This window comes from Phoenix dactylifera, chromosome 17 (assembly GCF_051530095.1).
Source record: "Phoenix dactylifera cultivar Ajwa chromosome 17, Ajwa_hap1_PhDact_Kaust_v1.1, whole genome shotgun sequence".
Lineage (NCBI taxonomy): Eukaryota > Viridiplantae > Streptophyta > Magnoliopsida > Arecales > Arecaceae > Phoenix > Phoenix dactylifera.
In genome coordinates, this window is record NC_143206.1 from 11197009 (window position 1) to 11269097 (window position 72089).

Here is a 72089-nt window from a genome sequence, read left to right on the forward strand (position 1 = left end):
CAAAATATGAATTCATGTAATTTTTGATACATCTTAAAACTCTTTTAAAGACTTTCTTTTATTTCTTTAGAGAATAAGCACAATTTGATACATAAAATAATGAATTGGCACAAAATTGAAGTTCTAAAGAGCAAGCCAATTAGGACTCATTAGTGAAGTTCAAAATAGATTTTCTAAGAGATACTCAAGAAAATTTAATACATTGTTCTCCCCATGTTTCATTAAATTAGAGGCTCTCAAGATTTGTAATTTGGTTCATGAGTGATGCATAAGATATACTAACCAAATAACACGCCTCAAGGTGTATCATAAAGATTTTCAGATTAAATTTCAGATGATACATATTGGAGAGTATTAGGATCATTTTTCATTTTGTATTCTTCCTCTCTCCTTTAGTTATAGATATACGCGATTAAGTTCCGTGAGACCTCTCCTTCTGAAATTTTCTTTCTCCCCCTCTATTGATCATTTCATTTAAGAGTTTAGAATTTGAAGATAATGTTCAATAAAATTGTCAATCTCAAAACTATATTTTCTATAAGTTTCAGCTTATTTTCACAAGACTCAAGGTTTGAGATAAGACAACCTTTATAGAACTCATCTCAAGGTAATTAAAGCGTGTCTTGTAATATAAGGAGGTTCATCAAAATCAATCCATAAAATTTAAGGTATACATCAAATTGAAGTAACTTTAGGATAAGATACTGAATATCTAAAGCTCCCCCTCAAAAGATGCATACTTCTTTAATCATTCTTTTCTTTTGTTGAATTTCAGATTTTAGTGACAAACGTGAATAGAACTGAAATTCTATGATATCGAGAATGGAGAGTGAACAAGAATTATTCAAAATTTATAGCAATCACCCTTTTTAATCTATCAAGAACAAGTTATGCTTCCTCTTAATCTTTGAGAAAATGTACTGAAATATTAATCAGAAAATGATTCATTTGACGCTCAGTTTCTTTCAACAACATTTACATTTTCTTTCTTTTAGAGTCATTTGAGTGAGGTGAAATATTTCTAGCTTTTAGATCATTCACTCTATATATATTCTGATGGAAATCTTTAAGAATGTAGGAGAGAAAAATATATAGATGATCATTGAGGTATATATATTTATAGAACTCAATTTCTTAATGATAGTTTTTCAGCGATGTATACATGAATCACAATAAATCTTTTTAATATCAAAATAAAATCATATATTTAGAAATTTTTATTTGCAATCAAGATCATCGAAAGACACATCATTTGAACCAATATTAGTATACTTTGAAGATAAGAAATGATATGTTTCGGATGCGTATCGGAGCAATCACCAAAGGCATCAAAATTAATTCTGTTTTTCTTAAAGTAAGACTTTATTTTAAAAATCACATTTAGTTTAAGCTTTTATACAAAATCAGATTCTGAATTACATAGGATTTTCAATAAAAGCTTTCTAAGTCATAATATGAGATATGTATCTTTCACAATGTAGCTCATCTTAAATTGTTACGATTGAAAAATACATATTTCAATAACATTAAAGCACTTTCAGAATCTTTGTGTTTAATTTTAAGTTTCGATACACAATAAAGGATATTTTAACAAGTATTAGGACATTATGTATCAAAGTTAGGCAAGTAGAAAGATAGATCAAAATCAATTTATTTTCCCTAAATAGAGATATTCTTCTCTTCTCCTTTCTACAATTTTATTTACCTTTCAGATTTTAACAATGATTGTGAATGACAAATCTGAAATTTCTTTTCAATAAAACTAAACAAAGATGTTATGTAGTATTTCATTCAATCAAGTTGTCCAAGTATGGGGAACTACAAAAAATATTGAGAACCCATAATTTAAAATATCATGCTATATGCAAAATATAGTATGTGTTAAATCATACATTAAAATATTAAGAACAAGCATGTCAAGGATCGAAATCAATTCTTTTCGAATTAACTCCCCCTATTTAAATATAATCTTCCACTAATTTCATCCTTAAGGTGTGTTTCCAAGTGATTAAAACTTGACTTGATTCTTCTTATATACTTTCATTTACTTTGTCATTCATTTTTACTTTCTTATGCTTTATGCTTTATACTCTATTTGCTCCCTATCCGGTGGAGTTGGGAAGGGGCACGAGGTACTACCACTAGCCTCCCTCTTGTGCCGTCCCTAATATGCCCTACACCGAATAGTTGGATCAAATAGTGCCGGGTACTACCACTAGCCTCCCCATTGGCACCATCCCTATGATGAGCAATATAGAAAGGTTAAAATGTTCACTTCAAACTCTCCCTGTTTAAGTGTAATTAATTATGGATTTTATCCCTTCCAAAAGAATGCTCACACAAGTCTCACAAATGTGCCGAATATATTATGTTCGTTTTGCTTTTCCTTAAGATTGAAGTATTTGCCTTTACTTAGATTTTACTTCTCTTGAATAACATCCATTTTCTTTTCTTTATCTCTCTCTCTTTTTGTTATTCTCAAGTAATTTACATGAAAGAGCAGAATAAAGAATATGCAAACAACATTTTCATTGTGCTCAAGGATTCATAACTTCTCACAAGTTATTTTACATCAAAATTTTAAGCATATACTTGTGTATTTCATGGTTATGACACAGGCAAAGATATATTTTAGTTTGGGCAAACCATGAAACAATTTCTAAAAGTATAAGTCAGTCAATACACATATAGACATGATATCAAAAATTAATAATTAAAAAATTTAATCATGCCATAATAGGATTTAAGTTATTGACTTAGCTCAATTAATTTGTGAGAAAGGTATCTAAAGTTACCTATTCATTGTATGTTCTTTAAGCCAAACTAGATTTCTTATGTGTGAACTTTTGGCTGAAGAAGATCCTCTCTCTTGTTTGCATGTGAATGTTTAGTGTATCTTACATGAAGATATCCTTCAAGTTGAAATTTCTCATTTTTCTTTCTTGAAGGAAGGTTATTAGTTTCTTTAAGATACAAAGCATTCATCCAACATATATATTTTTTTTAACTAGATGACTCAATATAAGATATGACAATAGTTGCATGTTGAGTCACTTTACTCAAGAGATTGCCTAAATATAAGCAAGCACATATCATTTGAACTAAAGAGATAGATTCATTAACCAAGATAGTTTAAGTCAATTTAGTTTAGATTCTATTTGCTTAAGATAATTATCAATAAGATATGTTAACTATGTTTTAATCAATTTATCTTAAACATTTGTTTCTATCAAAATTCAGATTATGATTTATTTGTTATCAATAAAATATGATTAATTAAAGTTAGATTGAAGTCTTGCACAAGGTCACATAATGAGCATACAATCTGGTCTACTAGCTGTAAAATAATTATTCTATCATGCTTCAATACAGCTTTAACACAATAGATCTACTTTGCTCATCCTTTTCAAATTCTACATGATGGGGTCATAGATATACCTTCTTCATGCCAATCTTCTATAAGAGTTTTTTTGTGGACTAACGTTGGTCAATGAAGATTCTCTTTCCTGTTTGTCTTAATTTGGAGTTTGAGAGAAGATGTTAATTCATTCATCATATTTCAAACTCACTTTGCAATATAACTCTTCATTAGTAGAACCAAAAATAATGTCATCAATGCATACTTTGAGCAAATAAGATATCACAAATTCATCTTTTTGATGCATAGATTTATCACTATTACTTTCTATCAAAAAGGTTGCTTAAGCTTTTATATATCATGCTTTTGATGCTTGTTCTAAATCACATATTGCTTTATCATATATGTAATGTGTATTTTTAAATATGGTGGTTATTTTTCATAGATCTCCTTTTTAATGAAGTAACCACATAGGAGTGACTTCTACACATTCATTTGACAGAATATAAAGCTCATGAAGCAAGCACATGATAATGATGATCTTTACTTCTAATCATGCAAGAATTTCATCAAGATCTAATTCATCTTTTCTTGATTGAATCTTTTAGTAGTCACCAATTTTTCTTCATTAAGGGCATTTCTGAAAACTCAATTTGGTTCTAATTATTAACAAGTTTTCAGATTGTCATATGTAAAAGATTAAACATATCCATATATAATTTGATTTTAGTATCTTGATAATGAATCATTAGTCTCATAAAGAATAAACTGAATTGATATTTCTTTAACTAGAATCTTTTCATTGAATATTCTATATGCATTGCTTGATGAATGATATCCAAGGATAGAAATATCTTTATCAGATTTGGCATTATTTTCATAAGAATATATCAAGTATAACGTGTACGACTGAAAAATATGAAAGATATGCAGTAGTTCATTTTCTATTTTTCAGAAGATCAAATGGAGTTTTCATCAAAAATAGACCTAATAGAAACCATATATATGACAAGCAATGATGATAGCTTTTAAATGACTATCGTACAACATTGCCTTTTTCATTTCTTCAAGGATTCTATTAACCCTATTTTACTTATGGTGTTCTTTGGTGCAGAAATAATTGTATTCAATATTATTTTCTGTGCACAACTTAATACAAAATTAGTTTTCAACACTATGCCATGATACTTCTTTTACTTTCATAGTTTGCAAACCTTTTTCATTTGATCCCTTTCACAAGATTTAGCAAATGCAGAAAATACTTTAATTTTACTTGCCAAAAACAAATCCAATGTAAACTTGTGAAAACTTAGTGATGGAAACAACATCTTTAGATTTAGAACTTGATTCTTGTTTGTTTCCTTAGTTAACATGCATAGTAAACTTTGACCTTGCAGAAGATATTCTAAGTAAACCAATGACAAGATCTTTTGAGATTAGGTCCATACTAGCATAAGTTAATTTTATATGCCAAAAAGAATTCTTTGATCATAGTATTTATAATGCATATATTCAAAGATATACCAAGTACACATTTTCATATCTATGATCAATGAACAATAATGCCATGGATAAAAACTCTCAGTCAAGCATATGGAGAATTCATAGAGTTATTCTTAGGAGAATTGATTTACCAAATTATCCATCTATAAGTAAAGAAAGATGGAGTGATTTGGATATATTTTCTTTTCATATCAGAAATATCACTTATATCACAAGAAAAGAATGATTAATACTTGCAAGATGTGTTTTAATCAACTAATAAAACAATTTCAGTATGAGAGGATGCAAAAATTACTAATTTCATTATTTCTTCCATTTTAGTCACTTTTCTTAAGTATATTTTAAGTTTCATTCTTTATGTTCCATAGGTACCTTGGTACACCTATGTGTACATCCTCATTTTCTCATTTTGGGTACCCAAGCTTGCTTGAGTCCTTGAGAGTTAGGACATATGGTTCCTTTTGGAACCCAAATCTGTTTAATAGTAATAACTTTACCATTTGATTTAATTATACTAGAACGATAGGTAAAGTTGTTATTCCCATCCTTTTCATTTTTGAAATAAGTTATCTTATTTAATGGTTTGCTTGGTAAATTGATAACCTTTTTCTCTAGAGATTTATGGCTAAGTGAAGGAGTCAAGCTAAATTTTGATTTATCAAAATCAGCATGTTGGCTTTCAAACATCATTTTTAATCTTTCTGAACTTACAGTGAATTTGTTAATAAAACATCTTAATTGGTTAATTTTTTTACTTAAGTTTTGATTTTCTTTAATTAAGCTATGATTTTTCTGAATCAATTCTTCTGAAAATGACCTTAAGCTTTCATTTTCAGAATTTAGTTTCTTAAGATTTTTATTCTTTACAGATAATTTTCTACAATCACTATACAACTCATGAAAAGCATTTAATAATTCATCATAAGAGAATTCTTCTTGAAAATCATTTGAGGTAAGAGTAGATTCAGATTTTACCTTGTCTTCTTGTGCCATAAAGCACAAGTCAGTTACCTCTTGTAGTTTCTTGGAGCTAATATCATCATTGTTGCTCCTAACCTTTATTTTTTGGCTTGACTCTTTCTTGGTCAAGGCTTTCTTCCTTTTTATCTCTTTCTTCCTTTCTTCTTGCTTCCTCTTTTTCTTTGTCTTTAGGAAGCTGATTTGCCTCGGAGTCGACTCGGACCTTATTGGAGTCGACTCGGTTATCTTGAGGGTCGACTCTGAAATACTTGGAGTCGACTCGACTGAGGTGGGAGATTCAACACCTTTTTCTACAGTCTCATTGTTAGAATGTAATTGAAGCACATGAGAGCTAATCTGAGATTTATCATAAATATTTTCTAAAGTATCCCAGATCTCCTTAGCAGATAAGCATGCAGAAATTTCATTAAACTTTGTTTCTTGAATAGCACAATATAATATGTTCATAGCATTAGTATTTAATTGTGCTAAGTCCTCATTAATATGAGAGAGTGTGTGAAGGTCATTTATTATGATTTTTCATAGATAGTAGTTTTGTGATTGAATGAAAATGCGCATGCGTATTTTCCAATGTGGGTAGTTTATACCATTAAACAGTGGAGGTGTATCAATTGATTGTCATTCTCCTAGAAAACTATCTATTTGAGTTGTCATGATCTTTGGCTCTAGTCGGTTAAGACTACAAATAATATTTGAGCACCTGCTCTGATACCACTTGTTGCCCAGTAGATACAACCAAAGAGGGGGGGTGAATTGGGTCTTTTAAAACTTTTATGCTACTTCTAAAACTTTTTGATTAACTATGCTAAGTTGTATAGATGCACAGTGAAAGTTAAACTTAGCAAGGGTTTGATGTATAGACTTCGACTTGATTAAATATGCTTGCAACTAAAGGATGTGCGGATAAGAATTAAGCAAGCAATTTATCTAAGTAAGTAAGTGTGTTAGTTAGACAATAACTAGAGGCATTACAAACACAAAGGACATATAGTGGTTCGGTGCACCCCAGCACCTACATCCACTCCCCAAGACCTCTTGAGAATTTCACTATAATCCTACCGATTACAGCCGGTTGTTTTACAAGCTCACAACCCAACTTGTTGTTTTACGAGCGCACAACGAACTCGGTCGGTTTTCCCAGGCTCACCGACTAGAACCTCCCCGATTGTTTTCCCGGGATCACAATCAAACCCTTACACGTTGGTTTTACCCTCGGCTCACCAACAAACCTATCACCGTTGGTTTTCCCTTTGGCTCACCAACAAACCTTTCACCGTTAGTTTTCCCTTTGGCTCACCAACAAACCTTAACCCCTTGATTCAATCCCTTGATTGAATCAAGTTACAAGATATTAAAACAAAGTATAAAACAAAACAAAGCTTCTTAAACAAGCAAATATGACAATATAAACAAATAGAGTAAAGAGAAGCCCTCAAACGAGTTTTGAAGATGGAGGAGCTCGGCTTCTTCTTTACTTGATCCTCCTCTGATTTGGCATGAAGTAGAGGATCCCTGAGGCAGCACATGGATGGAGAGGAAGCTTTCGGATTCACTTGGATGCTCTTCTTCTCTCTATTTCGTTTTGGATGGCCCTTTTGTGCTTATGGGAGATTTCCTTTGTAATCTCTTTGAGATCTCTTTCCTAGATGATCTCTCCCACTTCCATAATTTCTCCCCTAGCTCTCTTCTTGTTTTTATAGCTTTAGATGGCGTGGAAACAAGAATATAGCCGTTAGAGACAAGAAAAAGAGCCGTTGGACACAGTCTGCATTTCCTGACAATGTTACCGTTGGGATCGGAGTCGACTCGCGCGATCAGGAGTCGGCTCGCCTGTTGCAGGAGTCGGCTCATGTTTTACCGGAGACGACTCGGCCACTGTTCCAAATTTGAATTAATGTGCTTGCCTCGACTGGGAGTCGACTCGTCTTAACCTGGAGTCGACTCGCCAACTTCTGGAGCTGACTTGGCAATTTCGGAGTCGGCTCATCCACTGAAGTCCGTGGATCTAATTTTGAATTTTGTCCTCTCGAGTCGACTCGACTGTCCTGGGAGTCGACTCGAATCTCAGAGCCCGAACTCCCGATCCTCTGTCTTTTGGCTCGTCCAGTCTTGGAGTCGACTCGAACTTCCTTGGAGTCGACTCGGCTCTCAGTTTGCGAAACACAGCCTTCTGCCATCTTGGTGTAGCGCTGCCTTGGAGTCGACTCGAGCTGTCTGGGAGTCGACTCGAATCTCAGAGGCAGTAACTTGGTTTTCTGTCTGTTGATGGTCGCGGAGTCTCAGAGTCGACTCATGCAATGCGGGAGTCGACTCGAATCTCAGAGTCCCAAAAATGCTCTCTGACTTTTTCCTTGTGTTCCGCTGAGAGTCGACTCTTGCTTTCTTTGGAGTCGACCTACCAACCATCGGAGTTGACTCGCGTTCCACTGGAGTCGACTCGAATCTCAAACCCGAAAACTGCTCTCTGACTTTTCTGCCTGTGACTCCTAGGAGTCGACTCATACTTCTCCGGAGTCGACTCATACTTCTCCGGAGTCGACTCGAATTCCACTGGAGTCGACTCGAAGACTGTTCTTTTGAATTTTTCTTTTGATTTTACTCCTCCAATTTGAATCCTTTGAACTTTAAACTTGGGCCAATAAATTGTAGCTTTCTTCCAACTTGAGAGCTTTGGAGGCCTTCTTGTGTTCTTCCAACTTGCTATGTTCCTTGCAAAATAAATATCTTTCTCCTTGCAACATAAACATTAGTATCTATACTTCAAGGTTTTGTGATCATCAAAATCAATCTATGAATCCATCTTTGGGTCATCAGCCCGTTCGCGAGTCTCTTCAGCATCGGCGTCCCAAGGTATGTCTCCTCCGGAATTTGTTTTAGCATAGGCCTGGAGGGAGAGGGAGAGGGAGAGAGAGAGGTGGGGGTCGTCAGGGGTTGTCGGGAGATTTGGAGGCGAGGCGGGAGAAGAAGAAACCCAGGAGGGCTTCTCCTCCTTCGCCGCTGCTGCAGCCACCGCGGAGGGCTTCTCCTCCTTCGCTAGGTCCATTCCGGTCAGGGTGGCAGGGAGAGAGAGCGAGGAGGCGAAGTGGATTTGGGGTGAGGGCCTTTTCTTGGGCCGGCAGGGAGAGAGAGCGAGGAGGGATTTGGGGACAGTAGTTTTGTTTTGGGTGGAGAGAAAGAGAGGGGAGGGATTTGGTTGGCTTGATACACGTCTGAAGTCGCTCTTATCTTTCATCCCTTCACTTTTTTGGTTTTGGTCTTGGTTTTCCTTCCCTCACGTTACTCCTGTCCAGCTGGGCCATCGGGAAGAAAGATAGGAGGATTGGAGATGGACTTCTTAGAGGGTGGAGATTCTTTTAATTTTATCCTCTTTGTTTCTTCTCCTTTCTGTTTGGGTTGAATGGTTTCCGTGCTGTGATGTAGCTTGGGTATCGAAGGAGAGATGGGAGATGGTGGGATGGGACTTCTTTAAAACTAATTATTTTTCCATGCTTCTATTCAAGGATTATATTAAACTGAAGAGGCTTCTTGTCTATCTTTGTTAGATTCATGCATCTTTGTTGAAATAGTATACTTGATAGCTATCTATTTTCATATCATTTTTTAAACTATTTTATACTTATTAAAATTTATTATTATTATAATAATAAAAAAAGGAAAAGGCTTCATTCACTGAATTTGTCTTAGGCCCCCAAATGTATTGGGCCGCCCCTGGTTTTCTGCTGCAATTTTTTTTGCTGGATACAAAAATAAATCTATAAATTAATCAATCTAACTTGATGAAGTACTTTGTAGGTCAGTCAAAATGGACAAGAGTTGGATGACAATAAAAAATAGAATGAAGAGTAAAGAGTATAGAGAAGGGGTGAAGTCTTTTATTGAATTTGTGGTGGCAAATTTAGGCTCAGCAAATGATATTTGGTGTCCTTGTGTCGGAGTGCATGAATGACAAAAAATAAAGCATTCAAGTTGTCAAGATTCATTTGATGTTGAAAGGAATCTCGCCTTCTTACAAGACTTGGGTGCAACATGGAGATTCTGTTCACGTGCATCAATCTTGTGTTTCAAATGATGCTAACTGTGACAATGGTGGAGGTGTTGAGGATAGAATGGTTGGGGATGGCACCGATGATAGGGATGAATTGTCTAATATACCGGAAGCTGTTTACATAGGTGTTTTCATGAATGATGATATTGACGAATTGCCTAATAACTTGGGGAGGGAGGATGCACAGAATTTTGATAAGTTGTTCAATGATGCTTAACGACCCATTTATCCTGGTTGCAAAACTTTTACAGTATTATCATTCATTATTAAGATGCTTCATATTAAGGTGTACAACCAGTGGAGCAAGTCCTCTTTTGACATGAACATGAAGGTATAAAAGAAAATTCTATCAGAGTGTGATATGTCTGTTCCATGGACCCTTTATGAAGTCAAGAAATTTTTATGAGATTTGGGTTTGGGATATGTGCTAATTCATGCATGCAAATATGATTGTGCTCTTTTTTGGAAGGAGAATGCGAATCTGGAGAAATGCCCTATATGTGATGAGCTTAGATATAAGCTGAATGATGGTAACGGTAAGAAGATCCCTCATAAAATTTTGCGGAACTTTTTCTTGACACCGAGATTGAAGCGCTTATTTTTGTCCCCAAAAATAGCTGTAGATATGAGATGGCACAAGGAGAAGCGAGTGGATGACGAAACATCAAGACATCCGGCTGATGGGGAGGAATGGAAGAACTTTGATCGGCAACATCCTGAGTTTTCTAAGGATCCGCGGAATGTGAGGTTAGGGCTAGCCATCCAAGGTTTCAATCCTTTTGGAAATATGAGCACATCGTACAATATGTGGCTCGTTATCGTGATGCCTTATAATCTTCCACCTTGGAAGTGTATGAAAGAGCAATTTTGTATGCTGTCATTGCTTATTCCTGGAAAAACGGCTCCCAGTAAAGAAATAGATGTTTACTTGAGGCCATTAATTGATGAGTTGAAAGAGCTTTGGAAGGATGGCGTGCAAACTTATGATGCCTATAGTGGAAGTACATTTAGAATGCGTGCTGCTCTCATGTGGATCATTAATGACTTTTCTGCATATGGTAACATATCTAGATGGCCAATAAAAGGTAATTTGGCTTGTCCCATTTGTAACGAAGATGCTTCATCAGAACGTTTGAGGAGTAAGATTGGCTATATGGTCATTGTAACAAAAGGTTATTTGGCTTGTCCCATTTGTAACGAAGATGTCACTTTTTTGTTATAGATGACTCAACTTCGAAACCAGCGATCACCGAAAGCTATTGATGAATTATGGTCATTGGCCAATGGTCCTCGTCCGATAGTCAACATATATTCAGGGTGCTTTTGTAACGGTATCCGATTCCATACCATCGAACGTGACAACCGCCGTAAAAGCCAGAATAGTGGGTTAGTTGTTGAAGGGGACCACGAAGGGCAACCGATTGACTTCTACGGTTACTTGTGCAAAGTTTGGAAATTAACATATATGTTTGGAAATTAACATATATTTTCGGAGAACAAGTCGTTTTGTTCCAATGCGAATGGTTCAACACTGGAAGTAAAAAAACTTTCCGCATTGATGCGCATTGCACTAGCATTGATACAAGAAGTCAGTGGTACAAAGATGATTCTTTCGTACTACCGAGTCAAGTGCAGCAAGTATTCTATATTAATGACACTGTAGAGAGACATTGCAATTGAAAAGTTGTCCAAAGATTCAAGCATCGAGGTATCTGGGATGTGCCACAGATGAATGATTTAGAACCCAATGATGTTGAAGAAACCATTGTTCTCAATCATGCGTTCCAACAAGATGAAACCAATGATGTTGAACCAATTTCCATTGAAGAGCCAACCACAACGGATTTGCGTAGATATGATATTGATGCTGAAATTATTCAAGAGGAGGTCATTTTGCAGTGCCGTGGGCGAGATCAAGCCGAAGGGAGTGTCGATGAAGTAATGGAGGAGCCTAGCGATGAAGAAGAAGAGATTGATAGTGACAGTGATACATATCTAGATTTAGAGCCATGATATATTTCTCTAATGATCTATCTATAGCAAAGTTGAACACATTTTTATGTTAATGAAAATCATCCATTTTTATCTTACATGCTTCTATTTTTTATGAAGAGTGTGATGTACTTTTTACTCCATATTTTTTTTATGGCTGAATGTAATGTATCTGTCTGGTTTTTATTGTGAAAGATGCACAAAGTAGGTAAAAAATTTGTAAAGCCTGGGTGCTTTCCCAGAAGCTGGCGGGATACAAAAGGTAAAGGCAAAAAAGGATTGAAATGAACTCAATGAGATTAGAGGCTCTTGGCATAACGGGCATGTCCACGGCATTGTTTGGTTCAAATCAGAATGTAATGAAGGACCGAACAAGATTAGCAATGGCGATGATGATGAAGAGTATCTGCCATCTGATAATGAAGGACTAAATTCTTCTGGAGAACATTTGTTAGATTCACGAAGAACTTGACGGGAGGGTAATATGCCTGAGGGAGAAATCTTAGCTATGCCGAGGCACCCTTTAGCAGATGCTGAACTTGTGCCCGTGATGGGTGCCCAACCTACTCTGCTCCCCACCTTTTCTACCCAGCAAACCCACGAGCTTTCAAGTCCACCTATTATTGCCAACAGCGTGGGTGAGAAAACTCATCTTTTTGAATCTTGTTATTGCTAAGATACTCTTGGTAAAATGATGGCATTTCAGTGGTTTTGTGTTTTTTTTTTTTGCGTTCTCTATGTCTATCTCTAGCAAGTTTGTTTTATGGCCTAAAGTATTTAAGTATTTTAGCAGGTTCATCATCAAAACGCATGCGGGGTAAGACAGTTGGAAAAGGAATTGATAAGCTCATTGCCCAGAATGGCAAAGAAAAGCTCTCTGTTCCAGTACTTGATATGTGGAATGCTTTATGTGGTATTAATGCCCCAAAGATAACCAATCTGTTGGGGGTGTATATTAGGAGAATGTGTCCAATTAAGGGCATACCGATGTGGCGGCATGTAGACGAGGCTACTCAATCTGCTATCATACAATCTGTCCTTGTAATTATTTATTGCACAATATTTTTTTAGGTACTTGTACTAGTTGTATTGATCATACTACATAATGATTTTACTTATGTTTTTAGGACAAGTTCAAAATCTCGGATGATTATCATGGCAACCTAGTAGCTCAGCAAGCTATCCACAGAAAATGCTACAATATTCACAGAAATTGAAGGCACAATATGAAATTGTATTACAAGCATCTTAAGAACGTCTTACATATGGACCCTTATAGTCATCCATATGAACATGTGACTCAAGAGGATTGGCGCCACTTAATTGACGATGTGTGGAAAAGCAAAGAACACAAGGTAACTTACATATTTAGTGCTTCATAGTTTATAAGTAAAATATTTGATCATAATGTTTTCTTTAGATTTTTAATTTGTATTTTTTTGAATGTGAGATCAAAAGCTGGCAAAAAGAATAGGAAAAAGCTTGAGTACAATCATTGTTCAGGATCTTGGTCATTTGTTGCAACAATGACTATACCGGTAATATGTTTTTGAGTATGTACTAGCTATATTTTTAGTGAACTACCTGTGAAACAGTCTATGGGATAGTTTTGGCTATTATAAAATGAACAATTTGCTGCAAGTAGATTTTTTATTCTAGTTTGCTGCAAGTATATTTTTGGAATCCTTTTATGTAAGTAGATCTGACAATTATTCTAGTTTTCTTATTATGTAGTGGCTATATGCTAATCTAAATTACACTTTGCAGCCGGAGTTTAATGGCTGTGAAAATCTTGAATTTCCAGAATTCTATAAGAAAACTCATACCAAGAAGAACAAAGAGTGGATTGATCCTATTTGCGCCGTAAAACATGTAGGTATCTAAAATCTCAATAATTATTTAAATCAGTTTCTACTTTTGCAAGGTTGTATACATTTAATTCTGTTGTTACCTTTGCATTGACAGTCAAAGATGTTGAGCTTGCGAGAAGAATCTTCCCAATCCGGTGTGCAATTAACATCAGAGGAGATGTCTAGGCAAGCACTTGGAAAAAGGAAGAGATAAATTCTTGGATTTAGGGTTGGGCCGAAGCCCTCTTCATCTTCTTCCACACCTAGTCGTGTGTCACAAGACCATGTTGGGGAGTTGCAGACTTAAAGCTAAGATGGAGGAGATGAAGATGGAGCATGAGGAGCTGCGGAGGCAATTGGAGCAGGAGAGGAGAGAGCGTGAGGAGGAAAGAAAAGAGCGAGAGGAAGAACAGAAACAAATTGCACATCTTACAAGTTTGGTGACAGAGTTCTTACAGGAAAAGATTCAAACGCACAAGTCATCTATCCATCATGATGGGGCCATGTATTCAACTGGTGGTACAAATACTCGTTGGTATGTATTCTCATTTATATTACGTAGGTTATTTAGAGATTTTGACCAAATTAAACGAAATGTCATTGTGAACTTATACTAGAATTTTAGTTTATTATTTTTCACATGTAGTTATTGATTGTGTATTCTTTTTGCTTTCTCTGATACATGGTGGAGTTATGAGCATGTGAAATCTAGTTTTTGGTACATGGATAGCTTTTGTTCAGATGATCATGGTGGAGTTGTCTACAAGCAGAATCCAGTTTTTGGTATAAGAATATTTTTGTCTACATAATGGTTGTTTGGATGAATAGCAAGATCAGATATTTTAGGATTTTTAATTTATATTTTGATGTGTTTGGTGATGATTATCACCTTAACATATGGTATGGATGAAACATTATGATGTATGGTTAATAGGTATGCTTGACTTTAGACTTATAGATGATGATATTTATAATGAATGATTATGGATTCTCCAACATTGTGTATACTTCTATTTGGATTAGCAAATGTATTGTGCAATATGGATATTGGATAAGCTGTGTTGGTTGTACAGAATTTGGAACGAGCCCAAAAATAAATATTAAGCTTATAATTTGAATTGTTAATTAAATACAGGTTAATACTTTCTGCCACCAAAAAATGTTTGTTGCCAATGCATTCCAATACATTCTGCGACCAAACTATTGGCGGGGGAAGATAGACATTCAGTGACCATTTTTTTTGGTAGCGGAAGACAAACCTTCCACGACCAACTATTTGGTCGGCGTTGAAATTAGCGACAACAAATTTGGTCGCTGAAAATGTTCTTCAGCAACCAAACGTTGGTCGTTGTTGGTGTACCTTAGGTGACTACACAATATTGGTCGTCAAAACCTTTCAGTGACTAGGGTTCGGCGACGAAGGGTATGCTAGTCGCGAAAAGATTTCGGCGACCAAATATGGTTATTCGGCGACTGGAATCTTAGTCGCTGAATATGTATTTTCTTGTAGTGCACTCTATTTGGACTCAATTGCTTCTTTTTGTATTTTTTCTCTATTGCAAAAACTGCATTTACTCTTGGAAGATTCAATCAACCAGCAAATTGTTATATGAGACTATCCCATATAACTTAATTTATTTCACATTCCAATAACCAGCATATTAGGTTTAGCTAACTGCTCCATTTTAGCCATATCAATAGACTGCTAGCATTGTAGCTTTATCTTGACCTGATCCATTGTTTATGATCCTAGCTACTTGCATCAGTGTTCCATATTCTTGACCTATCACCTATATACATTCCAGCAAATGTCCCTAAAATTGAGTTCGTCTTCGCCTCCAAATACCTAGTTTCATTGGTTAATTTCTACAACAATTCCGATTCACGGAGTACATGCAACAATACGCGAACCTGAGATCGACTTCATGAGAAAGAGGTTACCAATCTAAACCATGATAGTTGTTTAAACATGCTTTAAATATCATAAGAAGGATGTCATGTGTTAATGTACCGAATGTAGGTAAGGTACAAGATCGTCTAGCTCAGCCTGACGCAACTTTCATAAGGCCTTGCTCTTGGAGGCACGTACATATATGTATGTATATATAAATATGTTTTTATGTATATGTATATGTGTATATATTGATGTCTAGTTTTTACTATGGAAGCCCATGAATCAACAAACGCTTTAACAAAGATCTTATTTTTGTGATTTAGCTAGAAGCCATCATGATATAGGTTTGGAATGAATACAAGTAGCTAAGATAAATAAGCTTTATAAGCAAGCTTATTTTTTGGTAATCTAGATCTTCATGGCCACACCCCAAGCAGGTGACTTCCCAATATATGGTGTTCGCAACTTCAGACCTCATAATTTTTGGCTTCAATCTCATCTATACTCATAGCTTATGAAGTATTCCTTGATTTTAATATTTGTCGCACCGACGAGCATCCTTTATTAAAATATCAGGGATTTTCTTCGACTCGATAAACACCAAGGAAAAACTATATATAACTACAAGCTTTTTTTTTTTTGGGGTATATCGACAGCTCACACTAGTCTTACGTGAGCATTGCCATCTGAGTCAAGAAATAAAATACTCCATAGATATGAAGGAACAAATACAAAATAGATCCAAAAAGCCTCTCTAGAATGATGAGCAATAAAGGAGCTAAGCGATCCAATCAGCAGCTCTGTTTGCCTTCTGGAACATATGCACAATCTAAAATGCATACCAATATGTTACTTGTTCTTTCCTTTCATATATTAGAATTAGCGCATATAGTTTGAATGATAAAAAACATATAAAAAACATATACATTTTTAATGCAATATATCTTTATTATAAATAGTGCAAGCTACAAAAAGCACGACTCTCCAACATTAACTCCCATAATTATATGGCTTCCACTGGAGCAAAACCACATCCCTTTTCAGACACCGCCACGGGTTCTTTTCTTTATTTTATATGTACAATCTTTTTAATAATAGACACATCCATCTTCTATGCTTTTCCCCCGCCCTAAAGATTCATTAATTGATATAAGAATAACATATGAGAGTAAAAAAAAAAAAAAATGCTTACAGTCCCTTTGATATATAAGAGGAACAACGTGAGGTAATCCTCCAATATGTCCATGTAATTAGGCTTAAAAACACATGATGCGGAGTTTCTTGCACGCAAGCCTCTTTTTTTTTCCTTCTTCCTCTTCTGAAACAGACATATCATATATCACAGGTATGAATACAACCAGTGAAATCGACAAACAAAAGGTCCTGAAATACACCAGGCATTTTATCCTCTCCATCCCATAGGGTGCCTCATGAGTGGCTCGCTACATATGCCGGCACTCTACCGTCCCGTTAGCCTCACGATATACATGCATAGCTTGAAATGTAACATCATCCCTCACCATCAACTAAATATTACGGAGTAGAAGATGAACTCCTTCATTCTTGCTCGGGTCTCTCCGGACCCAGCTGATCACCGTGGCCGAATTATTCTCCAAGAGAATAGAATTCGTCTGAAGCACATGCCGTACATAACGCAATTCCATTTAAATCATTTGTAACTCTACTTCTGAAATCGAGATATCGAAGAATTGACACTCTTTCTGCTGCCAACACACTCGAACCCGGGCCCTGAGGATACAAGGCTATTTAGATGTTATGAAATAAAGTGCAACTAGGAAGGGGAGCGCCCTCGGATGGATATGAGACGCATACAAACGATATAAATGCTCGCGTGCGCGTGAAAGCTGGCTGCGATGTGCGGGCACATTAAATAAGACAGCTAAGCTACTGGACGTGTGAAATGGTTTACGATTGCTTAAAGTCAATACATCTGTTAAGAAGTATAAAAATCTCGATGTGACATATATCCGTGTACAAGTCCTTCACCTGCGAACGAATGGCACCCTAAAATAAATATAACCCAAAACAACCCTGACAAATATTTAATTCTAAGATTGCTGCCATGTAGGATGTCAGGCTAAAAGTGGTGCAATGGAGTTGGGGTGGCTTAGCTTTTCTAGTTCATCCAAGGTGGTGAATGCCAACTTGAGCATTGGTTTGAAGCTATTCGGCGCGCCGAATCTTTTTCTCAATTGCCTTCTTGTGAGAAGTATTTGAATCATCTTGCGGAATCTTTGGACTTTTCTTGAGAACGACAAAAATTCGCAAACCTCATTGTAGGGCACGGGGTCGCTGGTGACGCGCAAACAAAAATTCTTTGATGGATGCATCAGAAAAAATTGTATAAGACTAAGACGAGTTTCTTATTTTGCCACGTTTCTTCTAGCATCCATCTTTAAAAAAAATAAAAAAAAATTGTAAGCATATGTGTAGAGCGTGGGATCAGCTGGTGACATGCTTTGTTAGAACGTGTAGCAAACAAAAATCTTCTGGTGTATGCATAAAAAAAAAGTATAGAATTGAGACGAATTTCTTATTTTGCAATGCTTCCTCTAGTGTCCATCTTAAAAAGAAAGATCAGAAAGATCGGAAAAATTTACAAATATTTTTGTAGAGAAAAAAAATTATGTAGGATTAGAATGAATTTTTATTTTGCCATGCTTTTTCTAGCATCCATCTTAAAGAAAAAAAATGACAAGCATCTTTGTAGAGCGAAGATGCTTTGCTAGAATGCATGGCAGGAAAGGAATAGGAGAATCTTCCCGAGTAAAAAAGCGCTCCATCTTTTTTGTCGTTGGAAAGATTCTCCATACTTTCTAGTTTTGGGATCATCTGGCTCTAAGAGAGTCCCCAACGGTCACCACGAAAACTGGAGTTGCTTGAAATCTTTGGTCCCTGTGGACGACAGGCAGCGATGCTCTCGGAACACTGGTCACGATGGACCTTTGTTGCTTTCTTGGAAATATGGGGAACTCTTTGATGTTATGGTTTCTGATGGAATTGATCTCTGTTCATCTGCAGCTCTTTGCAATCAGCCTTCTTTAGCCTTTACTGTGGCACCTGGCTGGAAGAGCAGGCACTTGGCTGCTGCTCCAATCATCTTCAAAGTCCTCGGTCTCTTTGTTGGAAGACCAGCGCAGTAGGATTTGGCTTTGGAATCTCTGAAGTCCTCTGCAGCTGCTGGAAATGGACTGCATCAGAAAGCACTGTAGAGGAGCTGAGAGCATTGCGGACACCAAGCTGGAATTTCGAGAGGTTGTTGAATTTCTTGTGCTTGATTCCTCCCTTCTTCCTCTGCTGTGTTTGTCGGCAGAGTGATCCAATTATAGCACTCTGTTCCTTTGCAGCTAGCTTCTTTGCCTCCTTTTCCATCAGAAAAAGAGAGGGAGCATAGGCTTGAAACTTAATTCAAACAAAAGAAGCACTTTTCCTAAAAGTATGTTTGGTTTCACAGAGAATTGTTTGGAATTTTTTATTTAATTAAAAATAATAAAGTTGAAAAGTTTATTAGTAATTTTCCGGGAAACTTTTTCTTCTCTGTCTTATCCTTATCTATAGATTTCCTTGGTTAACATACCCTACGATCAAATCATTCTTTTTGTTTTTTTCAAATGGATGTTTCATTTCTTTTGGGCTCATGAATTATCTTCTAGTGGGTGGTTAGTATTTTTTTATGCTTAAAAGGGCATCCTGCTTATATGTTTATAGCTTATCTTGGGCACGTTATATCCTTGCTTTGCTCAGAATGCATTTTTACTATGGTTTTGAACATTAATTTGTAACAAAATTTCAGTTTGGTTGCAAGTCCGATTCTTACCATGTTATATCCTTGCTTTACTATGCTATAATTTGGATTACCTCCTAGACTTAAATTATGCATAATCTATACTTAATCCAAGTTAGATGCTTATAGGTCTAACGCTATTGGAATTACAGATTGCTCGAAGTAGGATTAGCCTGGGAGTAGCTTCGTTCCCCATCATTAGCGCCGCCGAGAGACCAACAGGGTCACGAACTAGGTTGCTTTGTATCTAGCCAATCACTCTGGGGGTGCTTCTGAGTTGCGAAGAGAGAGTTGTCTAGAGTGTTTCGTGATTTGTTGTTTTTTGATTTTTTTGAATTTGTCTGTACTAGAACTATATGAATCATCCACGTTAGCGCAAAAAAAAAAAAAAAAAATGTAGATCTAATGCAAATTAGAAATTCTTTAGAAAATAGTTGATTGCTACAAAATTTATGGAAGATAAAATAATTAAAGGTCTTGCTTGGTATTTCATTTTTTTTATTTTTGCTTTCAAAATCCAAGAGGAACACCTTAACAAAAAAAAAAATCCAAGAGGAACTATGAGTTAGAATGCACAGATATGCACGGTAAAAAAATTATTTTAAAATCTTTAGAACTTTTGGTAACAAAAATTTATTATTTTTAAAATAATAAAAATAGAAATAAGGAATGATGCAGATGCTATCCCAATGCTTATCACCATTTGATATTTATGGGCTTGTTTGTATTATTTTTATTTTCAAAATTCAAAGAAAATTGAATTAGACAGTCAAGACTAAACAATATATACATATGATGAGACCCTTTTGGTATTTCAATCTTTTATAAAATCTTTAGAGCTTTAAAAAAAAAGAATATATTGTTTTCAAAAATAAGTGAAAGCAAAGACATGGGATATTAAAATACTTGTGCAAACACTATCCTTAACTGCAGTTACCATATGATTTTTTAGTAACAAAAAAAAAAAAACTGATGCTAAACAGGAAGTAAATTATTTTTACTATAAAATCAAAATATTTTAAATTTTTTCAAATAAAATAAATTTTATATAATTTTATACAACCAAATATACTCTTAAATCCAGCTTTGCACTGTATGAGCTGCAAACAAAAGTAGAATAGATTTCGTTAAGCGGCAAGCTCAACTATTTGCGCATCCAATGTCACCAAAGAATATAATAATAAAAAAAAGTATTTGCGCGTCGAACCGGGAAAGGACTGTGCCAAAATTCCGAACGCCGTGGCGGTTATTTTTGGCACGGAACGGGTCTCAAGGCGGAGGGTTCAGTGGGGCCCACCTTTCCTAAATGTGGGAATAAATAAAAGGGGACAAACGAGACTTATAACAATTAATTGCCAGCTGGGACGTAACGGAAAGCAAGGGCCCACAGGCCAAAGATGATACTGCACTGAACCTAGACTTTCCATAATCATTTTGGATTAGAGTACAACCACGATCTCCCTATGAATTATAATATGATATCATATTTGATGCAAGTTTGAGTAGAAACTAGGTTGCGATTGTTGTGAGTCCCACAAAGCTCAAGTAAAGAATATAAAAAATTGTATGAATAACCTCGTAAAGTTATTATTTACGTGTATATTCTTATAAATTTTTTACAATTATTTTAATTTTAAACCGTTAATTTTTTAACTACGTTAGAGGATACGAGTACATATGGAAAAAAAATGTAAATAGTAATTTTATGAAGATATTTATATAATTGTATATTTTTAGAAGAATATACAAGCAAAAAACTTCTCTTTTTTTCTATCATTAGGGTAGGAGGAAGCCTAAGTGCAGTCAGGATGAGGAGGGTATTTAAATCTATATCATCAACATCTAAACTATTAATATCTTTATCAATTGCACTATCTGCTACCTGCAATTTCTATATAGCTTTTCCCTGTAACAATATTTGTCATAAATTTATCTATTTATTGTTACTATCTTTTTAGATGATAATTGTACATAATTTTTAGCTACACATCAATGGCAGGACTCTCGCTTAATGCTTAAATTTCTCGGGTCGTGATAATAACAAAATTATTTATGAGAATATTCCGGTCCAACTAAAAATCTTTTTCTAATAATATTTCAAACAGTTGTTTCTTAATGTAAAAAATCTCTAGTAACAACAATCAATGGTATATGACGAGAATTCTAAAAGAATTATGCCAAGATGTCCCCAGAAAAAAAAAAAACCTAGGATGGTGGCCAAGTCTAACTATATGAATTGCTCATCAATAAATTATTGCTAAATATGAAATTTGAACATACTTAAACATAGCCATCTCTTGTGGAGATTGTACTGCCAAGTATTGGTTTGTAGTGGTCACATGAATATATTGCTAGTAAGATATCCATCCATCTTAGCAGGGGAAAGAAAAAATATATCAAATAATGAGAATCATTAGAGGTTTAGTCCCATGTGAAAATACTTAATGGGTGGTAGATCGATTAGTACAGATCACTGGGGCCATTCAAGTTAAGCTTTTAAGTTCAATTGGATTCCAACTTGTATATCAAGGCCTTCTCCTAGTTAAACTCGAACTCCATTTCTCCTCAATAAATAGTTTCAGAGCCGGTAGATAACGATCCTAGACAACTCTCAAAGCTGTAAAAGTGTCAAAATTGATAGCTCTTATGAAGCATGGTAACATGCGAGTAGGTAAAGCCGAGTTATAGTGGTTGCAGTGCGTCGAGTGGGCACAAGAAGTATGAGTTACCATTCTTACACATCAAGTATGACTTAAATTGTCTCACATATGAAGAGGGAGACAATGGAGGATCTCTTATGCGGCCTGTTCCCCATGAAATAATTGGTAACATGAGAGTTAAAGCATCAAAATTGGTAGCTCTTACGAGGAATGGTAGTATGTGAGTTGGTAAGTCATAGTGGCCAGCTGCACCGTGTGGGTACGACAAGTGGACTCAATGGAGCAAGACATTAGGTTTGAGTTCAAGCTCGAGCGTGGTTCTTGGAAGAGCGGACTCTTATAAGGGTATGGTAAAACATGGCTCTTGGAGACTCTTGGATTGGGGCCAAGTGAAATGTAGTGTTGGTCTTAGTGTGCTCTTGGACTAGAGTGGTAACACATGGTGCACGCAAGAGTAATTGAGCATACAGTTAATTAGAAAGTAGAAGTGGATTGAACTCGAGGGCAAGTTAAATTGGCTCGCACATGAAGAGGGAGAATGTTGAGGATCTCTGGTGAGGTTTATTTCCATGTGAAATAATTAGTGGGAGGCAGGTGGATTGACAAAAATAATTGAGCTTAAAGCTAAATGGTTTAAGTTTTTAAGTTGAATTGAGTTTTGACTTGTTTATAAAAAAACTTCTTCTGGTTAGACTCAAACTCCTTTTTTCTCCCTAACACATATAGAAATACTAGTATAAGTTATTGTTAATTTACATGGTATTATTAATTTATATATAGGTTATTGGCACTTTAATGTACGGATAAGAAATATATAAAAAATGCTTAAAGTTTTAGTCATAAGCATTGTAATGATGTAGTTGTGGAAAACCAATTAGTGTAGTCCATCATGCATTTTAGCACTGGGTGAAACCATGATTTGTTGGATAAGAGAGCATAGTAATGTTTGTAATGTCCTTGAAATATGAATATGTAACCTAAACAATGGTCATATATATATATATATATATATATATATATATATATATATATATATATATATATATATATATATATATCATTGTAACCCATTGTAAAATATTGTTGTAAGAATGGTTATCATATTTATTGATTGTTATTTTTTTTCTATCATGTACGTTTCAAACCATATATAAGTACACTAGCTTGAAGTTGTAAAAGGGACGCCATTGCGAATTTGGCCGGCCATATTCCAACTAGAGTAATTGGCGTTTTTCTAATCTCTAATACACTGAAACTTCAAATGTACTTGTAACTCTTGTTTCGTAAAATAACTAAAAGTTGCTACTCAAGCAGTGGCCAAATAATAATTTCAGTCGCAAGTGTTGGTGGCAATTATCTTTTTGAAAAAGTTTATTTTTTCATATATATAGCCTTTCAGTTGTAGATTAACTATGCATAAAAAACTTCTCTTTTACATGTATATAAGCCATGACCTTTTTTATTTCAGAAATTTCCTATTAGGACCTCACATTAGCTGTTCATTAATCATAATGTAATATTTGCCATGTTTTTCCTATTTCTTCTCTCTCTTTGCCATTTGAAACTTTCAAGCATGAAATATCCTGCTCAACATTATTGTCTCCAAGCACAAAGTAGAATCATGATTTTAATTCTAGCAATTGTGGTGGTGAGGAGCTTCTATTCGGTGATTACTATGTTGAGAAACATGAACTGCTTTTTATTTAGATCTCCAAAGAATTGAGAGGAAATAAAGAAAATATTCCAGTATGATTAATGAAAAGTTAACTTAATGAGGGGTTATGTGCAAAAAAATACCAAAAATTTGGATATCATTGATCTAGAAGGATCTCCAAACTCGATGTAGCTAGACTACTTTAGTCACTACAAATAGGGCTGGACATGATTCAGAAGTGAGATTGATGACCCAAAGATTGATTCATAGATTGATTTTGATGATCACAAAACCTTGAAGTATAGATACTAATGTTTATGTTGCAAGGAGAAAGATATTTATTTTGCAAGGAACATAGCAAGTTGGAAGAACACAAGAAGGCCTCCAAAGCTCTCAAGTTGGAAGAAAGCTACAATTTATTGGCCCAAGCTTAAAGTTCAAAGGATTCAAATTGGAGGAGTAAAATCAAAAGAAAAATTCAAAAGAACAGTCTTCGAGTCGACTCCAGTGGAATTCGAGTCGACTCCAGAGAAGTATGAGTCGACTCCGGAGAAGTATGAGTCGACTCCTAGGAGTCACAGGCAGAAAAGTCAGAGAGCAGTTTTCGGGTCTGAGATTCGAGTCGACTCCAGTGGAACGCGAGTCGACTCCGATGGTTGGTAGGTCGACTCCGAAGAAAGCAAGAGTCGACTCTCAGCGGAACACAAGGAAAAAGTCAGAGAGCATTTTTGGGACTCTGAGATTCGAGTCGACTCCCGCATTGCACGAGTCGACTCCGAGACTCCGCGACCATCAACAGACAGAAAACCAAGTTACTGCCTCTGAGATTCGAGTCGACTCCCAGACAGCTCGAGTCGACTCCAAGGCAGCGCTACACCAAGATGGCAGAAGGTTGTGTTTCACAAACTGAGAGCCGAGTCGACTCCAAGGAAGTTCGAGTCGACTCCAAGACTGGACGAGCCAAAAGACAGAGGATCGGGAGTTCGGGGTCTGAGATTCGAGTCGACTCCCAGGACAGTCGAGTCGACTCGAGAGGACAAAATTCAAAATTGGATCCACGGACTTCAGTGGATGAGCCGACTCCGAAATTGCCAAGTCAGCTCCAGAAGTTGGCGAGTCGACTCCGGGTTAAGACGAGTCGACTCCCAGTCGAGGATGCACCATAATTCAAATTTGGAACAGTGGCCGAGTCGTCTCCAGTAAAGCACGAGTCGACTCCTGCAACAGGCGAGTCGACTCCTGATCGCGCGAGTCGACTCCGATCCCAACGGTAATATTGTCAGGAAGTGCAGACTGTGTCCAACGGCTCTATTTTTGTCTCTAACGGCTAGATTCTTGTTTCCACGCCATCTAAAGCTATAAAAACAAGAGGAGAGCTAGGGGAGAAGGCATGGAAGTGGGAGAGATCATCTAGGAAAGAGATCTCAAAGAGATTACAAAGGAAATCTCCCACAAGCACAAAAGGGCCATCCAAAATGAAATAGAGAGAAGAAGAGCATCCAAGTGAATCCGAAAGCTTCCTCTCCATCCGCGTGCTGCCTCGGGGATCCTCTACTTCATGCCAAATCAGAGGAGGATCAAGTAAAGAAGAAGCCGAGCTCCTCCATCTTCAAAACTCGTTTGAGGGCTTCTCTTTACTCTATTTGTTTATATTGTCATATCTGCTTGTTTAAGAAGCTTTGATTTGTTTTTATTCTTTGTTTTAATATCTTGTAACTTGATTCAATCAAGGGATTGAATCAAGGGGTTAAAGGTTTGTTGGTGAGCCAAAGGGAAAACCAACGGTGTAAGGTTTGTTGGTGAGCCAAAGGGAAAACCAACGGAGATAGGTTTGTTGGTGAGCCGAGGGTAAAACCAACGTGTAAGGGTTTGATTGTGAGCCCGGGAAAACAATCGGGGTTGGTTCTAGTCGGTGAGCCTGGGAAAACCGACCGAGTTCGTTGTGCGCTCGTAAAAACAACAAGTTGGGTTGTGAGCTTGTAAAACAACCGGCTGTAATCGGTAGGATTATAGTGAAATTCCCAAGAGGTCTTGGGGAGTGGATGTAGGTGCTGGGGTGCACCGAACCACTATATGTCCTTTGTGTTTGTAATGCCTCTAGTTATTGTCTAACTAACACACTTACTTACTTAGATAAATTGCTTGCTTAATTCTTATCCGCACATCCTTTAGTTGCAAGCATATTTAATCAAGTCGAAGTCTATACATCAAACCCTTGCTAAGTTTAACTTTCACTGTGCATCTATACAACTTAGCATAGTTACTCATAAAGTTTTAGAAGTAGCATAAAAGTTTTAAAAGACCCAATTCACCCCCCCCTCTTGGGTTGTATCTACTGGGCAACATGTGGTATCAGAGCAGGTGCTCAAATATTATTTGTAGTCTTAACCGACTAGAGCCAAAGATCATGACAACTCAAATAGATAGTTTTCTAGGAGAAGGACAAGCAATTGACACACCTCCACTATTTAATGGCATAAACTATGCACATTGGAAAATACGCATGCGCATCTTTATTCAATCACAAAACTATTACTATTGGAAAATCATAATAAATGACCCTCACACACTCTCTCAAACTTTTAATGAAAAAGACTTAGCACAATTAAATGCTAAAGCTATGAACATATTATATTGTGCGATTCAAGAAACAATGTTTAATGAAATTTCTGCATGCTTATCTGCAAAGGAGATCTGGGATACTTTAGAAAATATTTATGAGAAATCTCAGAGTAGCTCACATGTACTTCAATTGCATACTAACAATGAGACTGCAGAAAAAGGTGTTGAAACTTCCATCTCAGTCGAGTCGACCCCAAGTATTTCAGAGTCGACCCTCAAGTTAACCGAGTCGACTCCAATAAGGTCCGAGTCGACTCCAAGGCAAATCAGCTTCCTAAAGACAAAGAAGAAGAGGAAGCAAGAAGAAAGGAAGAAAGAGGTAAAACGCAAGAAAGCCTTGACCAAGAGAAATTCAGACAAGGAATTGAAAGTTAGGAGCAACAGTGAACTACAAAAGGTAACTAATTTATGTTTTATGGCATTAGAAGAAAAAGTAAAATCTGAATCTAATTTTAAACCAAACGAATCTCATGAAGAATTTTCTTATGATGAACTTTTAAATGCTTTTCATGAGTTGTATAGTGATTGTAGAAAATTATCTGTAAAGAATAAAAATCTTAAGAAACTAAATTCTGAAAATGAAAGCTTAAGGTCATTTTCAGAAGAATTGATTCAGAAAAATCATAGCTTAATTAAAGAAAATCAAAACTTAAGTAAAGAAATTAACCAATTAAAATGTTTTATTAACAAATTCACTGTAAGTTCAGAAAGATTAAAAATGATGTTTGAAAGCCAATATGCTGATTTTGATAAATCAAAATTTAGCTTGACTCCTTCACTTAGCCATAAATCTCTAGAGAAAAAGGTTATCAATTTACCAAGCAAACCATTAAATAAGATAACTTATTTCAAAAATGAAAAGGATGGGAATAACAACTTTACCTATCGTTCTAGTATAATTAAATCAAATGGTAAAGTTATTATTATTAAACAGATATGGATTCCAAAAGGAACCATATGTCCTAACTCTCAAGGACTCAAGCAAGCTTGGGTACCCAAAATGAGAAAATGAGGATGTACACATAGGTGTACCAAGGTACCTATGGAACATAAAGAAACTTAAAAAGTTATTAACAAAAAAAATAATGAAATCAGTAATTCTTGCATCTCATCATTATTTGTGCTTTAGTATTTGATATGATTTGCTAGTAGTGATCAATTTTGTGATATAGAAAATACTTTTGGAAATATAATCAAATCTCTTCATTTTTTAGTATACTTTACTCACTATTGGATAAGTTGCTAAATGATTAATCAATTTATTAAGAATAACTCTATGAATTCTCTATATGCTTGATTGAGAGTTATTATCCATGGCATTATTGTTTATTGATCATAGATATGATAATGTGTACTTGGTATGCTTTTGAATATATGCACTATGAATACCAAGAAACCATCCTTGGCATATAAAATCAACTCATGCTAGTATGTACTTAATCTCAAAAGACCTTGCCATAGGCTTACTTAGATTATCTACTTAAAGGTCAAAGTTTTGCTATGCATGCTAACTAAGGAAACAAACAAAAATCATTTCTAAATCTTAAGATGTTGTTTCCATCTCCAAGTTTTTCAAAAGCTTACATTGAATTTATTCTTGAAAAATAAAACTGAAGTATTTTTCTGTATTTACTAAATCTTGTAAAAGTGGTTCAAATGATAAAGGTTTCCAAACTGTGAAGATAAAGAGTATCATGGCACAATGTTGAAAACCAAAATCCTGATAAAGTTTATACAGAAATTAATTATTTCAGCACTAAGGACACCTTAAGTAAAATAGGGTTAATAGAATTCTTGAAGAAACGAAAAAGACAATTGTGTATGATAGTCATCTACTTAAATAATTTTTAAAAAAAAAAAGCTATCATCACTGCTTGTCATACATATGATTTCTATTAGATCTATTTTTTGATGAAAACTCCTTTTGATCTTCTGAAAAAATGGAAAATGAACCATTGCATATCTTTCACATTTTTCAGTCGTACATGTTATGCTTAATATGCTCTTATGAAAATAATGCCAAATCTGATAGAGATATGTCTACCCTTGGATATCATTCATCAAGCAATGCATATAGAGTATTCAATGAAAAGTTTTTAGGTGCAAAAATATCAAGGTATCTTATTCTTTATGAGACTGCTGATTTATTATCAAAATACTAAAATTAAATTATATATGTATATGGTTAATCTTTTACATATAACAATCTAAAAACTTGTTAATAATTATAACCAAATTGAGTTTTTCAGAAATACATTTAATGAAGAAAAATTATTTGCTTAGAAGATGAAATAGATCTTGATTCTTGCATGATTAGAAGTAAAGATCACCATTATTATTTGCTTGCTTTATGAGCTTTATATTCTATCAAATGAGTGTGTAGAATGGACTCCTATATGCTTACTTTATTAAAGAAGATATATGTTAAATAACCACCATATTTGAAAACACTCATTACAAATATGATAAAGCAATATATAATTTGGAACAAGCATCAAAAGCATAATATAAAAGCTTAAGTAACCTTTTTGATAGAAAGTAATAGTGATAAATCTACACATCAAAAAGAAGAATTTGTGATATCTTATTTGCTCAAAATATGCATTGATGACATCATTTTTTGTTCTACTAATGAAGAGTTATATGAAGATTTTACTGAGCTCATGTAAGGTGAGTTTGAAATACGTATGATGAATGAATTAACACCTTCTCTCAAACTCCAAATTAAGACAAACAAGAAAGGGGATCTTCATTGACCAAAGTTAGTCCACAAGAAAACTCTTATAGAAGATTGGCATGAAGAAGGTATGTCTATAACCCCATCTTGTAGAATTTGAAAAGGATGAGCAAAGTAGATCTATTATTTTAAAGCTGTAGTGAAGCATGATAGAATAATTATTTTATCATACAGCTAGTAGACCAGATTGTATGCTCATTATGTGCACTTGTGCAAGCCTTCAATCTAAGTTTAATGAATCATATTTTATTGATAACAAATAAATCATAATCTGAATTTTGATAGAAACAACTGTTTAAGATAAGTTGATTAAAACTTAGCTAGCATGTCTTATTAATAATTATCTTAAGCAAATAAAATCTAAATCGTTTTTGAGAAATTGATTTGACCTTGATAAAACTTCCTATTGCCTCACATACTTGTCCTTGAACCATCTTGGTTAATGAAACTATCTCTTTAGTTCAAGTGATATGTGCTTGCTTATATTTAGGCAATCTCTGGCGTAAAGTGACTCAATATTCAACTATTGTCATATCTTATATTGAGTCATCTAGTTAAAAAAAAATATGTTAGATGAATGTTTTGTATCTTGAAGAAACCAATGACTTTCTTTCAAGAAAGAAAAGGAGTTTGTTAATAATGCAGGATCCTTGAGCAAGAAAATGAGAGATCTCAACTTGAAGGATATCTCCATGTAAGATACAATAAACATTCACTTGCAAACAAGAGAGAGGACCTTCTTCAGCCAAAGGTTCATACATAAGAAATCTAGTAGGTATTTGACTGAAGAATGCAGAATGGATTGGTAATTCTAGATACTTCTTGAGCAAAGTCAACAACTTAAGTCTTATTATGGCATGATTAAGTTCTTTAATTATTAACTTTTGATATCATGGCTCTATACATATTGATTGACTTATGCTCTTAGAAATTGTTTCATGGTTTGCCTAAACTAAATGATTTCTTTGCCTATATCATAACCATGAAATACACAAGTATATGCTTAAAAGTTTGATGTAAAATAACTTGTGAGAAGTTATGAATCCATGAGCATAATAAAAATGTTATTTGCATGATATACATATATATGATACACAAGATTAATTCTTTATTCTGCTCTTTCATGTAAATTACTTGAGAATAACAAAAAGAGAGAGAGATAAAGAAAAGAAAATGAATATTATTCAAGAGGTGTAGAATCTAAGCAAAGGCAAATACTCCAATCTTAAGGAAAAGTAAAACAAGCATAATATATTTGGCACATTTGGAAGGGATAAAATCCATAATTAATTACACTTAAACAGGGAGAATTCGAAGCAAACATTTTAATCCTTCTATATTGCTCATCATAGGGATGGTGCCAATGGGGAGGCTAGTGGTAGTACCCGGCACTATTTGACCCAACTATTCGGTGTAGGGCATATTAGGGACGGCACAAGAGGGAGGCTAGTGGTAGTACCTCGTGCCCCTTCCCAACTCCACCGGATAGGGAGCAAATAGAATATAAAGCATAAGAAAGTTGAAAATGAAAGACAAAGTAAATGAAAATATATAAGAAGAATCAAGTCTAATTATTAGTCACTTGGAAACACACCATAAGGATGAAGTCAATGCAAGATGATATTTAAATAGGGGGAGTGTATTTGAAAAGAATTGACTTTGATCCTTGACATGCTTGTTATTATTATTTTAATGCATGACTTAACATTTAATATATTTTGCATATAGTATGATGTCTTGATTTATGGGTTCTCAATATTTTGTAATGTTTCATACTTGGACAATTTGATTGAATGCATGAATTGCTACATAACATCTTTTGTTTAGTTTTATTGAAAAGAAATTTCAGATTTGTCATTCACAATCATTGTTAAAATCTGAAAGCTAAATAAAATTGTAGAAAGGAGAAGAGAAGAATATCTCTATTTAGGGAAAATAAATTGATTTTGATCTATCTTTCTACTCGCCTAACTTTGATACATAATGTCCTAATACTTGTTAAAATATCCTTTATTTTGTATCGAAACTCAAAATTAAACACAAAGATTCTGAAAGTGCTTTAATGGTATTGAAATATGTATTTTTCAATCATAATAATTTAAGATGAGCCACAATGTGAAAGATATATATCTCAAATTATGACTTAAAAGGCCTCTATTGAAAATCTTTATGAAATTCAGAATTTGATTTTGTATAAAAGCTTAAACTCCATATGATTACTAAATAAAATGTTAATGTAAGAAAAACAGAATTTATTTTGATTGCTCCGATACGCATCCGAAACATATCTTTTCTTATCATTAAAATGTACCAATATTGGTCTAAATGATGTGTCTTTCAATGATCTTGATTGCAAGTAAATATTTTTAAAATATATGACTTTATTTTAATATTTAAAAATTTATTGAGTTTCATGTATACATTGCTGAAAAATTGTAATTAAGAAATTGAGTTCTATAAATACATATACTTCCATGATCATCTATATGTTTTTTCTCTCCTATATCATTAAAGACTTTCATCAATAGAGTGAATGATCTAAAAGAAAGAAAATGTAAATGCTTTTGAAAGAAACTAAGCTTCAAATGAATTACTTTTGATTAATATTTCCATACATTTTCTCTAAGATTAGGAGAAAGCATACTTGTTCTTAAAAGATTAAAAAGAGTGATTACTATAAATTGTGAATATTTCTAGATCACTCTACGTTCTTGATATCATAAAGTTTCAGCTCTATTCACGTTTATCATTAAAATCTGAAATTCGACAAAAGAAAAGAAAGATTAAAGAAGAATGCATCTTTTAAGGGGGAGCTTTAGATATTCAGTATCCTATCCCAAAGACACTTTATTTTGATACATACTTTGAATTTTATGGATTGATTTTGATGAACCTCCTTATATTGCAAGACATGTTTTAATTTCCTTGAGATGAGTTCTATAAAGGTTGTCTTATCTCAAACCTTGAGTCTTATGAAAATAAGCTGAAATATATTTTTGAGATTGACAATCTTATTGAACATTATCTTAGGATTCTAAACTCTTAAATGGAATGATCATTTGAGGGGGAGAAAGAAAATTTCAGAAGGAAAGATCTTATGGAACTTAATCGCATAAATCTATAACTAAAGGAGAGAGAAAGAACACTAAATGAAAAGTGATTCTAATACTCTCCAATATGTATCATCTGAAATTTAAATCTGAAAATCTGTATGATACACCTTGAGGCGTGTTATTTGGTTAGTATATCTCATGCATCACTCTTGAACCAAACTGCAAATCTTAAGAGCCTCTAATTTAATGAAAAAGGGGGAGAATAATGTGTTAAATATTCTTGAGTATCTCTTAGAAAATCTATTTTTGGAACTTCACTAATGAGCTCAAATTGGCTTGCTTTTTGGAACTTCAATTTTGTGCAAATTCATTATTTTATGTATCAAATTGTGCTTATTTTCTAAAGAAATAAAAGAAAGTCTTTAAAAGAGCTCTAAGATGTATCAAAAATTGCATGAATGTATATTTTGATATTTGTGCCACAATGCTCCTATTATCATAAAAGAACTTTGAAGTCATTAAGAAAATTAATTAAATTGCTCTCATGGTTGATAAAATACTTAATAGATTGGGCAAAAGGTCTTAAATGAACAAGCTTTCATACTTAGTGAAGAGAGGTTAGATCTCCACTCATGTTTTTCCTTGAATATCATTAACCTAAGGAAGATTCCACCTACACTTGTTTAGAAAACTATCAAATTAAAAAAACCTCTTGAATTCACACTCGATGTGTTCTGCTCTGATCTTTGTACTTAATGTTTCACTATCTTTTTGATGTTGTCAAAAAGGGGGAGAAATATCTAAGTATATGCTATATACCTCAGAATGCTTTATTACTTTGAATTGAATACAAATCAGCTTAAAATTTAAATATGTTGATTGTGTTAAGCTGATTAAATCTAAAAGCATTATCATGAAGTATGTTTTTAAATATATATGTTTTCCACTTCATGCAACTTAGCTATGTATTACTTCTAGAAATCAATATCTTTTATATTGCATATACTCCAAGTTTTGTCATCATCAAAAAGGGGGAGATTGATGACCCAAAGATTGATTCATAGATTGATTTTGATGATCACAAAACCTTGAAGTATAGATACTAATGTTTATGTTGCAAGGAGAAAGATATTTATTTTGCAAGGAACATAGCAAGTTGGAAGAACACAAGAAGGCCTCCAAAGCTCTCAAGTTGGAAGAAAGCTACAATTTATTGGCCCAAGCTTAAAGTTCAAAGGATTCAAATTGGAGGAGTAAAATCAAAAGAAAAATTCAAAAGAACAGTCTTCGAGTCGACTCCAGTGGAATTCGAGTCGACTCCAGAGAAGTATGAGTCGACTCCGGAGAAGTATGAGTCGACTCCTAGGAGTCACAGGCAGAAAAGTCAGAGAGCAGTTTTCGGGTCTGAGATTCGAGTCGACTCCAGTGGAACGCGAGTCGACTCCGATGGTTGGTAGGTCGACTCCGAAGAAAGCAAGAGTCGACTCTCAGCGGAACACAAGGAAAAAGTCAGAGAGCATTTTTGGGACTCTGAGATTCGAGTCGACTCCCGCATTGCACGAGTCGACTCCGAGACTCCGCGACCATCAACAGACAGAAAACCAAGTTACTGCCTCTGAGATTCGAGTCGACTCCCAGACAGCTCGAGTCGACTCCAAGGCAGCGCTACACCAAGATGGCAGAAGGTTGTGTTTCACAAACTGAGAGCCGAGTCGACTCCAAGGAAGTTCGAGTCGACTCCAAGACTGGACGAGCCAAAAGACAGAGGATCGGGAGTTCGGGGTCTGAGATTCGAGTCGACTCCCAGGACAGTCGAGTCGACTCGAGAGGACAAAATTCAAAATTGGATCCACGGACTTCAGTGGATGAGCCGACTCCGAAATTGCCAAGTCAGCTCCAGAAGTTGGCGAGTCGACTCCGGGTTAAGACGAGTCGACTCCCAGTCGAGGATGCACCATAATTCAAATTTGGAACAGTGGCCGAGTCGTCTCCAGTAAAGCACGAGTCGACTCCTGCAACAGGCGAGTCGACTCCTGATCGCGCGAGTCGACTCCGATCCCAACGGTAATATTGTCAGGAAGTGCAGACTGTGTCCAACGGCTCTATTTTTGTCTCTAACGGCTAGATTCTTGTTTCCACGCCATCTAAAGCTATAAAAACAAGAGGAGAGCTAGGGGAGAAGGCATGGAAGTGGGAGAGATCATCTAGGAAAGAGATCTCAAAGAGATTACAAAGGAAATCTCCCACAAGCACAAAAGGGCCATCCAAAACGAAATAGAGAGAAGAAGAGCATCCAAGTGAATCCGAAAGCTTCCTCTCCATCCGCGTGCTGCCTCGGGGATCCTCTACTTCATGCCAAATCAGAGGAGGATCAAGTAAAGAAGAAGCCGAGCTCCTCCATCTTCAAAACTCGTTTGAGGGCTTCTCTTTACTCTATTTGTTTATATTGTCATATCTGCTTGTTTAAGAAGCTTTGATTTGTTTTTATTCTTTGTTTTAATATCTTGTAACTTGATTCAATCAAGGGATTGAATCAAGGGGTTAAAGGTTTGTTGGTGAGCCAAAGGGAAAACCAACGGTGTAAGGTTTGTTGGTGAGCCAAAGGGAAAACCAACGGAGATAGGTTTGTTGGTGAGCCGAGGGTAAAACCAACGTGTAAGGGTTTGATTGTGAGCCCGGGAAAACAATCGGGGTTGGTTCTAGTCGGTGAGCCTGGGAAAACCGACCGAGTTCGTTGTGCGCTCGTAAAAACAACAAGTTGGGTTGTGAGCTTGTAAAACAACCGGCTGTAATCGGTAGGATTATAGTGAAATTCCCAAGAGGTCTTGGGGAGTGGATGTAGGTGCTGGGGTGCACCGAACCACTATATGTCCTTTGTGTTTGTAATGCCTCTAGTTATTGTCTAACTAACACACTTACTTACTTAGATAAATTGCTTGCTTAATTCTTATCCGCACATCCTTTAGTTGCAAGCATATTTAATCAAGTCGAAGTCTATACATCAAACCCTTGCTAAGTTTAACTTTCACTGTGCATCTATACAACTTAGCATAGTTACTCATAAAGTTTTAGAAGTAGCATAAAAGTTTTAAAAGACCCAATTCACCCCCCCCTCTTGGGTTGTATCTACTGGGCAACAGAGATCCCCTACATCGAAAAGTCGAGTTGTAGGCCAAACTTTTGGAGGCCATAACTTGGTCATACGACGTCCGATAGAGATAATCTTTCTTTTTTTTTTTTAACCGAACAGTCTTTCAAAACCTACAATGTGAAATGGGGCCCCTATATGAAGCGGTGCTCCTAACTATCGAGCCCAAATTTCATCATTTGGGACCTGAAACAGGCAAAACAAACCGACAAATTTATTTTTGGATAAAATTTTAATCAAGCATAGCTTTTTATCTAAGAAGAATCAGACGGAATAACAAAAGACAAAATTGATATAAAAGTCTAGATTTACCTCCTCAAGAATTTTAGCTTTTTCAAGATTACTTCTACTAATGATATCCATTTTAGAAAAGTGTGGGTCTCACCATTATTAATAGAGATTGTGTCCCTCACTTTTTTACATCAATAGAAAAAAAAGAGATTTAAGCCATACTTTCGCATTTTTTTTTTATTTTTATTTTTTTTTTTGAGAGAGAGAGAGATTCGAGTTGAATAGGTTGAGACACCTTCTTTCTCTCCGAATGTCGTATGACCAAGTTATGGCTTACGAAAGTTTGGTCTGCAACTCGACTTTTCGATGTAGCTAATTTTGCTCCTGAATCCTATCCAGACCTGCTCGTAATGGCCAAAGTGGTTTACATCAAATCTAGAATTCTTTTGAATCAAAATTAGATTATCAGTTTGTATCAGCTGGTAAGTTGAATTCATATTATAGTAAACTGATACATAGAAAATATCATATTTGGTTGTAAAAGTTGCTTTCTATAATTGGATTAAATTTAGTTGGCCCCAGTAACAAGTCCTCACGAGGGATCTAGGAGCCTAGAATCCAATAGAGAGCACATGCCCGGTTTCTGCCTAGACTTTCACCTGGCCTCATCCCAAAAAGATACCCTATACCAAAAGTTCATCATATGCACAGATTTTTTTAAGAAATAGTTGTGTACGAGCATAGAACGACCCTCTCTCGATTCCTTCGATTTTAATCAAATATCAAGCAATATCTAAGATTCAGTTCTAAAGCGAGCGGCCTTTGTAGCCTAAACAAAATTCGGAATAAGCCTCATTGTATCCATGAGGACGGAGTAGGATGTGATTTTTTTTTAAAAAAAATAGCACAGATGCTATTGCCGTCAAAATCCGACACGATGATTGCTGGTAGATCTGCACTGAAAAAAGAAAAAGCTAATCCGTGCTAGAAGACTTGCACACAAAGAAAGAAGAAGAGCTCGAAGGTCGTTGTAGCTAATCCGGCCCTGGCTCTTCGATGCTTAAATTAGATAGGATTTTATAGAACAGAAAATGTGGAAACGATGAAGGAGATCGAATAGGAAGTAGAGAGCTTGCAGCGTCATAGACATATCTGGAGCTTGAAATTTTTTTATAGATGATAAGTTTGTGTACCATCATAGTTGGGCTCTGGAATTTTGAGTCTGATAGAAGGTTGATTTATGATTGTTCTAACCTAGATCGATTCTAGAATATGAGTCCAACTAAAACTGATTCCCTACCATATTATGTGTCGGCCTATAATTAGGAGGTCAGATTTTGGCCACATCACTGTAATATTTGAGAGATAGCCTCGTAAAGCAACTTTTGGCTCAACTTTGAAACCATCCAAAGTAAATTCGGTTTTCTTTATTTTACAAGCAATGACATAGCAACCAAAATTAGTTCCACTACTGTTAAGATTTACGGGTAATCTATGGTGATTTAAAATTGCATCTATTAAGTTTGATATACATTGCTAATTCTTTCTCTATTAGCTTAGCTACTCAACTTGGTATTAGAGCTTGCTGAAGGTCATTTATAACATTAGCCACTACTTCGAACCAATCAAGTTGATGCAACTATCGGCTTGTGCTAGTCGATCACACACATGCTGATTATGGGAATGTTCCTCAATCTAGCTTGAGTTTTTATAGGGAGAAGAATGCTTTATGTACCCCAATTAGTAGTGCTTTTGGGTTCAAACTTGACAAGATCTAATTCATAAAAGCATTTTTCCTTTAGTGCAGTTATAGTTTCCATTTGGCATATAACAGCTGCTTTGGGGCCAAACTAGTGAAGTGGGGGGCATGACATAATGCGTTTGTGGAGGAGCCAATTCCAAAGGGCACCATCCCTTGACACCAATAGTGGACATGGAATCCGAGCAGCTAAGAGTCCTTTCACCCATTCATTAGAGAATCATATCATGCCATCCACCTTCCACCAAGAGATGCTCACCACCTCTGTTCATCTCTTTATGGTCTTAAGAAGACCATGGCACTTGTAAGGATAAGGATTCCCCTTCTCCTTCCTTTTTGGCCTTCCCCTTTTTTTGATTGGTTGGTTCATCATTTTGGAAATGGTCAACGATCCCGAGGTCGCATGGCTTTGGGTTTTTACCCTCACGAGTGGAGCAGCCCTCGCTGGACGAACAAGCTCGGACGCAAGTTGGTCAAAACGTGGGAGCAACATCCAAATTAAATCGGTGGCCACCTCACATGAAGAGACGAGTGCATAAAGATTTTGACTTAGTGCTCCATGCTAGATTCTTCCTTTTTTTTGCAGAATACGTGCCATGACATGCAAGTATTCAAGAATTATGAACATCGAATGTCAGGATATCTTGATCTATTAGATTAGTTAAGTGGGATTTGGATGTTTGCCATTGCATGGCCGATATAGGACTAAACTTATGTCTGCATGGGGATTCTTACATTTACAAAAGACTGATTAATGTAACGATCATTGACCCGCATCAGGGTCTACAAGCTGGGGTGCAGAGTACTCCGGTCCGAACCTTTTTGTACATATGACTTTTCCTCTATAGAATCAAACTCGATTATCAAAAATAAGTCAAATTGTAGACTAGAAACCTATATCGTCCACCAGTGTCCACCAGGGGTCCATCACTAAGTCCCCCGAGACCCTGCTACCATCTGCCTAGGTTAACTAGAGAGAGACACTAAGAGAGAGAAAAAGAGAAAGAAGAAAGAGAGAGAAACTAGAGAGAGAATATAGAGAGAGGAGAGAGATAAAAAAGAGAAGAGAAGAAAGAGAGAGAAGAGAGGAGAGGGCAGACATACCTCTCCCCTTCCCTCTCAACCATTCTAGGAGAATTCCATGGACGGTGGCCACTGCAGCCCCTCCACCCGGCGGTGACGGCAGCCCTACAGTGATGATCCTTGCCGACAACGGTGGTTGGCAAAAGCAAGAAAAAGAAGGAGAAGGAACAGAAAAAATGAAGAGATCCTCCCATCTCAGCCATGACGGCGGTTGTTTTCTCCAAACCACCACCACATATCTCACCGGTTCCTAGTGGCGCCAAGGCTCGACCCAAATCCAGTGGCTGTCGACGACAAGCACGGGAGAAGAGACCGAAACAGGAATCCTCTATTTCGGACAGTTTTTTGTCGATTAGCCAGCTCAAACCCCAAGCATTGGGGGCAGCCTGACAAGGAAAAGAAGGAGAAGAAGATGCAGGACACATACCTTGGTCAGGCGAGGTGGTCTGGCATCTTCTTCGACAAAAATCCAAGGAAGAATGACCCGAAAGAGAGCTCGGAATGATGGTGATTTCTCTCCAAATTTTTGGAGAAAATCAAAGGAGGAAGAGGGAAGTTAAATAGGTGTGATCCTATAGTTCGAGTCGAACTCGGATTGCCCAGATAACTTCATTTTTTCGGTGGGATCTCGTTCAAGATCGGGGAGGAAGGAGCCTCCAAGCGGGAGTCTTCCTCCCCATGCAATTCTCCTCACGTGCTGTGCACGAATCGAGTTGGGCCTGACGTCTTTGGTCCAGCCCAAAGCTAACGAGCTAGGGTGCGCTGAGGTCGAGCTGGGCTTGGCCACTCCAAGCTGGCCCACAAGCCCAAAAATCTAGGTTATTACAATAGGTCTATACAGCAATAGACTGGGTCTACTATGATACTATTACAAATAACCTAAATTTTTACCCAAAAAGACCGTCCGAAAAGTATTATTTGAGTTCCTTGATTTTGAATAAGTATCCAGAATCTAATTATTGCATAGTTGATGTAGGACTAAATACACGCTTACATAGCTCCTCATATGCACATCCATACTAGCTGCTTGACCTATAATATTTAAGGATCTAGGGAAGAGGGCTTTTGTTTCTTGTTTTGAGTTCAAATTTCCTACTAATCTTGAAATCTTTTTTTAAAATATTATGAATATATAAGTTGAAAACTTAAAATGGAAGAAAAAATTTCTTAATATCAAAAATCCAAAATGAGAAAATATTTTTTAGTATCAAAATATACCCAGTTGATCCAAAGCAATAAGATAACAAAGTTATAAATATAGCCAAACTAACATATGCAACAAATTAAGCACCCGTACAAGACAACTTCCGGCAGGGCTACGAAAATTTTGGTTCAATGCTCAAGGACAAAGCAAAGTTTGAAAAGATAGGGCTAAGAATTCTTGTAAAGGATCACCAGTCATTGATAACTAGGATATGTAAGCAGACAAGACAAAATATTAAGCACCAGACTAGTCATTGATCACCAACTTTTTTCACTAAAAAGAATTAAGCACCAGACAAGACAGATTCCAGCAGGGCTATGAAAAATTTGGTTCCAAAGCAAGTATAAAAAGATGGGTTGCAGGGCCGAAGCTAAGAATTTTTGAAAACGATCACTAGCATTTGAGAGGATAACTTTAGCTTCGCTGATAAACTGGAGTTATCGGTTAAAGACTGATAGAGACAACATTAGTGGAACCTTTAAACGGATGAGGAATCATATGAACATAATTCTCAATGATATTAAAGTGGGGAAAGTTTTTGCAATAATGCAGGACTTCAGTGATCTTCAGAGATTTAGTAACCTTTGGGTGCTATCTTTTGTATTCTAATTTTTATAAGATATGTTTTATTGGTTGCAATCAAAAAAAAAAAAAGTAAGGCGGACGACAAGACTAGTGTCGCACAATGCCAATATCCTATAGAATGCATAGCCAAAAAAGTAGACTATATGTACCGATGAAAATAAGAAGGGTTATAAGCCTGATTGGGGCAAAGCAAGGGTTGTAGGCAATGCGACATTAGTTGGCATATAACAAAGGATCAGTAAAAACTAATAACGGAGCTTCCAAGTTATTTATACCTACCGTCTTTCGCTTCTTCTTGAAGCCTATTTCGAGACCATTCGACTCTAAGGACTTCTTATAAAAAGTCTCTAATGTTGACTCATGCAAATCCTAGTTTTTATATTTAGGATATGACTGTATTTTGTAAAATATAATTTGGCAAATAGGAAATACCAAAATGCTGTTGGATTCTTTGTTGTTATTACAAAGAACCTGCCCAAACTTCAATTCTTGAAACACTTCACAATATAGCTGGTGAGCATGATGTTACCCCTCCTCTCCATAATTAACTAATCACTTTTTACCAAAGCAATTGCAAAGGGAGACATTGAGCAAAAATTTGTTTTAGTGATACTATAAGTTTTGAAAATAATTCTCTTTATGCTCCATAAAATCCATTTTTGAGTTTTATAAAAAAATGTGGAAGACAAAGTTACAATCTACTTTCTCCTTTTCGAGAAACACATGAAATTCTTTCATCTAAGATTTGAACCTGAGACCTCCAACAGCAGGGGAGGGTTGCGAAACATGTCGAAAGAAAATAAAATAAATAAGAGAAAGAATGTGATTTGTTATCTTAACCAAACAATCATTTATCTAAGATTTTGTATGGCTACATGAACAGACTTTACATGCATAACAAAGGGGAAAGATGAAGAGCAGTAAAGCGTCTAGAGCCCAGAGGAGATTTTTTGAATTGCCTTTAAAAGATTATGGGCACTTTCTGTCCAAAAACTAAAAAAAATACTACTATGCATGCCTCAATTACATGATTTTATGTGGCATACATAAGGGATGGGTGGTTCATTCAAGGATTTAATACCCGGTTGCTTAGTACTTATCAAGATGCATAATGTATTATTCAAACTTGAATAATGAACGCCAACAGCCTTCTTTCGTCGGCCCCTCCATACTCCATTCCAAACAATCTCAAACTCAATTGTCGCCACGTTTGCACACCAGATTTATCGATGTTGTTAGGACTAAACAACCTCTTAGAATCCTAATACATGGTGCACAAAATCGATGATGATCTTACTCCCAAGCTCAATCCCCACCCCAAAAGTTCCATGCCAAAACCAGCTATGAGTGTTTACTAGATTTGATTGAGTTTTCGCTAAAGATACAAATCTTTAGTAGGCAAAATCTGTCTCAGTTTTTGCTCAATATTAGATTGGATTCTAAGTTGATCTCCATCTGGTCTCACTCAAATCCATTTATAGGGTTTAGTTTTAGCATAGGAAGTCTTCTCGATCCAAACTCGATCTAACCCAACTAGAGATCACCGTAGAACAAATTATTACAGCCCAAGATAATCCAGTTTGTCAAAATTTATACATTTGAGTTTTGACTCAAGAAGGAAGACTAGTTATACTAGAATGGTATATTTTGTATGGTTGGTTAGCCATGGCTTTCCCAAACCTAAGTAACTAGTGTTGATAGGAATCTAAACTATCAAAGCAGGATAATTAACCATTAGTCTATTCTACCATGATATCATTTATTTATGAAATCAAGAACATACCTTCATTACTAATAGGTGTTCGCCAAACCCTAATTTTGCTCGATCAACTATGTATATATTTTCTTTTTCTATAACGTCACCTACCTTCATTTAAATATTTCTAGTCGTTATTGATAACATCGGGAAGCAAGAGGAATTTTGGCATTAGATTAAGCATAGATGCATGTAATCTTCGTTATCAATGATAGGAATCATGGAATAATGAATCACTACGACCTACCTACCTATGTCAATATATGAGTAACTTATACTAATCAAATCAAATTATGCCGTGGGTTGAATTAATAAATACAACCGAGAGATGCCCAGTTCAGCTTAAATTGGCTCTTTATACCTCGGCAGTAGGTTTCATGAAACAAATCCATGTTTGAGTTCCGAATCCAGCAGCACGTTGAACGTTGCCCAGTTGCTCGGATATCCATGTATGGCCCTAAGTGTGAGGTTTTAGCTAGCTCGGTAATTTTAATCTAGAATAAAATATGCCAAACTAGAATCGTACATCAAATATTGTATTGAATCTTGGTTTGTACCACTGAGTTAAGTAAGTTCTTGCCTAGAGTAAGTCGTTCAATTTGACCCATAATTTAAAATAATGCTGTTATATTACATTTGCAAAGTTTTTTTTTTATTCCCATTATTTATATGCTAATAATTGGATTTCAAATAATAGCTTTATCTTGTTGATTATCAGTTATTAATTAGTAGTTGTATTGGTGAGCATCAAAAAGTGTTCGCCTTGACATGATGAGCATCCATGTTTGAGTTCCGAATCCAGCAGCACGTTTAACGTTGCCCAGTTGCTCGGATATCCATGTATGGCCCTAAGTGTGAGGTTTTAGCTAGCTCGGTAATTTTAATCTAGAATAAAATATGCCAAACTAGAATCGTACATCAAATATTGTATTGAATCTTGGTTTGTACCACTGAGTTAAGTAAGTTCTTGCCTAGAGTAAGTCGTTCAATTTGACCCATAATTTAAAATAATGCTGTTATATTACATTTGCAAAGTTTTTTTTTTATTCCCATTATTTATATGCTAATAATTGGATTTCAAATAATAGCTTTATCTTGTTGATTATCAGTTATTAATTAGTAGTTGTATTGGTGAGCATCAAAAAGTGTTCGCCTTGACATGATGATAAGGTTATTTCATTGTAATTTGGAGGTTATAAATTGAAATTTGTACATGCGATAAAGTTGGATACGCTTAATCCTTCCTAGATCCTAAATTGGCGGAAGCATTGTGCACCGGGGCACCACTATTTTTTTATTGAATGGTGCCAAAGGGCATACTTGGTAAAGTCATTGTATGTTGATATCAATTTACCTAGATTTTAATCCTATCCTTGATGGAAAAATTTGTGTCTACAATCCCATAATATAAAATAAAATATAACATATTTGAAATAAGTTGCAAAATATAGCCTAGTTCGAGATGCTTCCTTTTAGAATATATCATAATTTGGATGATATTCTCTTTAGAATAAAATTCATCCCAACTTAATGCAAACAATTGATGATGGTTTACTCTCAAGATACAATAAACTACTTCGTGATTGATTCGAAGTCAACTTCATTAAGATGATTTAGGTGCAAAGCTGAGCTAGACTTTTTCTTAGCAAGGAAGGGAAAAAATAAAATAAAACTTCAAAAATGGGGGACAAATATAGTAGGTGTTCTCACAATCTTCTCTCATACTGGCCTCACTTAAGCTGTCATATGAACCTGTATTTATAGATTTCAAAGACATGTAAGGCAAGAAACATGACACTTTAAAAATATATTTTTTGTGTATCTCTTTTTTCATTGGATGACAACAAATTATTTTAAGGATGATTGAAGAATCACTTAGTAATTTGGAGTTAATTACCCCTTTATCCTACCTTGGTAAAAGTGCCTTTTAAATGCAATGATAACAAGAAAGGCATTGACCCTAAATGAGCTCATAACCAATGGAGCAGGGTGCTTTATCCATTGCATAGTAGGCATGAAGAACCCACCAAATAAATATTCTGTAGCTCCTTGATGCATCCTATTGCCAATTGTTTGCTAAGTGACATATCAGCATTAATTTTTCTATATCTTTAGGCCAAGCCACATGAAAGAAGTTATAGAACTAACCTAGAGATATCCCATCCGACCCTACCCAACTTATTCTGAGAATATGGAGTTATTCTAATAAGAGATGCATCCTTTCTTATTAAAGTTTTTTTTTAATAGGAAAAAAATGAAAGAGTGTGTCTCATTGAAAGGATTGAAATCAAGCATGACGTCTGTTTTCATGCACCTTTTGGAAATCTATAAACTTAGGATGATAGGGTAAACTTTGGGACACCATATATAGATGACTAATTAAAGAGCTAGAAGATTTTGAGGTTCCCTACTATCTTCATCCCCCCATCTCTTTATCATTGAACACCTGTACTGGTTTGAATTCAGCCTCAAATTTTTTTAAAGGAATGCATCTTAGAACAATCATGAAGCGATTCGTTATATCTTAAAAGCAAATATTTTGTAAAAGATGGTCGTATTTGGAGGGAGGCTGTCAGCATGCTGCTCCATTTAGCTAGAGATGTGCTACACCTTTTTAGAAAAAAGTTTGACGACAATTATGCTGCTGGAAATCATGGCCCACACAACTATTCATCAGATATAGATGCTGAAGATTCGGCTTCTAATTAGCCACAACTATTCATCAGATACTCTTTCTGCTAAATTAATAAACACATACCATCTATCACTTTTTCAAATGATGGAATCCGAATCAATCATGTTTTCATTAGAAAAGGAGTCATATTTTCTTGACATTTAGATGGAACTGTGTTTGTTGATTAAGAAGCCAATGGTGCTCGTGAGTGCTTCATTTAAACCTACAATCTTGTGTGCTGATTTGGCCTTGCATGGTGAAATGCTTTCAGTTATGTCCATTCAAAATATTCCTTTGACCTACTAAAGTTGCCTCGGTAATTCAGGAATCAACTACTTACATATAGCACTAAATTCTGTGAGGTACACAAGTCACCCATACATCACATACCTTTTATAGCAATTAAATTTTCATAGTGGCACCATCCACTTGTTAATCAATCAATATCAAGATATTTTTTTTTTCTTTTTGCTATGGCAGATAAATTATATCCATCTAGTATGAGTAGGTCCAATATGGTCAAAAAAACCAAAATATCCTGAACATAAACTGAAACCATGGTAAGATTCTCTCAAATGTTGCCTCCAATGTGATCAGCCATATTCGCCTACCTATACATATAGGTAACATGGAAAAAACAATAGTTACTAGCACGTCTCCAAATATCTAAGAGAATGGGATAACCACTCTCCGACTGAACCTGCCTCACGATCCAGCCAATCACCGTTGATGAATTTCCCTCCAAGATGATCCAGCTCACTTGTAAAATGAGCTGCATATACCTAATACCTTTCCAAGCTGCTCTCAGCTCCGCCTTTGAGACAGAAGTATCAAAAATTCGACGTCCATCAGTAGGATCAGTAGGAACAGAGTTGGAGTTTTGCTCTCAAATTACAAATCCGGATTCTCCTCTCCTGCTTCCATCCACTATACTGCTACCAAAAAATCAGGACAAGCACCATTCAGAATGTACTTCATGAGGGCAAGGTATTGCTTTGCGACTCAACTCTAAGACCAAAACAAAAACACTTCTCACATGACCCACAGAACGACTCGATTAACCAAGTCAATATGATTACATGTAACAGTTGTGAAATATAAAATCATACAGTTTTGTGTGCAACTCTTCTCCATCTTATATCAACTTCTGCAAGCACTTGCATCCACTATCATTTTATCTTATACAGAATTTTGCATCTTATATACTTTTCAGGATACACTACAGATCAGAGACCATGGATGAGAGCGATCTGCCATCTAACGTTTTCCTTTTCTCTCTTCGCGTCAGCCATCTGGTACGCATAGCAGCGGCAACGTTGCATTGCGTTGCTCCACGAAGTACGACCAGTTTAATCATGGAGGTTTCTTGGAGCGAGGGATATGATGGGACGTAAGATGGAGGGGATGGGGTCACAGAGAGGACGTGAACAAGTTTGACGTACGAATGAAACAAAGGAAGCTCTTCCACGGTTCTCATCATCGCGCAATCCAGCGCCGAGTCGTCTTGGCCCCGACACGTGTGGAACCACAGGTCCTGGCGCCCGACCGACAGCGATGGTGGCTCCCACGTGCGAGTGGCCGGCGGAGTTTGCGATGGGAGCTACCGGCGTCCCCTTCGTGCTTCCTTCTGCTGCCTCGTGGAGAGAGCATCAGCTGTCTACGTTGATATGAGCGCCGAGATTGTCTCGTTGGTTACAGCGCGATACCGAGGTTTATGTACGTGATTTAAACTACATGCGACGTTAATTACGTCAACTACTACGATTATATATGTAATAAATAATCTGGCTATGGGACCAGCTACTATAACTAAGAGGTCCCAGAAAGGTTCCCTTCCAACATTGCTATCAGACTATCCCAAACCTAATGATGCAACTAGGTGGCTTACGTAATTGGTTTGCCAAGGTGCCTGGCCACGTGTATCCATAAAGGCCCGAGGTTATGGAGAAATTATTCCCTGCAACGCACGACCACGTGGTCGGTCGTGCAGGCGGCCAATCATCGAGGTGCATTTTTATAGGTTCCATTCATCATACGCTCGCCTCTGTGATTAGTCTTTATGGAGGTGTCTCTATAATTGATGGTGTGCACAGCCATGCTGGTGCGAATCATGGAGGGTATAAGATAACAATTGGAGCAAATTTTGGGAGTAACTGAAACTACCGGACTAATCAAAGTCTGGGATACAAAGTTGCAACCTGTGAATGTTTTTAAGAATAGCACATTAGTGATCGGCGCGTTCAAACCTGGATGTTAGAATTCTCATCATATCGCTTTGCAAAAGAGAAGCACAATCACCAATCAGATCAATTTTGGACCCTCAAACTGGACTGCTGTATGAATCAATCCATTCTCTGAAGCCAGTACGTAATTCCACCCAATTACCTTCTATGTACTACTTGTAACGTGTTTTCACACCTCTTATTTAATTTCACTCTTAAACTCACCTACAGCCTTCTGTCGCCACTACCTTTGGCTCCTTATCCCATCCCCTTCTCCCTGAATACATCCAAAACAACTGAACAAATATTTGGTTTCTACCAAATAGCCAATTATCAACGAATCTAATATTATCTATGGATTAGACAAGAAAATCTGCTTTAGGTCTCAATTTCAGATTGTTGCGTACGTGATCTTGAATCTAGCTATAGAGATACACCAAGGCAAGGCTTGACCCGAATCTAGTCCATTAACTACCACCCCAACGTGTCCTATCTTGCATGACATCCCAACCTTAGTCTCTGAACTTTAGTTGGCACATCGAGGATTTCGAAGATAATAGTGATAGGAACAGCATCAGAAGTAGCAACAGTAGAACTAGGAGTAGATCAGGAAATAGAATAAGGTCCACGATGGTTCCAATAGTTTCACATAGGATTCCATAAGAGTACAGAATAGATGCCTCGACTTCTCCAAAAACCAAACGTGCGGCAGAATTATGAAACTGGAAAGATTGACAGGTTCCCTTCCTCGCCAGGCTTGATACATGCACCTATCTGTCCTAATGTTTCTCACAACAAGAAAGTTGGTGGAGCTTAAAACCTAACATATTGGTGAATATTCCCTCCAGCAACACTATAGCGAATGGTGACAGCATGTTAGGCCCAGCTCTTGTCAAAGGACTTGAGAGCGTTTATGGAAAGATGATGAGGTTACTACCTGAAGTGTGCCACCTTCTTCTTCCTTGTATCATTGGCAGAGGAGATTAAGGTAAATTGGTGATACTGGAGTTGAAGAGAGAGGTGCTCAAATGATGGGGGAAAGGAGGTCAACGGCTGCACTGAAGGAGCATAACCTATAATTGAGAGTGGGTGGAGGGGGCCCAAGGCCGACAAAACAGTGGGAGGGACTCGCCTTCCCACCGTCCCTTGTTAGTGCCACTCCGCTCAGCAGCAGTTTGCTTCTCCTTCCTCTTAATGTGAAAGTTGATCCAATTCCAACTTACAATGTCACAGATGTGAAAGGTTGAGAGCCTCAGCTCATTATGATGATTCAGGAAACACTGGCTGGGCTAGGTCCCAACTTAACCATTAGATCTTAATTTAGATTCATGGCTGGATTCCTCCTTTTTCTTTTTTCTTTGGGGTGGTAAAAAATGGATGAATTAAACCATTCGAGTATAAATACATCCATGGAAATCTAAAAACAAAATATCGAATAATTGAAGAGGAACATTTGTCGAAGAATCCCATAATGTATATCCTGTATAGATTGTCAGATAAGACATTATCCATTTGGCTGCATTATTAGCTTTCTTGTAGACGCATTAATCTGAAAACCATCTGAAATTAGCAGTTAAAGGCTCAAGTTTTTTAAGGGCTGAAGTAATAGTGGTATTCGATTAAGTTGATTAGATTTTGTGAGTTTTCTACTTAAATTGGTTTGGAGTTGAAACCTAAGTTGTGACACACATCTAACTCAGATCATTACAAAGGCTGGGGATGAAATCAAAATTGAAGTGAGCAGGTAATACATATCCAAAAAACTAGAACTGTGGTCGGCAAGCATCTGATACAATTAACATAAAAAGCACGGGAATATTTTTCTTGCCGTCTATTGGAACAGTTACAAGTACTTGACCAGACTTTTGGTTCAGAAGCACCCGCATCTTCTTTTTGTCATACAAATCCACACCATATGACTGCCTTTCCAGCGAACATCCATAACTTTGAAAAAGGCTGAAATTGAGACTGGATAGATAGATGCTGCTTCGGCTGAACTAATTGCACTAATATTCTTGCCGCAAAGCAAAAGAGTACAACGGCTAGAATTTTTCCTCTCCATGGTTTACAACCACAAAAATAGAATGATTCTTGGTGCCACGCATCCCGATTGCTTTAATTCCTCAAGATAAAACAGTGGAAGATGGAATCATCCCCGTAGAACAACTTATATCCAGGCTTCGGAGATGGTGATTAGAAGATTTTCATTTGAGATGAGAAAAAAGCAGGTTATTTCGAGGTCTCACGGTGCAACGATACAGAATCTCACTCAAAAAAACTAGCTAAAAGATATTATTTAAACTTTTTGGATCTATCCATTGCATAGTCAATATGCGACTAAACACATATCTGCATGGATCCTCATATCTGATTCATAATCTTGTTATTTTTCAGAACATGCGAAGAATGCCCCCGAGATAAGTTTGATAAGAACATGGAACTGGCTCCTTAGACAACAGTTAGGCTCAACCGTCCAAATTAATAGTGAGCTTTAGTTTAGCGCTTAACGTCTATTAATATTTCTTTTATTTTTATTTAGAAGAGTAACAGCCTAAGGGCCACCAACTATTTCGTGGAACTGATGAAATAATTACTCATGTCACAGGGAAGAACACTCTCGGCAAGGTTCAAGCTTGAAAACCCTTCCAATCAAGGAGGGAGAGCAACCACCATGCTCCAGAACTTGGGCAAATTCCAAGAGTTTCTCACCTCAGACACCATAATGCTGCTACTAGGAATCAAACAGATAATGATGTAACAATGACTAAAATATAATCATCTAGTCGCTTATGCATTTTCATCAATATCCTTATTAACACTCTGCAATAAACAATCTTGTATAGCAGTTTTACCTATAAATTGGTAGTAAAACTGTTTTTTAACGGACCATTTTTGCCTTTTTGTTCCTTTTCCTCATTGTAATTTGTGTGAAGTGAAAGATACCTTATGTTGGTAAGTCATGATATAAAAGATCCTAAAATATAATTTTCTTACCTGCACTGAATAACCATGTAAGAAGAGAAAATTTCTGTCATAGGAGATTTAAATTAGACTTCAATATGAGCCTGATCAATTCTTAATGATGGACTGGTATCAGGTGCATGCATCAGTGAAATAATGCCAATCAAACTTGTTTCGCATATTCATGGAGAAGAAACAGACAAATATTGACTATAGCAAGTTGTGTCGACAGTAAGAACAGCAAAACCAGTATAGTGATGCACAAACAGCATAGGCTGGCCACTGTAAAACCCAAATCATCAAGGAACCACACAGTTCAGCTGCGGAATTTGAACCATCATAACCAACAAAACCACCCATACCATCTGATCGGCTGAAACGAGGCAACATATTTGTTCAAGAAATAATTTGCTTTTTTGTACTTAGAGCATTTATTTTTTGGTCCATGAACATGAAACAGAAACTATGATTACATCTGCAAACACTAGTAATCAAGCACAAAAATGATGCTAGAAGTTAGAAGTTTGTGGTATTCAAGATGAAATATGAAAATGATCCAATCACTCAGGTTCAATTTAGACTGATTTTAACTCTTCCATGGCTAAGAAAATAAGTGTTTTTAAGAATATCAGATAATATACAAGCAGAATGACAAATTTGTTTCCTTGAACTAGAGACAACTTCGTTCGGCGTAAGTCATAGACAGGTTTAAAAATAAAAAAGAGTACATAACAATAAAAGAATAGAAGGTATAGCTGCACCGGATTTACTACAACTTGCTAAGCCATTACATGTGCACCCTGCTTTGGGTTGGAAGGAGCTGCATGCTATTAAATGATAGCATACCTCAAACTATAGCCAAAGCTTCTCTGCACAGATATGTCGGTAGTTATTTGTTGCTCCTTTGTCAAATTATAGGAATTTATAATCCAAATGAATCTAGACAGGATAAATTTGATGCTCGAAAATCTGGTGCCCCATCAATTTTGCGTGCAGCTGCAAGCTAGAAAGAAAGCTGTAAGCCTAATCCAGCTTCCAACTCAAAATCCAGAAACATGATACAATGTATACAAAGTTGCGAGAGACAAAAATATGAATACTTCTAGGAAGCCATGTATACCTCAAACAATAGCCCAAAACTTCTTCCTGCAAATCAGCACAGGCTCCATTTTCTTGTCCTCATTTTTCAGCTTATGAGTTGCGACATCCCAAAGAAACTTTGGTGCAAGATCTCTGATTCTTGAGATAATAGAGTCATCATCTCTTATGATGACAAAACCCTGAAAGATTAAAATTGTGTAAGAAGACTTTGTGCTCTTAAACCATGATGACCTTTATTTGAATCAACACATGCATGTGAGAAATGTAACTTTAGCGAGGCCCGCCAATATGGAAGGGCATAAGAAATAAGAATTTATGAAATTTTCGGGGTAGATCAGTTCTCACTCATCAAAGCATACCACGTTCAAAAGAGTTATTTCTTCAGAAATTATTTTCAATATCTAACTACAGATTGTGAATTTGAACCAAGACTCCTAGTTACAAGTTCAGCAGAAAAAGAATAATTAAAGATTTAGTTTTCGAAAAATATGCTTGCATTAAAAAGGTAGACAAGACTTCTTTTGCAGAAAAAATGGATAATTATGCGAGCTACAAAAATTTTAAAGGGCTAACATAATCTAGGTCTTGATAATAGGAAATGGCTGTAGGAAGGTTTATGTTCAAAGACTGATATATGAAATTGTAACCAAGTAATACCGTAAGTAGAAGTGTTGGAATTGCTTTTGCAAGATGTCAACTTGTTCATGCACTACCTCTAGACGAGAGGGTGAGAGAGAGATAGAGAGATTGGGTGGCATTGGAGCTCAATTTCGACTTAATTAATACATGAAATTAAATTTGCATGGAACTCAAGGACCCACACATGCATCTAGGCCTAAGGCAATGAGGCCACGAGCATCAGGTCTTATCATAACAAAGGCTTGGTCTTGCATAGCCTGAACCCATGAACAGAAGATCTTATAGAATCTCAGAGGGAGATGGGCAAGCAATTGAATCATGTGCGTGCCTCATGCATGGTGTCTCCTATAGCTTGAGAAGGGTCCACGTAACTGCACAGAGGTCCCTTGTTAACTTCAGGTTGCATGGGAGAAAAAGCGCCCAATGTTAAGCACATAAAGAAAGCCCATACCAAACTTTGCACAAGACCTGGTGTGCATCCAGCAGGAATTGAACCTACAAATTTGCCAATTATGAGTTGGGCGCTTTAACCATTCCCACTTTACAACCTGTTGCTACCAATAGTAGGGTATAGAATAAAGTAAGGATGGATTCACACGTACTATTCCTTGACCACATTTGTCAAGGAGCCTAGTAATTAAAACCATGTCCATTTCTTCTTACAAGAACGAGCTCATTAGAATGATCAATCAGGTGCCTTTACACCAAAATCTCGACTCTAGCCATGTCAACCAGGTTTAAATCTAAGTCCAACTGGGTACAATTTGAAACTGAACTGTATCAACTCTAAATAGCTGTTCGAATGTGTTTCCATATGAACCCTGACCAGGATAGCCTAAAATTTAGACTCATGATAGCGGACAAGGTTCAAGTTTGAGCCTCGTTCAACTTCGTATTTTCTGGGTCTAAACACTAACCCAACATCTGTTCAAATATGCCTTGATGAGTCACAACCTGCTAGATGGTTCCACACATTCATCAATGATCGCTGATCCTGGATCAGGTTATAATAATCCTTATTAGATCTTGAACTCAAGTGGGTTGGATTCGAGCATGAGAGTGCATCCAATTTGTGTCAATTTTGGGTTCTAAGTGATAACCTAATTGGGTCATTAACACATCCAAGAACACGAGTTCATACAGCAATGCCATAGATGAGTTTCAATCATGTCAAAACCTTGGTTGTGGTTACACTGGGATCAAATGAATCTGGTTCAAGCATGAGCACGAGCCTACATGTAAAATGAGCCAACATTGGGTTTAAGTGTTTGTCCTATTTGTAATTGATAATGTTTGATTCATATCACAGCCAGCGACATGAGTAAGCCATCACTGCAAGATTATGTATTATAGACCCATCACATCCTTGTTAAATATTCTTCTAAACATCCATCAGTATTAAAATTGTGTACCCTGAACTCCTCAAGTAACATACAACCTTAATCATCATCTCCTGCTTTAACTGGCGCCTCTATTTGTCATCACTGGAAGATCTAAATGAAGCTTTGCAAAAGCAAAAGAATCCAAGATAAATTCTTCCTCTTTTGTGGCTCATTAGTTCTGCTACTGTTGTTTGATCGCCTTTATCTGATTATGTTATCACACTTGACATCTTACACCACAAAGACTATAAACTAGTCAAGGATTTTTCATTCAAGTTAGAAACTTTTCAGGCTTTAATCCAAGCATGTTTAAACATCTTGTTCCCCTCTCTTGCTTTTTAGCTTTGACACCCATCATCGTCATCCCTTTTCCTGAGTCGCCCTCCAATTATTTTCCTCCTCTCATTTTTCTTTGGCCTAGCTGTTCCTAGTTAGATTTTTGAATTGGCATATCAATTAAAAGTCATATATAGCTCATACCAACATTTATGCTAAGCTAGTTATCATAATAACAGCTAGACAAATTCCCTTGAACTAAGCATCAAATGTCTTTAGATTACCTAGTCCCCTGTTCAGCAAGATTATTGGAATTTATAAATAAATCAAGCTGAAAAGCAAGTAGTACTCTGTTATTCAAGTACATGTTATCTTGCCATAGACAGCATGGCAAAAAACACATTACTATCACATGTTCAAATTCTATCCTAAGAGAACAGCCTTGATCATCTGTGGAATTTTTTTTACTTGCGCAAGCACGCCATTTGCATATCTGAACAAAAACATTTGGCAGAGTTTCAGCTTTTCCAGATATTTTCCAAGGACCTCTGAAATGCAAAAGCATCAGGGATAACTGTTTTCTTATGTAGCTAAATAAGAAGTAGAATGCTAATTTCTTTCTGACTACAACTTATATGTACCCTAAAAGTCAAAGAATACACTTGTGACAGCTTAGAATATCACTATTAAACTGGTAAGTTCTTCAGCAGTTTAATGCATGACAAATGCACTATATGTTTACATATTTTAAGATGTTTATTATAATATCTAGTGTATAATCATTAGTGGTAACCAGCAAAGCTGAAAGTTATAGGATTTACTCGGCAAACATGTTGCTACAATTCTGTTCAACAGCTAGGCACAAGCAGCATATGAAACCAAATCTGCAATTGACAAAGATGATGCAGAATAGGCAAGCATTGAAATTGGAAATGGTAGGCACGAGGCTGTAAAGTGTCCAACAAGTTTACCTATATTTATATTAGCAGATGCTTGACATGTCATAATCTCTAATGTAATTGTTGAGGATAGTAGTTGATTCCCATTTGACTCTAATTTTGACATACTTAAAAAAAAACCCCTTTATGCGAGAGACGCCAGTCCTAAATGACACATCCTATATCTTTTTCCTTTCTAAGAAAAGAAGTCCATTTGCTTTTGTATTCCCTCAATCTTTTTCTCTCTTTTTCCTAAAAAATCCTTTCTGTTTTTATTTTTATTTTTTTCTTTTTCTTTTCCACAAATCAAAGAAAATTGAGGAGTTTCAATCAAACATTATTAGCTTAAAAATTGTGTTATATTTAAGCAGCAAGAGTAATAAAAAAAGATACCCGAGGGCGAAGTATCCGGTCCATCTCTAGCATGATATCTTCCATCAAGCAACCTTCCCCACGATCTTTATAATGAGAGAAAAGATGATAGGCATGCAGCAGGTCATATGTACGTGGGTATGTTGAGAAAGGCTCACACCTATATTACAAGTATCAATAGATTTTAATACCACATATTAAGAAACCCTACCCAATAGCTATATATAAGAATGTATAACATCCCACCAGTCATGAAATGCACCAATTAGTCCACGATCATACATAGCAGACAAGCTGTTGCTCATTGTTGCTGGAACTATGTTCATCACCCACATAGGCAAGGTACTCAATGCCACAGAAAATCCACCATAACAAGCGTTCATGTCCATAACATTGCGGATCTCCATCTTGTTGACACCAATTAATCTCCAATACTGCCGGACTTGTTCTTGCCAAAATCTAGTGTTTTGATCAAAACTTTCTGGAGTAACTCCTGTTAAAAATATATTACAAAACTGTCAACTGAATTGCAACCTGAAAACACACTAAGCAATGATATTCATTTTCATAAATGATAATTGTAGGCTTATTCTGAAAATAATCCAATGATTAAACTAGAATTTTTGGTTAGGACATTTTTAGATTTCAATAAAATAAACACAAGATGAGTAGAGTTAACTTTATATTTGGTTATAAACTTAACAATTTTTAAAAAGAATGAGGGGGCAGGGGAGTTGGTTTGCATGATGGTCACTGGCCACTACTCTTTGCCTTTCACACCTCCCACATGAATGGAAGTTGGCTTTACAGAGAAGACAGAGGAAGTAAGTGGAAGGGGATTGGTGAAGGCTGTGTAATTCATTAACCTGAGAAGTCAAGAAGAACCCATGAAAAAAGTGCTTTACAAATATCCTAAATATCTCAAGATTGAAGATTCGACAGCCTTCCTGATTCTCCAACTTTCTGTCCTCCCACATCCTCTCCTTGGCTGCCCTAGAAAAAAATCCCCAGTGCACAATCCATGGGAGATATGAAAAATATGGTAATTGGGCATCCAACCAGGTCCTGAGTTTACAAATTGTCCCATTTCCTGACATTAGTAGTTATTCCATTTATTTAATTCACTCCAACATTTGCACTTTGCCTCAGATCACAAGATTATTATACAAAAACTTTTTCAAAAAAATAAAATCAAGTTAACTGTTCAATATATGCTCATTTATGAGTCTGAGATCCAGTTTTTACTGGTATTAGTTGTTGGATCGACTTGATGTTTCTTCTCCTGAAACTTGCAGCTGATTGAGTATAAATATCAGGGCACGACTTGACATATAAACAACTGTCAGAATGTTTATTGATTATTAGACAGATGTTAATCTTTTACCAGATCTGAAAGACTAAAAAAAGTCTCTGTATCCTTGTTCAGGATGGTGGGTTACATATACTAATATAATGAATAAACAAAACGCCAGGGCCAATGCTTTGAACCATTCAAGACATTCATGCTTCATAGCATCCATAAAAAAAGTTCACTAGGTTCTCTTTCTGAGACTTCACACCTCATCAGCACCAATTATATCCTTTCAGTTTCTCTTTTCTTTCACTAAATTTGACGCATTTACCTCAAACTCTTCTAACAGCACTTCTTCTAGTGTTCTCACAGAAGGCATTATGGGTTCAAATCATTGTTGCCTGCATCTAATGCTCCTAATCTACTTGAGTTTCATTTACATTAGGAACTGGTTAGCAAGTTAGCAAGTCTTCAAATCTCATGTGTCAGTCAAATAGTGGTGTTCCTCTACTGGCAATATAAGCAATGCATTTGCTTGTACAAACTCAGGAGTTGAAGTAACAGGATGGTAATGAAAAAACACACAAAACCCTGAAAATTTCAAGAAACTTGTTGGTGACCGTAGATCGGAAACAGATATTTAGAAGCTTCTTTTTACTGCCTTCATATTGCCAGCACTCAACTGTTATGAATGTCATCAGTAGTGAATTAATATCCAGCTATACTTTAAACAGAGAATGCAACTAGGGTTATGGTACATTAATTTATTCCAATAACATTATATTGCATAACAATGCCTTTAGTTTTCGCCAAAAATGACTGCTTAAACAACACGTCTGATATGTCACATTAGCATCATACTCAAATTCTAGATAAATAATGCAAGGTCCAGATGACAATCATATGAAAAGATGCCAGGGGAAACAATGAGTTCATTCAGTAACCATACAAAAATACATAGTATTCATTAATTTGTCACATTATTTAAGGCAGATAGTTGGATTCTGTAGAAATTAAACAGTTCAACACATCATGTAATGTATCATGAATAATCTAAGGACTTAAGTAACATATATATGTAACCAAGCAGACAGTGCTCTGTTAAGGTTTAAAGAAACCAAGTTGACTGGGAAACAGTTCCATTATGATCTAAGAAATAGTTGCAACAGACCCGTGTACTAGCAACTCCTCAGCAAACAGAAAACAAAATAAAAATATGTGAAACAGAACAAAGTAATGTCTACATGAGCAAGGAAGATCCAACTAACCCATTTTCTCCAGACTTCTGGAATATACTGAAAGCCGGTCAGGTCTAGGAGGGAGTTTCTGAATATGTGACTGCTCGGTGTTTAACCACAGACAGTTTCTTAATGGAGTTTTCCATGATGGCATAGAATCATCTACAGGTTCACATATAGTCACTAGATTTTTCTCAGCATTCTGTAGCCGGCATGATTCATTATCTGGTTTCAGCCATATAGCAGTCTGGACCTGTTGAGAAATGAGTCTCCAGCACATAGCTGTTGTCAAGTTTATTAGTTTCTCCCAGATAAGTGGGTAATTTTTGTCTTTTCTATAGGCAGGAGGAGCTGAGTACACAAAGTATCCATTTGGTCTCAAAAGGCGATCCACTTCTTTGAGCAGTATACCCTCTTTGACATTAAAAAAAAATATAAAGCCAAGTGAGCATCAAAATAAAGAAAAAGTTAAGTAAAAGTATATGGGAATTCCATGGTCTAATTAAAGATTATTCATTTTGTGAAGAATCAATCATTAGATAAGCCAAGAGTTTATGAGGGAAGGGAAATAAAAGGCATTGCATATCTTTTGGCACAGTGACCTTGGAAAAAAAAAGAGCATCGCATATTTGTTTGGCATACTGAACTTGCAAACCTTACTGAGATACTAATTTTCTAATATAGTTTAATAATTCCCAGATGTTCTAACAATTATTGAATTCATTAATGCCATAGGAAATACACTTCCACAGACTCCTCGTAAAACCTTGAATGAAGTCTCATTTAAACAAGCAATTTCTTTCTCTCTTCCAACATCATAACCGTAATTGAGAGAATCGACTAAGATGGTCAAATAGAATTTCACAGGAATAGATTGCTACATATGCTTGACATAAAATTCATGAAAAGCAATGATTACAATACAAATGCATCTCTCCTAAATGTTCATTTATCAATTGGTCCAACAGTTCCAATTCTATGAATCTATGGCAACCTTGTTGCTATGAGCCAGAAGCACCAGGGAAAAAATACTGCAGAGTCAAGCCATGGGAGGGAGGCCAAATCTCTCTCTCTCACACACACACACACACTCTCTCTCTCTCTCTCTTCCCCCTCTCATTTTTTATTAGGAATTGCTAACAAGTGTTCCCCATTCGCTGACTCCATCTGGTCTACCTCAGTAAAGCACAAATTCTGTAACAGGGTACTGATTACAGAATGTATGACTTTATTCCTATTTTTATAACAATTAGACCCTGGGTTTGGAAGGAGTATAAATAAATAAAAAGGATGTTTTTTCTTTAAATATGAAAGAAATAATAAACAGAAGTATTCCCCAGTATCTCAGTTGGGCCAATCCAGCCAATTTCAAGTTTATTTCTGCTATCTTATGATAAATACCTGAAAAGAAATCCACATAAGTAATGAAGATTTTATGGAACATGGTGTGAAGCTTTAGCCAAAATTACAAAATTGATAAAAACAATTTGGTTTTGGCCCAAGCTAATTAAAAAAAAAAACAGGGAAAGGTTTCAGCTAAAACAAACTTATAGGCCCAAGTTTACTATATATATTAACAGTTTGCACTGTCCTTTAATAATATTTTTATAATTCCTTCAAATTCCACAAACTATTCTTTAAAATTGAATGTAGAATTTCAAAGTTATGACAGGATACGGAAACACTGATATTGGGTTCAAAAGAAATATAGACAAGTAAATGTTTTGATATTGGTTTGGTTATCCTAATGTTTAAATCTCATAAGCGATTGTAATCAGGCAAAGAAATATCACATCCCAAAATGATGTGAAACATGACCCTTTAACTTTTCATTCTGACGAACAGTATTTTAGCAAGAAACCACTGAAATAAGACATTAAAAGGTCCCACACAACACAATAGATAATAAAATGATGTCTGATTTATTCTTGAATTATTTTATTTTTCTTTTAACATTTTCTACCGTTTCCCTTCTTCTTTGGCTCAGCTGCCAAAAATTGAGCTATAACTAAAGAATCCACAAAAATCTCCAGGCGTAAAACTCATTTAATCAAGGAAAAAAAATCGAGTGATCAGATCTTCAGAAAATGACCTACCATTCTAATCATTAATCAGATATTTTGAAATGCTTTGCTATCTAACCATGATTGAAGAACATGAGATAACTCAAACTATTTGGTATAGAGGAAACAACTATACATATTGAAATGCATGTTTAGATATATTTGATAAACTTAACCTAGAAAAGAAAATAGAGGGCCAGACTCTATAAGAATATATGCGATCTTAGTATACAAAAAAAAAAAAAAAACAACGTATAATAGTTTAGTTGTTCCATGTATAAACTGCTTTTATTTTTATCTTGGGATCATCAAGAAAATTGAACAACCTGACATGTTCTTCTTGAATCAAAATTCTTCTGTTGTATCATCTAGAAACTTAACAGCTTTAGATTTGGTATAGCTAGCAGAAATAGGATAGTTTGATGATGCTTTTATTTAATTAGCTAAGACATATCTGGAGATAAGAAGATTTTTAGAGCTTATCCTGGGCCGTGGTCTCAAACAACTCACTTGAAAAATCCTAACATGAATATGACTTTGGCATTCAAGATACATGAGGAAAGAGAGATGGAGGATACGTAATGCATAATTGGTAAGGAAAATAGTCTATTGCACAAAATCGATCGACATCCTTCACAAAATATAGATACACTGAAATGAAAACAAAATGATGTATATGCACATTAAATATGTGCAGCATCTGTATCCCTAGGAAAAAAAATATGAAAAGTTTCTGTGAACTTGTTTTAATATTTTAGCAATTGTCAATTCTACAACTAAAACCAGAAAACAGAAAATAGCACTTCTTAACATACAATGTGTGTGATTTAGAACGGTATCATCCAGAAAGTTTGTGAATGGATCCAATTGTGCATTGGCATCATAGATAACATGAAACCATGGCTAAAACTACTGCATAATCTCCTGAAGCTTAGCAAGATTTACCATTTTCATGCCAGTCAACACGGCACCGTGAACAATGAACCATTTCAAATGAGTTTTGGGGTAAAGGTAATTGTTTTGTGGCCAATACAGAAATCATTGCACTAATTCCTCGCTCTAAAGCAAATTGAATCTGATTTTCATGGCCATCTTTGGGAGCAAAAGACATTGTCTGAATGTCTAATGGCAGTAGATAAGCTGAAAAGCTGGCAACACCACAACCAACATCCAACACTTGAACCACTCCTGCTGTGCGTAGATCGCCTGTCTCATTAGTTGCCATATTTCCTAACCTGCATTTAACAAATAGAACCATATTACTTTGGAATAAACCATTTGTCTTGTATGATAGTGGAAATAAGAGAATAATGATAAAAGATATTTTCCTGAACTAGAGGGAGTGAAGAGATCCACAACTTAAGTAGCATTCGAAGAAGGCAGTTCTAGGAGTATAAACTTAAGTAAACAAGGTTACCTAGAAAGAAAAACAATTCAAATATCAAAACTAGTGATATGTTCCCAGATTGTTGCCGTCCTGCCAATATAAATGATGTGTATTAATAGTATATGTAAATGAAACAATATGCAAATGTACCTTTCAATGTACTCAGAAGCGCCATGCTTGAAATGAGTTCCCCCACCGGGGAACCACCAGAGCTTACCCTTTTCATGCACCCAATTTTGCCCTGCTTTGACTTCAGCAAGATGCGAATGATTGACATTACTGTGCCAAACATAATCCCTACTAGTTGGCCATTTTATTGGTATCTTATAATCATTAGGTGGGGGAACCAAGCAAAATAATCGCTTTTCAGGCAGAGGGCAATGGCTTTCGAGCTCTTCTCTCCTAGAGGTATCCAAATTTTGAAGTATGCTCTTTATATAAGTTCTATCATGGCAAGGAATATATTCATTGTATTCCAGAGGGCATACATTCACTCCACTTTCTGGTATGATGATTGATTTTGTTCTAAATGTAAGAGCAATTCTATTTTTGAACTGCAGTTCACCTGCAAATGATAAAAAAATAAGGTTGTTAAGGCTGCTAAGATACTAGACTTAGAGAAGCTTTTTAATAACTCTTGAGAACTTTTGCAGGATAACTGTGCAGGACCGCTGTTTCTGCCTGCCATTACCATATATGACCATGGGTCTGAAAGAACTGATGAAGCAAATCATATTATGGAAGCATAAGCATATTTATAATTTGGACAACTTTAAAATATTCCCTGGCACTCATATGTCTGTACAAGATGCATATGGATAAATACTGCCACACAAATGCTAAAGACAAGTTGCATTATTTTTTTCTCATTTTTATTTGTTGAGAAATAAGAGAAAGCAACAGTCCTAGTCCAAAAATTATCCAAGTCCGGAAAGGAGGATTGGTCAGTTCTCAAGAATTAAAAAGGGGAAGCGGATGTATTCTGTAGCTCTGCTGACATTAGATAAGCCTTTTCGTGTTATCTTACACAAATTTCAGGAGGAAAATCATAATGGTTGAAGGAGAGTCAATATCTCATATCATACACAATAAAATAAAATAAAATAAAAGGAAAGCAAGCATTCAAGATGGGAGCCACTAATTCCTACATAATTATTCCCAGAGTTTGATAACATCAATTCTCACAAACACTCAAGACTAGTGAAAAACTCAAGATCTCATAACCCCCGCCCCCTAATTTGAAAAAGAAAAAAAGAAAAGAAAGGAAAAACGTTTCTTTTACCTAAAATAGCTTGAGGTGTGAACTAGTAATTCCCACATCATTAGTGCCAAATTGGACAACATCGCTACCAACTAACTTCAAAGATCCGTGAACACTCTGATGCTAAGGTAAATTCAAGATCTCATACAGCTTGGGAGAGGGGGGGGTGGGGAATCGCGTATCATTGACCTTAAGATTTGATATTTGAGCGAGTAACAACATGCACAACATTTTCCATGACAGATTGGTTTCACCAGTGACAAGATCTGAAAAAAGAGGGGGCCAAAGATGGATAAAAACCTTGGAAGGAGGAGGAGGAGAGACGGTACGGTTGGACGACGACGGAGGAGGGTTTGGGGCCAAAGAGGGTGCCGGCATAGAAGGAGGCGATCATGAGGAGAAGCCCCACCAGGATCAGCTGCACCGACCGTGAATCGAACGCTGCCGACAGCATCTCCTCCCTCCGTCTCCGTTACACCGCCTTGATCTTCTCTTTTTTATCGTCGTCTACTGTTCGCTCTCGATTTTTTTTTTCCTGCGACGGATGACTCGCGCGCATCTAGTGTGACAATAAAAAAAAAAAAAAAAAACAAAAAATAATATATTTTGGAGTTCTTTCTGACCTAGAGAGCTCCTCAAAATAGTCGGCCATACATAAGGCCACCGGTCTGTAGCTCCATTGGACTCTCTGTAGACATACTTGGCCTGAAAAGCAATGTCTTTATCTACCATGGCTCGAATGTTTCGAAGCAACGGGTGGCAGCCACCCATGCTGTCGATGCCCTCTGGATCCAGCCGATCATCGTAGCTGAGTCATCCTCGAGCTGAACTGCACTGGCCTATAAAACACGATGGGCTTGACACAGACCAGCTCAAGCTGTCCTCAACTCCGCCCTAGAAATAGAATTGACACAAATCAAGTACTCACCAGTAACAACCACCTTAGAGTCTGAGCCTCTAATCATGAAGACAGCACCGCCCCTCTTTCCACCATCCAGCATGCATCCGTCAAAGTTGACCTTGAGAAAACTTGGAGGTAGGGGTTCACACGTAAAAAACACCGTCGATGGCGTTACAAGAGCAAATATAGAGCTCCATATGCCTCGAGTTATCAATGACTTGTCTGACGGACCTGCATAGGTGATCTCCACCGCCTGTACATGGGTCTGCTCCATGATAAACCTGAGTGTAAGGCTGCTCTTTCCAAATATTCAGGCATTCCTATCCAACCAAATATGGTAAGCAGTATAAGTCGCCTCCGACATTGAGCTCGAGTCAACTCCCTCACCGGTAGGCCGATCCTTCGGGAGAGAGCGTCGCCGCGCCACCTTCGCCGGTTTTTGCCACCCGTCCAAGTCTGATAGCGAGCTAGGGGAACTAGGCGGTTGGGAGGCTTCTGCGACCTTGAGGAGGACAATTCGGGGTTGACTCGGTCATCCTCCTATAGTTGTGACCGACTCCTTATGGGTGCCAACCAAGGGCCAAAGATTGGTCGTCAGGTCTCCTTGCTAGAGCTCAAGTCCGGCTCCTCGTGGTCTCTGCCGGTTTCCACCACCATGGGGCAAGCGACCACGTCCTCTCCTGCTCGATTCGCCTGCAGCCATAGTAAAAATCAAGCACGTTCTCATAGACAAAGGGCTGCCACAATACCCTCACCTTGCCCTTAATCTAAATGCTGGGCAGCAGCGGTGCAGTGGCGTCGATGGCCACCTTGACCCTAGCGAAGCCCATCACCTTTTGTTGCTCCGTTATCCTGTCAACGGTCGGTCAGCCATCGCAGCGATCTGTAGGATCGTCGCGCTCAACTAGTATTCCACTGAAAGCCTCGACAGCCAGATCCAGACCACCACTATTTTCACCGCGTCCAGCCTCGGAACAAAGTTGGGATCCCATAGCTTCATGGCTGGCAGCTGCCCCGCCACCACCCACGGGCCACCGGTAAAGACGAGGTCTCGGTCAGCTGTTGTCTTAAAGGGAGAGCAAGGTGGTTGTCGGCAAGCGGCACCACTTCTATGTCATGCTCTATTTTTCTTCGAAGAGCGACGTCCCGAGCTATCTATTCTGCCAACACTCGACGGCCAAAACTCTGGACGACGACCACCCGGTCTTCCCACTCCTTCCTCAACGCCTCGATCGGCTCTTCCGGTAGCTTGAGGACTGTCGTGAAGTGTCGTCGGAGGCTCTCCACCTCCTTCTCCGAAATCAGGTACGTCGTCCAGCCCTTCGGCTTTGCCCGACCACCCTTTTCCTCCCCCTATATCGGTGGTCCCCGACTTCCACCAGCGGTTGAGCCACCCACTGCTTTGCTCGCCCTGCTCGTCATCTCTGCCATCATCGATCGCATATGACTTTCAAAGCAACCGCCCTAAAGCGAACTAGCCGTTGTCGTTGATGAGTTGGCCTATCAATATCACTTAACGATTGCCCTTCTATTACTAAACAAAAATCTAATAATATATACTTATCGATATATTAAAATAGTATAATTTTAAAAGGTGAAGCATGATCATATACGTATAGAGATATGAACTTCTTCAATGCAATCATTTTGGTATTTGGTAGGATTTATAAAGTAAAAGAAAGAGATGGATGGGATTTTGATAAGAAAATAGTAACCCACATTCGATGGGAGAGCAAACATATTAATGCGAAGTTTGAATGATAAAAAAATAAAAAATGCTGATACTGCAAGGAAAAAATTATAAATCTTCTAAGATATTAGATGGAAACTGAAAAATCTATTCCATATTTTGAATTTTAGTTTCCAAATAATTGTCGGTTTTACACTTGACCTAGCAGGAGACTCTCCTGAGAGCCCAGGTTAAGCCTAATCAAGGGTAGATACTCTAATCGAAGATTAATAACAAAACGAGAGACAAACCATATTGGAAATTTGGAGCAAAGCAAAGAACTTTTTCTAGAGATTATACTTACCATCCTAATTGGTGACAACAAATTTCTTAAAAGAGAATTAAAGATTATTGAAGGAAATTATGTATTGTTCTTTTCTTTTATTGAAATTGTTATGGATGTACATTTAGATAACGAAATTTTAATGACAAATCTCATAATTATATTTTAGCTCTTAATTAACAAAAATTGTGAAATTAAAGTTTTAAATATGATTTTTATTTGATTTATAATCTCATTTCATCAACATTAATTGAAGATTTGAAGATAAAGCATGATTAGAAAAATCTACAAAATAAATAATTATTTGCGCTAATAAAAATATAAAAGTAAGTTTCTCTAGAAACAAAAGGAGGAAAGTAAAAAATTATTTGCCTTCTAATTGTTCTCTTCCACCAACTCTAGTATTTTTTATCAACAAGCAATCAGTTGTGTGTCTTCAAAAAAGTTTATCTTTATATTTGATGTTACTTAAAGCAAGATATTAAAAACTTATTGATTAGCTAAAGCTTTTATAATAATAAAATGTAATATATTAGAAGGCTAAAAGTTTGCATTAAATGGAAGGAGGACAGAAAGAGAAAACGAGGTACTGAGATCAATTTCAGTGCGTGCGTGTGCGTGTGAGAGAGAGAGAGAGAGAGAGAGGCATGGGAGGGACGGAAAGAAAGTAAAATATTTTTGGTGGAAGAAAGAAAATAAAATGTTATCAAAAAAATAAAATAAAAAAGAGAGAATGTGGGAGTGACTAGAGAATTATCAATTTTAATTGAGCAATTTGATCAAGTTTACATTAATAAGAAGTTTTCTGAAAAATTAAAAAGAGGGCACATTGATACGAAATTTTTAGAGGGATGGCGATTTTCTAAAATCTTAGACGGCTTCACCTCCTTGCTTTCATTTGTCTTAAGACTTGTCTGGTTCGCGGAAAAAGAGGGGGAGAAAGTGTAGTCAACGGAAAATTAAAGGGATGCCTCTTGTTTGGTTGGAGTTTCAAAGAAGAGAGATGAAAAGGTCGTATTTCTGTAGGAATATTATTTCCACGTTTCATAGAAAAGTCTTTCTCATGAGAAATATGGAAAAGTTACTTTTCTGTGAGCCGGAAATCGAAACATCTTTATTTTTTTCTAAAAAGGCCCTTCAACTATTCCTATTTGATTTAAAGCATTAAAGACCTAATTTTTATAGAAATTACGCATAACTTTCTTAGAAAAGTGGATGGTCAACCAAACATAAGTACTCTGTAAATCTATTGCTTTCCTATGGTCAACCAAACATGCCAAAAGTACTTTACTAGGCATCTTCTTTTCAAGAATTTGCTTTACAAAAATTATATTCATATGAGAAAAAATGCTTCCCGCGAACTAAGCAAGTCCTTAATTCCTGCCAGAAGTACTATCTTATTTTGTTAAAAATATTTGAATATGATAACAAATTGGAGGGTACAATACTATGATCGGGTTCATGTAACTAAATCTCATGTTATAATACATAATCTTGTTAAAAATGACCAAATGAGTTTTTATTACATTGTCTTAGGCTATTGATTTCACCAACCCTCAATGATAACTTGATAGTACGATTCATAATTTAAACTAAGAAAAGTAAAAGGAAAGGAAAGGATGGAAAACATCAATTTGGATAAATTAGTCATGCACGCTTGAATCAAGAAAAAAAAAGAAAACTAATAAAAATTAGAAACTAAAAGCTAATGATTTATGATGTCGTGAGTACTCAGAAAGTGATTCAATTTGATTTTTTTAAATACAATAAAATATTTTTATTTTTATTTTCATGAGAGAAAATATGGTAGATTTTCTATTATTAGACTTTTTTCGATATATATTTTTGGCAGAATTTTTCTTCATCCTTATATTTTTTTCTCAAAGCGCTCTTTATTGGGATCCTACAAATAGAGTAAAACCGCAAGAGTTATGATATAACAAAATTTTTATTATGTCCATTAAGCATTTGCTCAGATATTATTATCCTTTGCCCCTTGGGCAAGAGGATGGTGACTCGATTTCTATTGGTTAGGATACATGGTGGAGATTAGTCACCCATATTTTAAGGGAAAAAATGCACAATATTATTTTGATCTCTCACTCCTGTACAGGAGTGGCAAACTTCAATAAAAGGTCGGTTAAATTTTCAAGATTGTTGGTGGCGAACATAAGAAGGTGTCCTAGAGGCTGAGCGCAGGGCGGCCTTGTCAAGACTGGGTCATGTCCGACATGTCGTGGATGCTAGAGAAATTCTTCTTGAGGGGGACTCAACTACAGTGATCAGCTAGATTATGGAGAGCATCGATAGTGTGCATGAGTACCACCCCCTATTGCGTGATATCCATGGCCGAAGGCATGGAATTCTAGGCCAGGCATGTCTTTAGATAAATGAATGGGGCCGTAGACTAGGTGGCCTCGTATGTAGGCGACCATTCCGGAAGTACCCTATGGAGTGGGGAGAGGAAGTTACTTATGGCGCTTCGCGATTTGCTATTTTCTAATTTTGTTGGATACAGTTGTACTACGTTTGTACGAATCACCCAGTTAACCAAAAAAAAAACCATAAGAAGGTTTTGTTACATATTAAAGAAGTGTCATCAGAGTCCATTAGCAAACTCAAAATATTGAGTGAAGCAGTTAACATCTAAACGAAAGCATTTCCTATGCCATAAAACCATATTGTCTGTTTATTATTCTTATTTTCCATTTCTTCCATCTTCATATTTCCCATAATTTAAGATGCTAGTTTCCAAAAATGAGGCCAAAGCAAGTACGAAATTGAAGGTTATGAATCCAATGAAATTGGGTATTGGCAAGACAAAATAATATTTCTCGCAGATGATTTGAAGATTTATTCCGACACCTACAAGATAACGGAAAAAGGATAAAGAGGTCGAATTGCTTTGTCATAGACATCTCGGACTAGTCATCTGATCACCTGTCCAACTTTTGTGCACAAGCAAAGTCATTGTGCATTTGATTTCAAGACACCCAGCAATAAACTCATTCTTGAATGAGTTCGTAAGTTCAAAACCATTGTCAATAAGATTCTGACATCTAATATTGATGTATTAAAATCATTTCAAGTGGGAACCATTGTAACAAAATTCACACCCTATTCGACCTAACATTGGGAAAAAAGTTGTTCATATAAAAGATGTGAATTTTCATTGGAACATATTCATAGGCACCTTTGCATTAAAAAGAAACATTACCTTGAAAACGTGGAGGAAGATCCATTTTCCAACATAAATGTTCTTGATAAAAGTGGATCTAAAATTGGAAAGAGTAGATTGAAGAAACTTAATAAGGCTATACAGCCACAAAAATTCAGTAGCTTATCCAAGAAAAAATGTCATCCCAATAATATAAACCAACGGAACAGACTGAAAGAATACTCCCCACAATGTTAGTTTAAAAAAAAGGGCATTTTGCTCGTGTATATAGGTATCCGAAAATGGAACCAAAAGAAAATAATGCAAATATGGCCAGCCTCACAGACTGAAACCCTTTCTCTGTTAAAATAATATTCAATATAAAGTGCATGTTCGGCCTCACAAGATATATAAATCTTCTGTCGATCTCATCCCATCTTGTCCTCACAAAAGTATACCAATAATCCATGATAATTGCCTCTTCGAGCTTGGTGCAAAAACAAGATATCAAAAACACACACCATTCATTCCCATCAGGGAAGACTAGGCTTTGCACCAAACCTCGATGTTCCAGTCTTTATCTTTCACCCTTCTGTGTGCAGATAAAAGCCTGTTAAATGTTACACCACATGAGATCTGTCTGGAAGATCAGAATGTTAATTTCCATGCAGTATGTAGGCTAGCTCCAGTTTCCCGAGATTTACGATGTTGTGCATCGCCACCACGGAGCCCCAGCCTCGTAAGAACACTTGCCACCATCCCAGGAGATATGAGATGCTTGGAGGCCGATAGCCGCACTAGGTTCCTTGCCATGCTGTGCAATCCACTCTTCGATAGCCAATATTCTGTCATCCTCACTTATAAATTGCTTTCTATTTCTACCAAATGGGTTAATCTGGGTATTACACATTTCTGCTGCAGCAGCAGGCATGTACATCGAGTCACCAACAATAGGCGCACCAATAGCAGCCAACTGTGCTCTGACCTGTATATAGAATTATCATAGGTCAAGAAAAATAAAGATTTCATTTATCAATGTAATTGTGCACAAGTTTTTTCTTATTCAACTGCAATAAAATCAATGCAACAGTTCCTGTTGGAACTCATGGTTGACTATAGGCATGGACTCGAGATTGGTCATGTCAATGGAGAACACATAAATTATCCAATTCATCCAATACCTCCGCAAAATAGTGCTACTTGGACAAAAAGATATGTCAGTATCAAAAAAATAGCATAAACTAAATTTTATGTTGAAAACAATTTAAATTACATAAAATTTCCCGATAACTTAAATCATAAGATTTATGAATATTAACATAGTAATTATAATTCAAAACTGTCTATACTTGAGTTCTTTGAAGACCTGTAGGAAAAGACAGTCCTCCATCCTCCATCCCCAAAGGCAAACTATTATTAATAACAAAATTATTTAAGAAAACTCTCATCTAATATCCTACGGAGACAAGCACGATGGGTTCTTCAAACTTTCACCATTTCAAAGCTGAAAGCAAGTGGTGGGTGACATATCTGTTAATTGCATATAAAAGGCAAGGAAAAAAGGTAAGGTGATGATACCTGATGAGTTTTGCCTGTCAAGAGGTTGATCTTACATTCATAGGCAATGTCCTTGGAGGGCCATCCACAATCTTCAATGCCGTAGCTTATCTCCACGTCAACATTTGGCCAGGGGACCTCCTTGCACTCCAACACCTCCAACTGGCAGAGATGCCATCCACCAATAGATTCTACGAAAATGAGAATTTCAAATATGAAATCTATATCGATCTTTCAACTACAGCAGAATTTTTTTTAATCTTTTTATTCTTCACTTGGAGTTTGAGAAATAAAAGTTTCCATAAACACATTGCAATAGCTCCTCTGTGAGTAAACAAAACCAAATTTGTCTTCCAAGAGGCACCAAGAAACAAAATAATGTACAAGTTCTAGTTCAATGTCTCAGCTTACTCCTAAGACAATATACTTATTTCTTTGTTTTTCTCTCTTTTTTTTGAGTGAAAAAACAATATACATATTCCATGGGAACTCTTTACGTACATCGTGATGGAAGCAAAGTCCACCATAGCGACCGTATCGACGTACCGGTGGGCACCGGTACCGGTATCGTATCAAACCGAATCGTACGGACCCGGTTCAGAGACAAGGCGCGGGCGCGTGAGCGCGAAACGCAGTTCCGCGCGTTTTCCTCCTTTCTCCACTTAAAACCGCAGCCCACAAACGCGTTTTCCCGCGTCGTTTTTCTTGCGGGACGCGTTTTCCGCTCGAAATTTCCTTCTTCCCAAGCCTTCTTGTTTCTTCTCCTCTCTCCTCCACTCTTCTCCCGCGAGCAAGCCCCGATGAGGATCCTCTCTCCTCCGCTCTTCTCCCAAGAGCAAGCTCTGACGACGATCGCCCTGACAAGGATCACCCCGACGAGGTCCGGTACCGGTAAGTCTCCTCTTTTTCTTCTTCTCCTCTCTCTTCTTCTTCTCCTCTTTCTCTTCTTCTTCCTCTTTCCTCCTCTTCTTTCCTATTATTTTTTTTTTCTCTTCTTCTTCCCCGATCAGATCCGACCCAAAAGGGGTCGGAACCGATTTTATATGCCATATCGGACGGGTGCATGTCGGCACCGGTTCAGTACAGGCTGAACCAAGGTATGACGAACCGGTCTGTATCGGTCGGTTCGGACCGATCCGGCCTGTAACCGATATGCCGAAGCAGTGAAAACCGGTACGAGTCGGTTCTGTGCCAGAGACGAAGAAGACGAAGAGAAGGAGAGATAGCGCGGGGAAGAAAGGGAGGGAGAAGACCTTTGGCCGCCATCGGAGAGCCGCGGAAGCCGGGGGGCAGCGGAGGCCGGGGCCGCGATTGCGTCCCTTGCTTCGAAAAGAAACAGGGGACGCGGCCGCGGCTTTTTTAATTTGGAGATTTTAAGTGAAATTTTTAATTTGGAAATTTTAAGTGAAGTCGGCAAATCGGTTGCCGACTTCACTTAAAAACCCCCGACCGCGCAGTGCCGAACCGAGCCCTAGGCGATCGAGGTGGTCGCCTAGGGCCTCGGACCAAAGGAAGGCCTCCAACCTTCGCCTCTGGGAGAGCTCCTCCTCCAGCGACCTGCGGGCAGTGACCAACGGGCAGCGACCAACAGTCCGGCAACCGGCATCCAGGCCAACGGGCAACAGGGATAGGGCTTACGAGTTACGGCCTACCACGTATGGGAGTAACGGGACAAGACATCTTAGCCATCCCCCGTCCATAGCCCGTTTTCTCGAGCTGCCCAGGCCCCAGCGTAGCCCGTCTTCTCCATTTAACCATCCGCCTGGCACCGCCACCATCTTCTTACTTCTTAAATCTTAGCCGTAGCCCGTAGTCACCGACACCAGAATCCCAAATAACCAAAGAGGACAGCGTCTTCTTCTTCATCCTTGAGTTCTTCCTTCAGCAGCTCAGCTCTTCTTCGGCTCTTGACTCAAGAGTTCTTCCTTCCCAGCTTCCCGTTCCTCGATAACTCGGTTCTTGACGGCGTCTCTTCTCCAATTCTCCTTCTCGACCCTCCGCCCTCTCCAGCTATCAGGGGACTAGGTGAGTTCTCCTTCTCCAGTTCCGCCCTCCGCCCCTGTTTCAACTTTCAATTCGTCATTCCAGAGTCCAAACACAGCTTACTGCTTACAAGCCCTAATTCATTATTCTTTCTGATTTTTTAACCCCTTTGTTGATAAATGGATAGCAATAGAGACTATAATTTTAAAGATTGTTGGAAAATTTCGCTAAAACAGGGGAACGGGGGCTTTATATTTTGGGCAGAATGTGCCGGCTACCGGGGCCCAGGAACTGTGGTTTGAAATTTTGAATCATTTGATTATGCGGCAACGGGGGCTTTTTTTTCGTTTTTAACTCAAGTAATCGTTGGTGCTTTGTTGTGCTGAATCATTAGTTCCCCCCTTTTACCTCTTTGTCAATAGATAGAATCATAGAAATAGAGGGAAAAGTTGAGAGTATAATAGTTGGGGACCTGGGGTTTGGTGCTTTCCCTGTTTCTGATAGTTGTGCAGGAGCCAGGAGGAAGAGAGAATAGAAATTATTTTTATGTCTGGTACATGTGTCAATGTGGTCTTATACTCTTAAGTCTCTTATTGATGGTTTTTATGGGATGAAGAGACTTTTTTATAATCAGATTGCAGCTGGTATTATACTGCTAATGCTACTTAAATTAGTAGTAGTTATAAAGGGTAGATAATGATTAATGAAGCATAATTCTACACCAACTTTTTCTATCCAGAGGTGTCTGTTTGTG

General features: G+C 36.8%; 2 protein-coding genes and 1 long non-coding RNA gene across 4 annotated transcripts in view; 1 reads left to right on the top strand and 2 right to left on the bottom strand.

Annotated features, from left to right (window-relative positions):
• The first annotated feature begins 13272 nt into the window (after positions 1-13272).
• Positions 13273-14366, top strand: LOC149751043 (uncharacterized). The gene is made up of 3 exons (XR_016398921.1): positions 13273-13417; positions 13647-13751; positions 13845-14366. It is a non-coding gene; the product is annotated as an uncharacterized LOC149751043 (long non-coding RNA).
• Positions 14367-50426: 36060 nt separating this feature from the next.
• On the bottom strand, positions 50427-62395 carry LOC103714659 (putative methyltransferase PMT7). 2 transcript variants are annotated; one of them, XM_008801988.6, is made up of 8 exons: positions 62026-62395; positions 60615-61029; positions 60023-60312; positions 57045-57428; positions 54732-54978; positions 54507-54645; positions 50898-51057; positions 50427-50773 (listed from the first exon to the last, which is right to left on the bottom strand). In XM_008801988.6, exons 1-7 carry the CDS (start codon positions 62177-62179, stop codon positions 50899-50901), a joined length of 1788 nt encoding a protein of 595 aa, XP_008800210.3. In that variant the 5' UTR covers positions 62180-62395; the 3' UTR covers positions 50427-50773; position 50898. The 2 variants fall into 2 exon arrangements, with proteins under 2 accessions (XP_008800210.3, XP_008800211.3); XM_008801989.6 differs by having other exon boundaries at positions 50427-50780; positions 62026-62390.
• A 5632-nt stretch (positions 62396-68027) lies between these two features.
• The window catches only part of LOC103714660 (Pseudouridine synthase family protein), a 13022-nt gene continuing 8960 nt past the window's right edge, over positions 68028-72089 (bottom strand). Inside the window, exons 8-9 of the mRNA XM_008801990.6 lie at positions 69374-69543; positions 68028-68780 (exon numbers count right to left, since the gene is read on the bottom strand). Of these exons, the coding sequence (XP_008800212.2) occupies positions 68496-68780; positions 69374-69543 (455 nt within the window). The 3' untranslated portion in view covers positions 68028-68495. The remainder of the gene's footprint in view (positions 68781-69373; positions 69544-72089) is intronic.

Excerpts from the sequence above, each read along its gene's own strand:
- LOC103714659 (XM_008801988.6), bottom strand. The coding sequence starts at position 62,179 with ATGCTGTCGGCAGCGTTCGATTCACGGTCGGTGCAGCTGATCCTGGTG. Across the intron at positions 54,979-57,044 it reads CAGAAGTCTGGAGAAAATGG|GAGTTACTCCAGAAAGTTTT; the intron begins GTTAGTTGGATC and ends TATTTTTAACAG. Across the intron at positions 51,058-54,506 it reads ACCGGATACTTCGCCCTCGG|GGTTTTGTCATCATAAGAGA; the intron begins GTATCTTTTTTT and ends TTAATCTTTCAG.